Source organism: Lotus japonicus, chromosome 4, assembly GCF_012489685.1.
Source record: "Lotus japonicus ecotype B-129 chromosome 4, LjGifu_v1.2".
NCBI lineage: Eukaryota > Viridiplantae > Streptophyta > Magnoliopsida > Fabales > Fabaceae > Lotus > Lotus japonicus.
Window position 1 is genome coordinate 17434560 of NC_080044.1, and position 56027 is coordinate 17490586.

Below are 56027 nucleotides of genomic sequence, written 5' to 3' on the forward strand. Positions count from 1 at the left end.
TACCTCTGAGGAATCAATATTTTCAAACAAATTTTATAATTTTTAAATTATTTTAACAAAAACAAATTTATAATATTTTGTCTCTCTACAAAATAAGGAAAAACTCTAATTTTAATGAATAAAACCCAAAATAGTTCAAGTAATATTATTTCTCTCTCTCTATATATATATTCACGAAAAATAACTCTTTTTTTTAGAAAGTTAAAGTTATATTAATAACAAGCTTGAGAGCATAAATCTCAAGCAAAGGGGACAAACCAGCCAGCATCGGCGGTAACAAAAAAAACCCGCTAAAAACCGCAAAACAACCCAAAGCGCCCCAACACCCCAAAGGTTGAACCCAGCTAAAAAACTACCAAGGAGAACAGCCAAAGACAAAACCTACAAAAGCCAACAGGGGACAAGGCAACAATGTAAGCTCAAAGGCAAAACCCCTGAAGAAAAACAATTCAAAACCCCCACAAAAAAACAGCCAAACCGCAACAGACTCGCTAAGGACCCCCGTACAATCTCGGATGATTCGCGATGAGATGATCAACAAAGCTTTGAATTGCTTCCTCCTCATACCCAATGGGGACGACTCCCAGCTGTTTGACAATAAGAAAATCCCTTCGAGCACGTGTCAAAGCACGATCAGAACCCCGGGCTTCAGGAAGGATCAACGAAGAGCTAGTTTCAGGCAAAACCACAGCTCTCGGAATCTCGGCAACCTCATTGATCAAAACACGAAGAGCCTTGTGCTTACCTGAAGCAGAGACTTTCTTAGGCCGCCCTCTTCTTCGCCGCTCCGTCACCGTCTCCTCAGCAACCACCAAGCCCTCCCCAACACCGCTACAGTCCGGCGTAGAGGAACAACAAGCTTCCCTCAAACAATCAGCGATGACAGTACCAGAAAAGTCCATCCCCACTTCTGGGAACATAGCGACAGGGGGCACCTCCCCTCAGAACTGACCGGCGAAACCTCACCGCCCATACACCCAGCGGAAATGATCTCAGGGAATAGGAGAGCAGGTGGGCAACGCGGGCAAGGAGAGGCCCGTGAGAGACCCAAGACCAAAGACTCCTCCACAGCAGAAACATCAGAAAAAAAACCTCAGAGGCCTCTTCTTCCCGGAGCTAATCGTCACAGCCGGGGTTGACGGAGCACAAGGGAAACCCTTCTCAGCAACCTGACCAGAACTTCCCGATCGCGGAAATCTCTCCAGATCCACCGACATGAATGACCCACCTAAAAGAACTGTCACGACCCAAAATCCTAAGTCGCAACCGGCGCACAGACTATCACCTTAGTATGGCAAGCCTATTTCTCATAACAATATTTTCCAAATAATTTTCATAAAAACAGAATCTGTCAAATATGTAATTCTTCATAAGCAGAATTTCATTGATGTGATCTTCAAAGTACAGCACAAAGTGCAAATTCTTACAATAAAATACAAGTTAAAAATCATAAAAAACTCAACCTAAGACTCCCTATAGCTGCAGAATGACCAAACTCCAACAAAGAAACCGAATGATCTGAATCTGAAAACAACCTGCTACTCAGCTGCCTGAGAATCTGTGGAGGGAAATAATGAGGGGGTAAGTCACACAGACTTAGTGAGGATTTAGCAACCACCATGAACAAAAAGGGGAAACATATCAGGCACGAGTTTTTCGCTCTCAAATCAACAGAAACCATTTATAGCACCAACAAAGTTAATTTCCAATTGTAAGATTTGCAAATAATCACTTCAAAGAAATTAAATAAAATTATGGCAATTTATGAAGCAGTAAAATCTGAAATTTAATATAGTAGTAGGGTCACGCATGTAGAACCATGAGGCGGCTCCATCTCGTTGATAGCCCTCTCCTCCTATGGGATGGCCTATCCGATAGGGGGCGGCTCCATCTAACGGATAGCCCTTTCCTCTCTAATATATTATGTCGTATCGTGTCATCGGGGGAAGCTACATCTCGTTGATAGCCCTCTCCGTGCACTGGCGGCTCCATCTAACGGATAGCCCTCTCCTCCCGGAATCAAATAGCTAAGTGCACTTAGGCCGTTACCCCCGCTAACGGCTACGGGGTTCTAACAAGGATTCCCAAAACAGTCTTTCAAAACCATAGTAAATCCATATCGATAGTCTAAAATATAATATTTCAGTATTCATCAAGTCCTTTCAAACCAATTCAATTGTTATCAATAATCTCAACATCAGTTTTCCAACACTCTTCAAAGCTTTCAAAATATTATACTCAATAACACCTTTTTATAATATTCTCAATATCAAATAATTCCAAACTCAAGTCACTGTAAATTTCCTTCTCATATCAAAACATAAAACATGCTCGAATCAATTTAATAAAACTCAGCTTTGAAGGAACTCAAGAATGATAAAAAAACATGTTTCCCCAATTTAAATAATTAGGCAATGAGGTAAAATAATTAATTCATCAGTGATAGAATAATTAAAAATACGTCATAATGATTGAAAACCACTCACAACAATGAAGAATCAATACGATTGCTGCCAACACCTCCAGTATACTCAAATGAGCCAATAGCTAACAATTCTTTGCATGATCAAATCCAACTCAAGGCATTTGCATCTTTCTTGTGTGTCATCTATAGCTAAACATAACCAAACATAGATTTCACTTTCAGTTCGTGAGCTAGAGCAATATAGCATGAAAAAGCATCATGACCCCATAATCACTAAAAGACAATGCACAACTCTAGAATTCACTTGACTTGGTACCTTTCCTTGTGCTGACACAACACGACTTGGGGAGCACTATACTCAGGCTGCCAAATAAACCTTTCAAGGGCCATGATTTCTCACTCTGTCACCGAAAACTCCATTCTCGTTCAATTGCTTACTGAGTTAGTGGGAAAAATAAAAGCAATAAGAGATCTAGACTTATATTTATGTGATCCACATAATGGGACAATGACAAACCATAATCTTCCTCTTATGACAAGCAATTACCTTCTCATTGTCCATTACATGCTCCACTTCAAGCCAACTTGATTACTCTGCTTCTGTGGCGACAAACGAATGAGGTTTTGCAGTTCACTGGCTTCATTCAACGTTATAGGCACTGCCCCTCTCCTTTGCGGCAAAGAACTTCAACATCTCTGCCATGTTTCGGCACTTCGGTTGCACTCGCTCTTCAATGTGTTGGCGATGGAACTGAAGAAGGATAGAGCGTGGAGCAGGTCAAGGAAAAAGGAAACGTTTTGGCTTCACTTGGTGAAGAAGATGAAGGGTGCAGGGAGTTCGCGACGTGCGTGGAGGAGATTAACGTGCGTAGGGTGTTTAGGGTTTTCATCCATAGTGTAAACTCAGCGTGAGAGAGAGAACTACAATTTGGAGTTAGGATCTGGTGGTTATCTCCTATTTTTAATTACTAGGTTATCTATTTTTTTTCTATTATTATATTTTGTAAAATAGAAAAAAAAACAGAACGTTACAATCTTCCCCTCTTAAAGAAAATTCGTCCTCGAATTTTAAAGCCTTATCCAACCTTGAGGTTCAAGTAAGAGGGGATACTTCACTCGCATGATTGTCTCGATTCCCAAGTCGTGTCTCCCCACCAAATAGTCATTGTCAAATTACTTTTGTTGAACCAATATCTTCGGTGTGCAGATGCTTCACTCATCCATTAATTGTAGCTACTTGATACTTCTTATCAGATAAATGTCCATTAAGTTGTATATCCTCATAAGTCATAACATGTAACATGAGAATGATCTTATATGCATATCATGAAGCATAGAAATATGAAATCCAAATGAACTGCCAAAAGATCTAGGCAACTGCTAGCTGATAACCACCGGACCAACCTCCAAAATTTCAAATGGTTTAGTGAATTTGAGACTTAGTTTCTCCTTTTATTTTCCAAACTGCAACACTCATTTTGCTGCAGAAATAAGTAAGAACACTTGACCTCCAATTGCAAACTCCTCGCCTACTGCAACCATAAGACTTTTGCTAATTCTGAGATGTTGCACCATGATCTCGAACCAGCTTAACTTTCTGTATAGCTTCGTGGATGAGTACTAGGCCTACAAAAATAGCTTCTCCAGCTTCAAACCGACCTATTGGAAATCTGCTCACTTATCATACAGGGCCTTAAATAGTGTCATATATATGTTGGACGGATAGTTGTTTTTATGAGCAAAACTCATGAAAGAAAAAAAAAATCTTGATCTCAACTTCTCTAAGTCCTAAAATATAATCACGAAGCATATCCTCCAAGTCTAAAATTATAGACACATGCGCACCATGCAAAGAGACAACATCATCCAAGTAAAGCTTAGCTTTGCGAGTTTCAGTCTAAGTCATCACAAGTAAGAAGTATGCAGACTTAGCTAATCAATATATAATCACTTATTACGAATCATAACCCATTGAAGTCCTAACATAACTTGTACCAAAATTCATAGCAATTCCTTCTCACTTCCACTTTGGTACCTCAATAAATTGAAGCAACCTTGATGGATATTGTTGCTTATCCTTCACCCGACTGCTTGTTAAAAACATTGAGAAACAAACTTTGCTATGTATTTGATCTTATTTTCCCACCAATAAAAATTCTCCAAGTCTCAATACATTTTTATTAAAATCTAGGTGTATAGTATAAGGAGAATGATGAGCCTCTCTAATACTTCCCTCCTCAAGCTATATGCATTAGGCACACACAACTGATACTCCAGTCGTTAAAAGCCATCAAAGTCTACTAAGAATTGTGTAACTTTACCACCCTAAACATCCTCTATCACCTTCAGATCTTGACTTCATATTGTTTCCTAACACCCACCAAATAAAAAAAAATGAATTTGCACTTTGAGTCAACAATGAAGTTGAATGACAGCCCCAAACCAAAATCTATTATCAACAAGCTTTTGATGCTCTTTTTTTTTTTCATCAGACTAAAGAGAACCATAAAAATACAGTCATGAAATGACCCAACAATTCTTCCAACACGTAATTCACAAAATCCTTAAAAGAACAGCAGCTGCATCATTAAGTCCAAGAGCATGAGTAATAACTAAAGTATGATCAAAACATGTTATGAAAGCTGTCTTCAAATTGTTTTCTTTCTTAATCTTCAATTGATGATGCTTAGATCACATGACAAACTTTCTCAAATATTGAGCTCCTTACAACCAAAGAAATAACTCATCTATGCGAGGTGAATGATATTTGTTCTTTTTGTCACACATCCAACTGCTTGTGGTAACACATGACACTCTTGGTAAACACCTGTAGTAAAGACCTTTCTGCATAGTTCCATCTTCTTCTTTCTTATTTTTTTCTTCTCACAAACATTACTGTTGTCATAAACCCAATTTATAGAAAACTTTATTCCTCTATTGCGCAGTACACCAGGAAAGTTTCAGGAAATACGTTTAGAAATTCATACACTATAATAATCTTTCCAGTTTCATTTCAAATGTTTGAGTATCATTTACCGAGACCAAATATAATTGATAACTCTTCCTTAGTATCCCTGTAATACTCAATGCTAAAATTAGATTATATGGAGTCCAACTTTTCTCTCCCATAAATAAGAAAGATAACTCTCCAAGTAATTAAAATCTCACTACTTCATTATAACAATCCACAGTATCATAACAAAAGGTCAACTAATCCATACCCTAAGATCACATCAAAATTAACCATGTCTAACGCTTTGATGTCTAGCAACCACCCTCAATCTTCAATTAATACCTCGGATTGACGATGCACATAATCAACTACCAAAACTCCCCAAACGGCGTAGCCACAACTAAGATGTCATTTAAAGACGGATAAAATTTACTAGCTTAAGAAATAAACAATAATGATACAAATTAGTGCGTAGCTCTAGGATCAAACAAAACATAAGCATCTCAAGAGCACAAAGAAAGTATACTTACAACCATTGCATTGGTTTCTTAGGCATCATAAAGAGGCAAAGCAAGACTCAAGATTGACTCTCCCGCTTGTCATTGACCTTGACCACCAAATCCTTTACTACTCTTTAAGATACTCCATGACCATGACCAAAGAACTCAAAGTTTTCCTCACAAGTGTTGGAGGGGTCAGAGAAGATGCTAAAGTCGATCATAATAACACTTATCTGTGACTAGAGGGAAGTTGCACCACAACCACAAGACAATCCCTCCTAATATGACATGTCTGGCCGCACTAACAGCACACCTTATAATCTCCAAAAAAAAGATGAAACTCATGACAGAAGGACAAGGTGTAAATCTCGTGCAGAAATTCCTTTGAGGAAATATGGATCATAAAGAGCCCCCAAAATCTATTTATGAACTTGTACATTGCCTTAAAAATGTTCACTAGAATGTGATGTCATTTTTCTTAGCGTACTCCGACCGCTCCAACTCATGTGCCAAACCATTTCAGACACTCACTAGAAGAAAACGATTTATAAATTTATGGGTAAAATTTTCCATGTTTCTCTTTTGAGGTGATCTCACCATTCTCATACACCTAAAGTCATCAAATAAATCATATACTACACCCTCCAACTGAATGATATTAACTTTGTTGCCCTTAAGTGTGATCATCCGAGTACTCTCCATAGCCTCTCCAAAGCATTAATAAACCTTTGGGATCCTCCCTTGCACTAGAACCAGCAAAGTATGATAATTAAGCCTGATGAGACCAGGCAATGTGACACACCTACTTGTTGTTCCATTTTATCTAGCACCTGACCAACGCTCATAAGTAGTCTGATGTCGGTCCTCTTGTTGGTTCTTCCTGACAGCAACTCCGACATGTTATTTCACATTGTGTTACAATCCTTACATACCACCTATAAGTTTTGTCATTCATAGATTTCTTCACCTCAATTTAGGAATCTTAATATGAGCTACATCAGTGGAAAACTCACGCCTAACACCGATGGTCCTTGGCTTACACTACGACGCCGACCACAAACACTTCGAGAAGAATCCTGATGTGGGTAACAAATTCATCATCTACTAGGAATCCAAACTTAGGTGGCATCCTCAGTGAACAAGACAAAAGAATAATCATCGTAGATAAGACATGACTCAGATTTCGGTGAATGAGGAACAAACTCAAATCACACTTTTGAAACAAGTTTAGGACTCTCATGAAGTGTTAATAGCATCTTGGAAGTAAGTTTTGCCGCGGTTCACAATTTACTAGAAAGATTCTATCACCACATCATGTCTGCAGCTAATAGGACCCACAGCCAAAGCTCTGATACCAACTTTGTCACGACCCAAAATACTAAGTCGCAACCGGCGCACAGACTATCACCTTAGTCTGGCAAGCCTATTTCTCATAACAATATTTTCCAAATAATTTTCATAAAAACAGAATCTGTCAAATATGTAATTCTTCATAAGCAGAATTTCATTGATGTGATCTTCAAAGTACAGCACAAAGTGCAAATTCTTACAATAAAATACAAGTTAAAAATCATAAAAAACTCAACCTAAGACTCCCTATAGCTGCAGAATGACCAAACTCCAACAAAAAAACCGAATGATCTGAATCTGAAAACAACCTGCTACTCAGCTGCCTGAGAATCTGTGGAGGGAAATAATGAGGGGGTAAGTCACACAGACTTAGTGAGGATTTAGCAACCACCATGAACAAAAAGGGGAAACATATCAGGCACGAGTTTTTCGCTCTCAAATCAACAGAAACCATTTATAGCACCAACAAAGTTAATTTCCAATTGTAAGATTTGCAAATAATCACTTCAAAGAAATTAAATAAAATCATGGCAATTTATGAAGCAGTAAAATATGAAATTTAATATAGTAGTAGGGTCACGCATGTAGAACCATGAGGCGGCTCCATCTCGTTGATAGCCCTCTCCTCCTATGGGATGGCCTATCCGATAGGGGCGGCTCCATCTAACGGATAACCCTTTCCTCTCTAATATATTATGTCGTATCGTGTCATCGGGGGAAGCTACATCTCGTTGATAGCCCTCTCCGTGCACTGGCGGCTCCATCTAACAGATAACCCTCTCCTCCCGGAATCAAATAGCTAAGTGCACTTAGGCCGTTACCCCCGCTAACGGCTACGGGGTTCTAACAAGGATTCCCAAAACAGTCTTTCAAAACCATAGTAAATCCATATCGATAGTCTAAAATATAATATTTCAGTATTCATCAAGTCCTTTCAAACCAATTCAATTGTTATCAATAATCTCAACATCAGTTTTCCAACACTCTTCAAAGCTTTCAAAATATTATACTCAATAACACCTTTTTATAATATTCTCAATATCAAATAATTCCAAACTCAAGTCACTGTAAATTTCCTTCTCATATCAAAACATAAAACATGCTCGAATCAATTTAATAAAACTCAGCTTTGAAGGAACTCAAGAATGATAAAAAAACATGTTTCCCCAATTTAAATAATTAGGCAATGAGGTAAAATAATTAATTCATCAGTGATAGAATAATTAAAAATACGTCATAATGATTGAAAACCACTCACAACAATGAAGAATCAATACGATTGCTGCCAACACCTCCAGTATACTCAAATGAGCCAATAGCTAACAATTCTTTGCATGATCAAATCCAACTCAAGGCATTTGCATCTTTCTTGTGTGTCATCTATAGCTAAACATAACCAAACATAGATTTCACTTTCAGTTCGTGAGCTAGAGCAATATAGCATGAAAAAGCATCATGACACCATAATCACTAAAAGACAATGCACAACTCTAGAATTCACTTGACTTGGTACCTTTCCTTGTGCTGACACAACACGACTTGGGGAGCACTATACTCAGGCTGCCAAATAAACCTTTCAAGGGCCATGATTTCTCACTCTGTCACCGAAAACTCCATTCTCGTTCAATTGCTTACTGAGTTAGTGGGAAAAATAAAAGCAATAAGAGATCTAGACTTATATTTATGTGATCCACATAATGGGACAATGACAAACCATAATCTTCCTCTTATGACAAGCAATTACCTTCTCATTGTCCATTACATGCTCCACTTCAAGCCAACTTGATTACTCTGCTTCTGAGGCGACAAACGAATGAGGTTTTGCAGTTCACTGGCTTCATTCAACGTTATAGGCACTGCCCCTCTCCTTTGCGGCAAAGAACTTCAACATCTCTGCCATGTTTCGGCACTTCGGTTGCACTCGCTCTTCAATGTGTTGGCGATGGAACTGAAGAAGGATAGAGCGTGGAGCAGGTCAAGGAAAAAGGAAACGTTTTGGCTTCACTTGGTGAAGAAGATGAAGGGTGCAGGGAGTTCGCGACGTGCGTGGAGGAGATTAACGTGCGTAGGGTGTTTAGGGTTTTCATCCATAGTGTAAACTCAGCGTGAGAGAGAGAACTACAATTTGGAGTTAGGATCTGGTGGTTATCTCCTATTTTTAATTACTAGGTTATCTATTTTTTTTCTATTATTATATTTTGTAAAATAGAAAAAAAAAACAGAACGTTACAAGAACGTTGTTGAACAGATTGACAGCAAGAGAGGCCAGCTCCACGGAAGAGTATCTCACGAAACCAAATCGGAAAGCTCCCCCACATGTTGACATGTTGACAGAACATAAAGGTTTTCCACAGCCGACGAGAAGAGGTATAAATATTTTCATTTATCAAAATATTTTCATCCAATAAAATTACTCAAACAAATATTTTCCCCGAGAAAAATATGCATGCATCAAGCATTACTAAAAAATTAAGGAAATTATTTTTTCTTTCAGAAAAATTCCACAATCCACAAAATATGTATATTTTATGCACATATACACTTATGCATATAAGTATAAATTTCTACACCTCACATAATCACATAATCAAACATTCCATTCCAAATCAGCTAGCAATCCAATTCAAGTAATATTATTCCAAAATTGAAATTGAAATTCTGGTCCACTTACTGCAGATGTTCTACGCGATGCTGGAACAACAACTTCGACAATTGAACAATAGTAAACAACAAAAGCATAAAAGAAACAAAACACAACACAAAAGTTGTTAATCTAGTTCAGTGAAACTTCACCTACGTCTGGAGGGTTTTCACCCAAAGAAAAGAAATCCATTATCTCAAGATATAGGAACTACAGACACTCATGAACACCACAGCTCATAGTTCTCTTCCTAATCTACCCAATGTATTTCTACTTAGTATTCCCCCCTAAGTGTGAGAGCCCCTCTCACTTCCTCTCAATCACTGCCACAGTGATTGGTAAGAACAAAAATTAATCAGAGATTTAACACTCAAACAACACAGAACACGACCTTGCTTTATAGAATCAGTGAGCAAAGTTGGTTCACAACGAAACATGGACTAAGACAAATAACAATCCTAAAACACTTGATATTTTCTCTTTATTCGTTAGTCAGTCTTCAGGTTTTAGGTCTTCATATTTATATACTTCAGCAGCGGCACTAGGGTTTGCAGAGGCTGAAGAAAATAGTCCAACAAATCCAAACGCAATCTTCCAAGATTATGATTGCGTTACAAATCAAATCACCATTAAAACAATAGAAAAAAATCTTCAATCAGAGACTGTCTCAACAAATAAACCAGCCCACATTAAATGCAACCACGGTACAACTACTTGACCCCCAATTAACCACAAAATAAATATTCACGAGATTCACTAGGGCACACATAAGCACTCCAAGTAAGGGCCTAATGTCATGTGCTACACGTGGGTAGATGACACAACATCTGCTTCGACATCAGGTTGTTTTTGACAAAATGCAAGACAACCAAAAGTAACAACAAAAATAACACACAAGTCAACCATAGGTCAAATTCAACTAACAAATCAACACATCAGAAAATTCAACATCCAACAAATTATGATTATTTTCCATGATTAATTCAATCAAAAAATAGAGGGTCTTACAGGGAAGCATGTGTGGTGGTTGAGGGTGGTTGGAAATGGGGGAAAAGATGAACAAAAAATGATGTAAAAGTAATTGGAAAGACTAAAATTGATGTAAAAAGTAGGGTTGTTCATTGGGCGGTTACGGTTGGTTTCGGGCTGCCGACATCAGTTTCATTGGGTGAAAACCACAAAAAACCCAGGTCCGCCACCGTTTGTGTAAATCATCTATTTGGTCGGATCTCAGGTGATGCGGGTGCGAGTCAATCCGCTCGGCTAAATGGTAATCGATGAGAAAAGAAAAAGTGAGGAGGAAAAAAAAATTGTTTTTCAGTGATGGATCTAAAAAAGACTAACAAAATAAAACAAAGACGAAGAGTAGTTACTAATCACACATACCACTAATCTAGAAAATTCTCACAAAGCATGAAAAGATCACAAAAAGGAGGCACCAAATCCATAGATGACAGGACTCATGAGCATGCGATGGAGCACATACGTGGCGCTAGGGTTCCGGTAGCTCTCTTGCCTAATGATTCTGGATGGATCGGTGGCGGTGGAGCATGGGTTCTTTGAATCTGTGGCAGTGGTATATGTACCAATGTATGAAATGAGGTACTGATTACCAACTTCATGATGATTCTCGGCGGATGGGTGGGGTGGACTATGGGTTCTTCGAATCGGTGGCGGAAGGGGAAGATAGCAAGAGATGGTGGTGGTGGGGCATGGATTTTGTGCATGATTACCAATGTTTGAAATGAAGAAAGAGAACAAGAGACAAGAGAAAAGAGACGAAGAAAAGAACAGTGATGGAGAAGAGAACTCAGAGCTAGGGTTAGTCTCTCAAAAGCGTTTAGATTTTTGGGAGAGAGTTGGGCTGGATTTTTTTTGGACCATCTCTAATGCGTTGCAAATAGGGCCTGGGCTGTCTTTTTTTTTTTTTGTCTTTTGTTTTTTACTTCGATCGGTTTGGTCGAACCATAGCTCAAACCGGAATCGATTGATATGAACTGCCTTAAACCGAAACGAACCACCCGCTAGATCCGTCTACCAACCTGACTAACCCAATTTCGTCAAAATGGACTCGGTTTGAGCGGGTCCGATTCGGGCCGGATGGGTCTAGGCAACCCCAGTGATTGGACAACCTATATTTGACTATGATTGTCATATAGGGTTATTAATGAGCAAAAAATTTGCCACATCATAAGCATTGTCCAAATTTAGATGTAAAAGACTGAGAATATATTTAACCTTATATTATAATATATAGAAGCGGGTCAATATATTTGGACTTAATGATGTTTAGAGAAAAATAGTGTACTAAACTTGGACTACAACTTTTTTTTTGTAAGGCCAATTAATTATATTGAAAAAGAGCACAATACGTGCCTAAACCAGTACAAGGAAAAAAGAAGATTAAAAACAAGAGAGAAGCCAAAGGACACAACCACGGCTAACAAGAAAAAAAAAAAAAAGAGAAACAGAAAAAAAACCGAGGAAAAACAGAATTACTAGAGACGAAATAGAACCATAGACGATGGCTGCGAGGGAAGTAGCATGACCCATCCATCAAAGGAGGAACAAGCAGCAACAAACAATAGCACCAAACTTATGACTAATTCCACGCTGAGCATACTAGATAGAGCATCCACTGATAGAGCTTTAGAGAATTAACAGTTAGGCAAGGCAGAGCCAAAAGAAAATTTGATTATACATGTCAGGCAGTGTTCTCCCCTAAACAAATAGAGGGATTGCAGGTCCATTCATAGAAGCTGCTTATGAAGCCCTTCTTTTTACACCTTAGCCACTTCCATGATATAAATTTGATTAGGTCCAAAGTCTTCTCAATACAAGCTACACCGTAGTTGAACATGACTTCATTGCTTTGGAGCCAAATGGACCATGTAGTTGCCACCCACACTGACCACCAACCCCTCTTTGATCCATAAGATAGGCTATGCACATGTTGTATAATGAGTTCTTGCTTCCTCTTCAAGTACTGAGCGCACTCCTAACCACTTGTAGACCTCCATCCAAACACACCAGGCAAATCTGCAGGAAAATAGTAAATGGCTCAAGCTTTCCTCATGATCAAGGCATAACAAACAGAGACACGACGTTCCCAGTTGAATGACGCTCCTTTTCCTGAGATTTTCTTGAGTCTGAATTCTGTCTAGCATCACCCTCCATGAGAAGGATAGTACATTTGACGGAGCTGGGATGGAGCATATATGCTTGAATACCTCAAATGCTCCATGTGGAGATGTCCCAATCTGAATTTCATAGGCTGATTTTACACTAAAGATGCTATCAGGTGAGGCCTCCCAAATCCATATATCATTGATCCCATTGTTTCAATTGCACAGACTCAAAATCTTGTAACATCTTCTCAAGTAAGTGTTTCTCCCACACAAAGAGTTCCCTCCTCCAACTAAATTTCCACTTCCACATGCCTTCTTCCCACCTTCCCATCTCTTTGATAGAACAAGCTTGTTGTGTTGAGATATCAAAAAGTCTTATGAATTGTGATTTCAAATTAGACTCCCTCAACCTCCATATATCTACCCAGAACAAGGAAGAACTCCCGTGTCCTAATTTCTTCCTCACGTTATTCTCGAACCAATCCTCATCTCCCAAATATTTTCCAGATCCCGCCACCACACAGATCCTCTTGCCCTCGCCCACTCCTATATAACCCTGTTTGCTACCCTATGTTTTGCGTGCAGCACCCTACACCACAAGCTATCTTGGTCTCTTAAAATTATCCATCTCCATTTTACTAAAAAGCTTGGTTAAAGGTCTCTAAGTCCTTTATGCCTAATCCCCTACCTCCTTCGGATGACGAACTGAGTCCCACTTTACCCAAGCTATCTTTCTTACCCCTTCGTCACATCCCCACAAAAATTTCTTTTGGATTTTCTTACAAAGAGAAGAGACACACTTGGGCATCTTGAAAAAGGTTAAGTAAAAAAGAGGAATAGAAGATAGTACACTTCTAATTAGACACACTCTTCCTCCAAAAGAAAGCGTCTTGTTCTTCCGGCCAGAGGAGAGTCTCTTTTTCAACCTTTGAATCAACAGATCCCAAGTCGCCTTCCTTCTTGGATTTGCCCCCACCGGAATTCCCAAGTAGATGAAAGGTATAGCCATTGTTTTGCAATTTAGGATTCTTGCAAACCGATTAAGATCACCTGAATTCATACACACTCCTGTCAATCTGCTCTTAGAGAAACTCACTTTTAGACCTGAAACTTAACATGCTTGAGAATGAAATGATTTTTTACATGTTTGTTTAAAGTCATATCCAATACAAACATAATTTTAAGACACCAACAAAGAAATTAGAATTTTTCACGTTAAGTTTAATGCTCGCTTTCAGTTCAACATTAAACATAAATCCAAACTCACACTTCCAACATTTGAAAGCTCCTTTACATGAGATGGTGCATGTTTGGTGTGCCAATCAACTAAGCTCATATCCTAAAATGGTCAATCAAATGTTGTTCAATGGCATGTAACAAAACTGTGATGACCCAACTTCGGCTAACCTAACAAATTATCTTGGCCAAGACTATTTGTACCCTCCATATTTACTATCCACACCATCCCCCCTTTTTTTAATCCCAAAAATACCCCCAACATAGAAAACATACAAAGTAGTAAAAAAATACTCTCCCAACCTCACCTTCTTCTTCCTTCTTCCTCTTCCACTTTCACCTTCCCCATCCCTATTTCATCTTCTAAATCAACACATCACACACCTTAGAGGTATTTAAAGCTCCAAATCAGTGTAGAATATAAGTGTGTGAGATCAAGAGAAGAATAGAAGCTCAAAATATGTATGATTTTGGGATTTTTACTGTTTTTCGCGTAAATCTGGGTAGAATATATGGGTTCTAGGTTGATCCGTCATTTAAAATGCAGACGCTTTATTGTGTCCGCTACTTAAATGACGGTAACATCCGCTAACTTAGTTGCGGTAACGTCTGCAATCTAAGTAGCGGTAGCGTCCGCTATCTTAGTAGCGGTAGCTTCCGCTATCTAAGTAGCAGAGGTTACCGTAATTTAAATTACGGATTGTGTTGCAGGTTCTGGTTTTGGTGTTTGAATTGGTGAAGTTTGTTGTCTATTAGGAGCATTATGGCAGCTGGAACTTCTGATGAGGTTGATAATGAACATGATGGCACAATTGTTGTTAGTGTGGATCTCACAGAGGCTTTTACTACTGATAAAGTAAGTATTAAAATTGTTTAGTAATGACATGGTTACGTTTACGTGATGAGATAATGATTTATAATTTTTGTATGTGCATGCTTTTGCATCCCACACTGATCTTATTGATTGGGCTCTCCATGTAGGTAAAGAGAATGGTTATGTTGTTATTATGATTAGGTCTGACTACGGATTTGCAAAAAGGAAGCCTGTGATAAAATTGGGATGTGAACGTGGTGGGAAGTATATACCAGCGGCTCAAGTGTTAAAGCGCAGTCAAACTGGAACAAAAAAGTCTGATTTCCCTTTCAGGCTAAGAGCAAGGCCTAGCATGGTTGATGGGCGATGGAAGGTGATAGTTCATTCTGGGATTCACAACCATTATACAGCTGAAACATTACAAGGTCACTCTTTTGTTGGTCCTCTAAATCCTGATGAAAATGCCATGGTGGGAAGTATGATTGAGAAAATGGTTAAGCCAAGCGACATGTTGATTGCACTAAGGGAGAAAAACCCCAACAACCTAACTAGAATCAAACAAATCTACAATGAGAAGCAAGCCTACAATAGGATTCAGAGGGGACCTTTCTCGGAGATTCAACACTTGATGAAGTTGTTGGAAGGTGACAAATATGCACACTGGTTGGGGTGAGGGTGGTTCTAATGTGATTAAATCTCTCTTCTTTGCTCACCCTGATTCTATTCATCTTTTTAATGAATTTCCTATTGTGGTGCTTATGGATAGTACATACAAGACCAACAGGTACAAAATTCCTTTACTTGAAATGGTTGGGGTGACATCAACTAATTTGACATACTATATTGCCATTGCTTACATGGCGAATGAGCGCGCATATGAGGTGTTATGGGCATTACATAGGTTGAAAGGGTTGATCGTGACGGAAGAAAATCTTCCTAAGGTAATTGTCACTGACAAGGACACTGTTTTGATGAAAGTCGTTGAAGACGTGTTCCCCGCAGCTCGCCATTTGTTGTGCCAATTTCACGTTTCAAAGAGTGTGACCGGGAAGATGAAGACACTTGTTCAGTCGATAGAAAGACGTGAATTTATTACTGATATCTGGAATCGGTTGATGTATGCTACAACTGAGGCTGACTACATTAAGGAGGTTGCAGCGATGCAGGTGAGGGTGTGTAACCTCTGGACATACCTTGAAACCAATTGGTTGCCATTCAGACATAAATTTGTGAAGTTCGAGATTGATACCTGCATGCATATGGGGTGCACAACAACAAACAGGTAGTTACTAATTATAGCTTCCTTCCTCAATAATCTTTGTTTTTTGGTGAATTTATATTGTTATGTTATTTGTTGATAGAGTTGAAGGTGCGCATTCAAATTTGAAGAAGCTTCTTTCAGATAGCAAAGGTGACTTGGTTACAGATTGGACTGCGGTCAACAAGCTTCTTATCATGCAACATGACAAGATTAAAGAATCCTACCAGCTCAACATTTTTGTCACCGAGCATACTCTCAATGATGTGTTTTATAAGAATTTGCGAGGCTTCGTTCCTAGAGCAGCATTGCACATGATTGCTAGAGAGAGGAAACAAATCGGTAAGCCCCGTGTTGATGGTTTATATTGCGGTTGTGCGATTAGAAGAACCCATGGACTACCCTGTGCCTGTGAGCTTGAGAAGTTAACTTCTGTCCCATTACTTGCGGTACATCCCCATTGGAGGAAATTGAGTTGGGATTGTTCAGACCCTGCCATTGATCCTGAGTTGAGCGTCAGTTTTGAGTCTGAACTTGAAGCTTTAAAAGTTAAATTTGACGGATCTTCTGCGGCAGTGAGGAAGTCCATCATTGATAGCATTAGAATGATTTCTTTCCCGGAAAGGACTTCCATGTGTCCTCCTCCAAAGAAGGTCCCAACTAAGGGTAGGTAAAAAGGCTCTTCGTAAAAGGTCACAGCAAAGGGTATCAAAGTACCTAGTGAGCGCTCTACAAAACGTTATGCATCTCGTTGGGAGCATATTGATGTGCAATATCCGAGCTCTTGGGAAGGTAGCAACTCCACACCAAATGCTGTCATTCCTCCCAACCAAAAGAATCAAAGCCTCCGCCCAAGCACGTTGAGACAAATCCACGAAGAGTTTCATCCATTCATTGTTTCCTTGGTTCATGTAAAGGGAGACGGACACTGCGGATTTAGATGTGTTGCTGCAATGTTAGATATGGGAGAAGACAACTGGCCGATTGTTCGTCAGACTCTGATCCATGAGCTTGACACTGAGTTTGGCATGTACTGTTCAATATTTGGGATAGCTGAGGCAAATGAGATACGTTGTGCTTTATATGTCACTTCAGATGGGCCAATAGGAAACGATAAGTGGATGATCGTTCCTAATATGGCATACATTATATCCACAACTTATAAAGTGGTGTTCATGTTGTTAGTGGATGTAACACTTTCTTCCCGTTGAGAGGAAGTCCTGACCCACCGGCACTCCACAAACGCATGGCAGTTACATTTGTTAACAAAAATTACTTTATTGGTGTATTTGACTCTTACTGTATTGTGGTCTTTTAAAGTATATTTATATTTATGGTGTTCTAAGATGCTTAATTTCCCAATGCAGGTTGTTCTTCGTGATGGGCACCCAATGCCTCTCCCTGCTCACATGTGGACATATAACCGCAGGGACGAGGCCAAGACTTGGGTTGATCCCTATTCTGCTCGAATTGACGCTTATAGTGCATATCTTACCGCTAAACATGGTGGTGGTGATCACTCTGTAATAGACCTTGGTGAGGATTAATAATTGTTGTAATGTGATAGATCTTAGTGAATTTATGGGCATTCTAAATTATGTAATAGACCTTATGTAAACCGCTTTCATGACTATATTCGTATTTATGTTCTTAAGCGATATGTTCCTATTTATGTTTATGTTGTTATGAGAAAAGAGAGGTTGATCCATATCCAGTTCAAGATCCATAAACATATACACAACTAGCAAAGTCCAACAACATAAACAACATAAACACATCCATGTCCAACAACACAAACAACATACGCAACATAAACAAAGATGTCCAACAACATAAACAACATAAACACATCCATGTCCAACAACATAAACACTAGCATCACTCATAATCAGCTGAAGTCCCAATCCCGCTAGCATTCCTCCTCTTTCTCCGTTGTCATGGCTCCTCCTGTCCCTGCAATGTATTATGAATAATGGAATGCATAGTATGAACTACATCCCACATGGTTGTGCCCTATGCGGGTGCCCCAACAGTCTCTAGATCAACAGCAACAGTAGAGTATGTCGACAGCAAAGCAATCTGACCCTGTAACATTCCAAGAAAGTGTCAATATTCGCAAGTTAATATTCCAAGAAAGTGATTATGTTGATGTACAAGGTTAAATTTAACCAACCTCAAGAAATGACCAACGGTCAACTCTCATCTCCTCAGGAATCAGGAAAGGATGTGAGTGTTGTTTGTACCAGTCATTGTACTCAGCAGCACACTCGTGGGGGTAATCAACATAGGTTCCTCTAATAGTATGGCTCCGCCAATCCATCCACATAGCATCACAATCTTCGCATGAAACTTTCGTTGGAGGGCCTCGAGGCTTGGAATGCACAATCCTAAACTGCCTGGATACACGCTTAGGTAGGTATGGATAAACTGAGCTGCTAAACCTGATGAATCCACTATACAGTGAGACATGTTCAAATGGACGATGAACATAATGTCCACATAAGGCCTCCAAATCACTCCACCAGCAGGGAAGTTAACAAGATTAAGTCTCTTCTGCTCCACTTTCTTTATCTCACTGCATGCCAACCACCTCCTAGCCACAGGCATATAATCTTTGTAGCTATGGAACTTCGACCTCTCAAACAGCGACCCAGGAAAGCGTGCATATACCCACGTCTGCAACTCTAAGGTGTTAGTATTAAAATACGAAAAATACAAATGAACTTAGCAACAAATAAGTCAAATGTTGACCTGTAGCAAACCCAAATACCCAGCAACTGTCTTCTCAGACTTTTTGCAAGCCTCCCCTAACTGGCAATACAAATATGTCAACGCGGTCGCACCCCAAGCATACTGACCAACCAAGCTAATATCCCTGAAAAGCTCAAGATAGGCAACATTGACATACATGTTACTCTTATCACAAAAGAGAGTCATGCCAACCAAGCGTAACAGGTAAGCTCGGGCTGCTTCTGTCCATTTCTCTTTCTTCACATGCTCCACCACAAGCTGAAGAAGCCAAGCATACCGCAGACTAAGACCTCTACACTTCCGAAACTCAGCCTCCACCTTCTCAATTCCCACCCCCAGCAAATCAACAACCATAAGGGAAGCCTCTTCCTTAGTCGGCTTGCCGAATGAGAAAAATGACCCCTCCACAGGAATGTGCAATAGAGCTGAGACGTCATCCAGAGTGATCGTCATCTCGCCCCACGACATATGAAATGAGGACGTCTCTGGCATCCATCGCTCAACAAAGGCAGTCACGATGCTAAGGTCAACTGAGCCGCCATTACAACTATACGGAAGGTGTAATAACCCTGCATCTGCCACAAGTTCCTTCACTTTTTTGGAGTAGAACTTTACAGGATATAAGTGTTCTCCATGATGATGGATCTTCAATGGACCCCTACATTGGAACTCAGGGTTGATGTATGACTTCCAGACGTCATGTGCTATGTGTTGTCCAAACTTAGGCAACAAAGACAAGTCATAGGGACCTCCAGGATACCACACACCCTCCGTTCCATCTCCATCCTCAGACTCTCCATCCTGCTCATCATCATGACCATCATCATCCTTAGACTTTCCATCCTGCTCACCATCACCATCCTCATAATCTATCTCAACCTCATTCTCATTATCATTCTCATACTCCGAACCAGCATAATCTCCTTGAGCACCCTCAATATCAGCATTCACCGCTTCCTAGTGTCGTGCATTAATCAGCACACCCTCCTGAACTTCATCTCCCATACCCTGAGTCCCCTAACGATTTCGGCGAGCCGAAGCATGAGTTTTCGAACGGTCTCGTGGAGGATGAGGTGGTTGTGAAGCCTTTCCCACAACGCGGTTTGTTTGTTTTGTTCTCGCCATGCCTTTGTTAACAAAGCAAATCCCAAAATCAGGAACATAATAAAAAACTTGGCTATGTACAACTACCAGCTTATCCATTTCAGAGAAACATATTCAACAATCAACAACCTGGGCATGTACAAAATGACAACTACCAGGTTCATAAACTAGTCTTACTCTAAGACAACCAAAAATTAATAAATGTGATACATGTGATGTGATGTGATAAGAACAAACATTATGGTAGAAGAAAGTAGCTTGAGGTGTGGTCTCATTCAACTTCAAAATTGAGATTATCAAAAGTTGCTTCTACTATATATCTAAGATCACTTCTTAGGTATATATGTAAATTGTAGATCATCAAAATTAACAGATATATCAACTGTTTCACAGCCTTTAATTTTGATGTTCAAAATTGTGCTAATTATAGGGAGATTAGGCTCATAAGCCACACTATGAAGCTTTAAGAGAGTAATCAAGTAAAGATTGAGACAAGACAAACTTATTACAAAAAATCAATTTGGTTTTATGCCAAGGAGGTCGACCACAGAAGCTATATACTTGCTGTGAAGATTATGGAATGATATTGGAGGAATAAAAATATTAACGCATGGACATGGTTTTCATTGATTTGAAAGACAAGACAGAATTTATGAAGAGGTTTTTTGGAAGGCTATAGAGAAGAAAGGAGTCAGCATTGGACACATTCAAGCAATTAAGATATGTATAAGGAGGTCATGAGTAGTGTGAGAACAAAAGGTTTCAATTATAGGTTTGTACCAATGGTCAACATTGAGTCTATTGTTTTATTTTGGTCTAGATTTGCTAACTAAACATATTCAAGAAATGTTATCACCATATATACTTTTTTCATGAGTCTCGGAGTTATACTAAAGATATGGAGAAAACCTTGGAAGCACAAAACTTTCTCTTATGTAGTGGTAAAACAGAAGTATATGTAGTACAGGTTTAACATGAGACACAAGAATTTTAGCTTAGAGACACTGGTCTTATGGTTTAATTATCTTGGATCCATCATACAAAATGATGGTGAAATAGAGATGCCAACCATAAGATTCGAGCAAGGTGGATAAAATGGAGGAATGCTTTGGTGTCTTGTGTTACAGAAAAGTACCACTTAAGGTTAAAGGAAGATTTTACCACACAACTATAAGACATGCAATGTTGTCAAGGACTGAATGTTGGTAGTCACGTTAATTCTACCTTGTCCCTTGTGTGAATTTTAGAACAGAATCAACAGTTTGGGTATTTGAGACGTACGTGAGTATGGTTCATGGTTTATAGGAAGAAATAGATGTGTGCTCGAATGACTTGAACAGAAAACAAAAACTTGGCTGCAATTTAAACTACCGCTATTTTGATGGCAGAAACTACCGCTAGTTTGGTTGCGAAAACTACCGCTATTTTAGTAGTGGAAGCTACCGCTATTATGATTGCGGAAGCGTCCGCTATTTTGATAGCGAGTACATCAAACAGGGTGTGGGTACAGATCAAGGTTACGATAACACTACCGTAATTTAAATAGTGGTAAGCATAACACAACCGCTATTTAAATTGCGGATCCAACATTCAACATCAGGGTAAACGAAAAGGGAGGCTATTTGGAAGGGGGACTTACCATATCAGTTACGTTGCTCCTTCTTTCTTCTTCTTCCTCCTTTCTTGTTCCTTTGCTCCTTCGTCCTTTTCCTTCTTCCTCTTTCTTTCTTCTCCTTCGTGATACAGTGAGTATGGTGGTGGGAGGGTACGGTTTGGCCGGTGGTGAGACTGAAACCGGTGGGAGATGGAGGCTAGGGTTTTTTTTCCAATTGGGAGAAGGCTTTCCAGATAGTCTCAGCGTGAGAATGAGAGAGGGAGATGGTGAGATTAGTTTTTTTTTTTTGTAAATTGAAGTAGTTTTTTTTAAAATATATGGGGGTATAAATGTATTTTCGCACTTAAACAATGGTGTGAATAGTAAATGGGGATGGTCCAAATAGTTTCAGCCAATTATCTTTTTATATATATATATATATATGTGTGTGTGTGTTTTTTTTTTAAAAGAGAAGTCACTTTTTTAATAAGAATGATATTAATGGGGTACAAGGAGTACCCAACCCAACCGATGGGAACAACATGGTCGCTGTGGCTACATCGGAACAATGATCATATTCAAGAACATTCATATGGAGGTGGCAAGAGTTGTGGAGCTTGCTCAATTGAGGGCATGGTACTGGTTAAGGGCGAGAAATTTTAGTTTTACAAGTTCATTCTTTGACTGGAGCACTCATCCAAGAATCTGTCTTGAGAACCTGTGATACTAATGTGGAATCTGAATTTGTTACCTCTGCTGCATTTGTGCTTGCGGATTCCCATCTGGTATTCTATCTTTGCAGACTTGATTTATAAAGGCCTAGGAGAGCTATTCGAAGACTTGTGGTGGAAATTTCAATTGTTCTCCTTGCTGTTTTTCTGTGATTGTGAGCTACCTGTTGGTCCTCTTACTTAGATAGTGTTCTGTAGCTAAACTTTGTATCAGTAGGCTTGGATTAGGCTTAAAGGGTCAAATGACCCCTGGAATTACAAAGGGAATCAGTTCCAGGACCTAAATTTTTTTTTCATCAAATTGGGTCCCTAAGAAAAAATTTTAAATTCAATTAAGGACAAATGGTGTCAGACGGTGATGTGGCTTCAATTTTAGCCTACTCAGCTTTTACACGTGACATTTAATTTTTTTTAAAAAATAATTAATTCAAAAACTTAAATTTTTTATTCCAAGTCATAACTTAAAAATATAACTTTAATATAATCTCTAAAAAAACCTAATCTAATCAATACTAATCTATAATCAAATCAATACTAATCCCAAATCCAAACCAGAAATTCACCTTGTTCTTTAGCAAGCCCAAAAGTTCATCAACTAAAAACCTTACCCACACTAGCAGCATTCCAGCCGCCACCCCTTTATTCCCTTCCTCTTTCCCCAACCACAAAACCTTACCCACACCAGCGCCACCACCTCTTCCTTCCCTTCCTTTTTTTCCAAGAGAACACCTTTGCAAAGAGAGAGTGAGATCGAGAGAAGATCGAAGCTTGGAAGAGGAAACGTCGAGATCCATTTGTTCTACCAGCAACCACCATCGAGGGAATGAAAGCGTGACAGATCTGATGGTGTCATACCAGAGCACAAGGGTTCAGATCTGTTAATTGAAGCAACCACCTTGCCTTCAACGACTTCGGCGATCTTGAAAAATTTCAGCCGCTACTTCAACCAGCAGCTCCCACCTCTCGATGAAGATTTTGGGGTCAACGAACAAAAACCCCTCAAAGTTGCTCTTCCTGCTCGCAGCGTTCACTGTGGTGGTGGTTCCGGTGGTATTTAGTTTAGGATTGTTACTGTAAAGAAAGAGATGGAGGAGGAGGAGAAGCTAGAGAAGATGCCAATGCCATTGGCGTTAATGTTACCCAGTAGCAGCAGCAGCAAAGTCAGAGGGGTGAAGAGTTCTTCAAGAAAGTTGGAATTTGCTGAAATCAAGAAGCATTTTGGGGTGAAGATAACTGAGGTGGCGAAGAACATGAATGTTGGCTTGACCCACCTCAAGAAAAGGTGCAGGGAGCTGAAAATCATGAGGTGGCCTCACAAAAAACTCAAGAGCTTGAACTCAAGAGGAAATTGGAGTTAACTGTAACAGAACATATGAAGAAACAGAACACAGAAGATTATAGAGAAGGACTCACTTGGTAGGTAGATAGGGTTATTTTGATAGTTTAGGAAACTAATTTGACTGCAACCCATGTTTTTTGGTGGTTTTGTTGGATTAGAACAGAGGCCGGGGGAGTAGTTTTTTAGCAATTCTTCTATGTTACCTAACCTTGTCAATTTTAGTGGTCAAGTTTTCCAGTTATCTCTGTAATGCAAAGACGTTTTTAGATACTGCAAGGAGATTATGCTTTTACCTATTTTCTCAAAAAAAAATTAATTGGGTTAAGAATTGCAAATGATGAAGAAGAGCAAATTTCTGGGTTTTTTTAATTTAGGTTTTAATATATGAGTTGGAATTAAAAAATAAATTTTCCTAATTAAAAAAAATTAAAAATGTCACGTGGAATTGCTGACTAGGATAAAATTGAAGGCTGACAGCATTTGCCTTAATTGAATTAAGAAAAAAAAATTATAGGGACCCAATTTGATGTAAAAAAAATTTAGGTCCTGGAACTAATTCCCTTTGTAATTTTAGGGACCATTTAACCCTTTAAGCCCTTGGATTATGTTCTATGGTTTTTGCTACTAATAGTTTTGTTGCTTATTGATGTATATGGTTTGGAGTACACCTAGTACTTCTATTCTAATACATTCTCAATTTTGTGGATAAAAAAAAAACCCATGGGAACAACAGAATTAACTCAAAGAAACATTATAGGGAAATATATAAAAATATACACATAAGATCCTACTTGTTCCTTTCTATCATTGAAGTCACTTTTTTTTATTAAGGAGAAATATATATAATGTTAAAATATGAAATATTGAGAAATAACCTCTTTCAACAACATCAGTGCAGTAACCTGATTAACCAAAAGGGTGACAAAAACTCCTAAGAAGGTACAAACTACCCTCAAGAAGAATAAAATTCATTGAATTGATATATGATTTTGATGGAATGTCACTTAGTAAAAGAATGCCCGGATATTATAGACGAGTGAAAATGACAACTGAGTATTAATGGAATGGTGCATGAGAGGTCACAACTCATCTGCTCCTACATAATACCACGTGTTAAGATGTGATGACCTCAATATGGACACCTTAGTGCATGTTCGGTTTTCAGTTAGGAAGTCCGTTTGTGTAACACCCCGATTTCGGTGGCGTCACTTTAGTAACCAAAATAAACTTAATGCGGAAAAACGTACATATTTTTTTTTGATAATAACTAAGACAAGACTGAATTAAATAAAACCCAAATGCGAAAGGCAACAGAACTAATATACAATATATATAGCATCCCCCGCTGTAAATAGCGACCTCGTCACGAGTAACCTCCAATGACGGAAAGTAGAAAAGTGTAACGCCCGTAGGCAAAATGTACAATCCCAAAATGTTAGGTCAAGTGTCAGCAACACAAGCCCTCAAAAATAAGAATAAGTCAGAGCTAGGACACTAACACCCAACCTTAATAGACTCTAATCACCCATCCCCCATACTTCCAACATCGACTCCCATCTGGTCATGCATGAAGTCCGGGTCCACGTCGAAGGCTCAATAGTAGTCATTTCGCTACGGGTCTTCCCTGAACGACGAGGAATCACGGAAGAATCCACCAACGACATCTGACAAAAAGGGCATACATAGCCCCCCAAACACAGGTAGCACGCGCAAGGGTCAACTTACGGAATATAGTATAGAGAATACAAGACAACAGGTAAAGTATAAGGGGTATAGATATATATGTTATATATATACATATAAGTTCTGCATTGTCTACCCTAAGGTTTAAACATAGCATGTTATCAACACTCTAGTACAATTCCATCATCAAAGCACATAACGATATCTATCAACATCTACTCATCAAAACACATAACGATACAATTAGAGTGCATGATATGTCAATGCAACGTCAATCTCGACGATTCCGGAAAGAGTAGGCTGGGCACGTTTGAGTCGGTCCTAACACTGGCATTGTGTCGACCATAACCCCCGAGTGTCACTTACAACCTTGACATAGCCGGATCAGTCCTAACCCTGCGGGTCGACTTTTCCCTCCGCTATGCCCGACAATCAACAGGTCGATCCTAACTCACGGTCGATCATATCCCCCGTCGATGTCCGAATTACCCGAAGGTATAAACTGTACCCGAAGGTATAAACTGTACCCGAAGGCATAAACTGTACCCGAAGGTATAAACTGTACCCGAAGGTATAAACTGTACCCGAAGGCATAAACTGTACCCGAAGGTATAAACTGTACCCGAAGGCATAAACTGTACCCGAAGGCATAAACTGTACCCGAAGGCATAAACTGTACCCGAAGGTATAAACTGTACCCGAAGGCATAAACTGTACCCGAAGGCATAAACTTAACTCATGATGATTCCTCGAATCATCCGACTCATCTCCATCCGATGGTCAAAAACTGCTCAGCGAGCAAAGAGTATCGACATACTCGAAAACTATCAGTCTCCCGGCTTATCCCTCGGATAGCCCAACGACATAACTGCTCCCACAGCACAAGAGTGTCAACATACTCAAAACTTCTCAACTTTCTCAACACTTGGATCCGACGACACTTCTCGTTTTCCATAACTAAGATCTTCATCCCAAGCTTCCTTTCGAGGTTAACGCCATTACTTAAAGATTTAGAGGTTGTTTAATGTCTTATGAGTTTTCTTTTCAAAATAATATCCTTTTAATCTTATCGCGAATCTTATAAGTTCCCGGGATCTCCAAATCCCAAATGACTCCAGAGAATGTCTCGACCCATGAAAAACCATAACAAGGCCCGAATCTCATTCGTCCTATCGAACTTTCTCAAAACTCTCAAAATAAAATCGGCATGACCTGCCCGCTATTCTCACTACTCAGAATCACAGATATGAGTACAAGACATAGTTTAAATCATCACCGTCATCAAACATGTCATATGACAATACATCTCAGACTAAACACGTAGCACTTAGCATATAAATCATGCACCACACATCCTAGATTACCCACATAGCACATAGCATGTAAGTCAATCTCAAAAACATAATAGTAGATGCATCATCTACATTGTCAGCCGAAGCCTCAGAAAACATTTTCCCAATCATACACAAACAAGTGCATAAACAGTAAATCAAGTCGAATGCGTCGACACCTAAAGCATTAGCTAGTAAGGTAAGTTGCCCTTACCTCTAGTTATTCCAGCGTTCTCCTCAAACGTTCCTTCACAATGAGCTCCTTGATCTTCAGGAAATTCTTCAAAAGAACCTTTAAAGTAAAACCACAGAATTCTATCAAAATCTATCGGAAACTAAGCTATCAATGCTCACTAAGGTTACACGAAGTAGTTCATACTCCGAGGTACGATAATCTAGCGCGAAAGGACAAGTTTTCGGAAAAGGAATTTTCCCCCTCCTCCCCTATAGGGCTCGACCACTTTTCACAATTGTGGGGCTCGATTTTTCTTCGATCAAACTTGGTTCCTATGCTTTCATTAGCCGTAACTAAGGGTATTCTGAACTCGGAAAAATTATCGGATCAAAAACTGTCGCAGGGGTATTTTGGTCATGATTTTTAACTTAGAAATTTCAAAACTGAAATCCCAAAAACCAAATTTTGCAGGGACGTTACTAACGACGTTTATGACAACTAATCCTACTAACACTAAGCTAAGGCGATAGTTTTTAGCCTAAAGGTTGAAGCTTTACCTCAAAAACTCCAAAAATGGGTATTTAAGGCTAAAATTGATTCCGGCGGAATTCCGGCGACATAGCGGAAAATCTAATCCGGCAGAAGTGATCTTGGGCACATATAGAAGAGGTTTAGAATCAGAAATGAAAGATTCAGGATAGTTTTGCAAAAACCCATAAACTATCCGCTCAGAAAACTCTACAGAAAAGCTATGGAAAAAGCGATCAGAGGTAAGGATTAGCGACTATACCTCGAAGCCTTGAAGTAGCAACTGATTGATCGACGATCAAGCAAACGATGAAGAAAATCTTCTCTTCTCCCTCCCTTGTAGAACTCGCGGCCTTGATGAAGAAAATGGAGGAAAATTTGAGTTTTTCTTCCTTTCTTTGCTATATATAAAGGTTGGAAATTCGCGGGAAAATGAAAGTTTCGCGAATCTAATTTTTCCGGCGTCATACTCCGTGAATTAATAGATATGTTTTGGCGAAAGAATTCCAAAACTAAAATGAGGTCTCTTTGTATTTTTGGCAACTAAAGCATAGTCGGTATAAAACTATTTTACCCGATAAGTTGCTTTTTGCATCGAATGTCGGAATGGAAAACTTCCTTCGGAAGAAAGATTGAAATCATCAAGAGAAATGGGTGTACGCGTGTAGAATATTCATTTGAAGCTCTGAATAGAAAAAGTCTTCATCGTTGAGAAATTCTAGGGTTTTGAAATACCAGGGATTCGGTTTCGGCAAACTTCAGATGATTGGAATCGGACGTTCGTAGATCCTAGAGTTTCGCCTCGAAACGATTGTGATATATGGAAAAAGAGAAGTTCTAACATTTCTCTGAAGATTTTTGGAATTAACTTCCGTCGTGCCTAAAAGTGAAAATTAGCTATATACTAGGGTTTCTGACCTAGGTTTAAGCGTAAAACGATCGTGCTATAACTTTTATCGACTTCGATACGATCCTTTGACTTTTCCTGAACTTTCTCCTTCATAAATTTATTTCATTTGGTAAACTCTTGTTCAGGTTTCCTTTCACGATACATCAAGCCTAATCGTAAATGGAAATCTCTTCCACTTATTCTAAGCTTAAAAACTTGGGTCTTACATTACTACCCTCCAAAAAGAAAGTTTCGTCCTCGAAACTTAGGGTTCAGTAAAAGCTCTGACTATTGTTCTTGATCTTTTCCTCTAACTCCCATATGGCATCGTCTGTGTCTTTGTTCCAAATAACTCTTACTAAAGCACTCTGCTTTCCCTTCGATTGTTTCCCTCTTCTAGTCCCAATGTTGACCAACAGCGTCTCAACAGACATATCCTCTTTCAACTTGCCGAGGTTTAACTACAATCATCAATGGTAACACCACTAAAACTCTTACTCGAATATGATCTCCAGCTTCTGAAGTCAATCTTTACCCTAAGATTCTCATTCCACTTAGCAAAAATTCACTCGCTAATCTCTAGCTTGTATCACCGAAATCCATAACAAGTTTCATTCACTCTTAGACTTTAAGCAACTTGTCCAAATATGACAACCTCAAGTGTTCATCTTAATACTAACACTTCCCTTTTCTGTAACTTGATCACCATCTCGTCAATCAACTTCTTAATCTCTCTATCAAATTCTAACCAACTTCGAGTCCTAGAAACTTAAGACAACAATTCATAGACTTAAAACCTGAACCTTCACCAAGTTTGGACCTCTAATGTCCGTTAATTCTTCAATGCTTCCTAAATGAATATCCATTTCTTCAAACTATATCTCCTTCGCAAGAGAACTTATACTTAATGCGAACTTTTTCCTCCCAGATCGACTAATCCTCGATCCAATCAAGTTAATCTTACCAATCCTTCTATCAAAGTCCATAGCCAGCTCTGATTCCGAATATCACCCCCTCAATATTAAGTTGATCAAGCCTAATACATCGAAGGTGAAATTTAGAAAAACCCACTGGAACAGTCAATGAGTTCCTAACATCCAATAGTCACAAATATCCTGACCTCACATCCTCAACGATTCCGCTACGGAACTACACGCCCTCGACATCATACGTATACTATCCATAAGAAATCTCTATGAGATTCATCTTCAGCTTCTAACTTCTTGTTAAACGCATTGGTGCAGAACTACTTTCTAGGTTTACCGTGTTATTCTAAACCTCGTGTAATTTCTATAGCTAAAATACGAGCTACGGTCAAATAAGGTGTTAATAGGCGTAATAACTATAAGGTCAAAGCTCAAACAAACAGTTAGTACTCATCATAAGATAGCATCTCCATAACTATACAATATGATTAAGCAATAACTTCAATCAATTTTTAAGCGAAAAATCGCTTGCAGACAATCAATTTTCACTCTTTGCAGAGTCACACAACCTAGCACAGAAGACCTATTCCCCAACAACTCCCGAAAGACTCGACAAGCTCTGATACCACAATGTAACACCACGATTTCGGTGGCGTCACTTTAGTAACCAAAATAAACTTAATGCGGAAAAACGTACGTATTTTTTTTTGATAATAACTAAGACAAGACTGAATTAAATAAAACTCAAATGCGAAAGGCAACAGAACTAATATACAATATATATAGCATCCCCCGCTGTAAATAGCGACCTCGTCACGAGTAACCTCCAATGACGGAAAGTAGAAAAGTGTAACGCCCGTAGGAAAAATGTACAATCCCAAAATGTTAGGTCAAGTGTCAGCAACACAAGCCCTCAAAAATAAGAATAAGTCAGAGCTAGGACACTAACACCCAACCTTAATAGACTCTAATCACCCATCCCCCATACTTCCAACATCGACTCCCATCTGGTCATGCATGAAGTCCGGGTCCACGTCGAAGGCTCAATAGTAGTCATTTCGCTACGGGTCTTCCCTGAACGACGAGGAATCACGGAAGAATCCACCAACGACATCTGACAAAAAGGGCATACATAGCCCCCCAAACACAGGTAGCACGCGCAAGGGTCAACTTACGGAATATAGTATAGAGAATACAAGACAACAGGTAAAGTATAAGGGGTATAGATATATATGTTATATATATACATATAAGTTCTGCATTGTCTACCCTAAGGTTTAAACATAGCATGTTATCAACACTCTAGTACAATTCCATCATCAAAGCACATAACGATATCTATCAACATCTACTCATCAAAACACATAACGATACAATTAGAGTGCATGATATGTCAATGCAACGTCAATCTCGACGATTCCGGAAAGAGTAGGCTGGGCACGTTTGAGTCGGTCCTAACACTGGCATTGTGTCGACCATAACCCCCGAGTGTCACTTACAACCTTGACATAGCCGGATCAGTCCTAACCCTGCGGGTCGACTTTTCCCTCCGCTATGCCCGACAATCAACAGGTCGATCCTAACCTCACGGTCGATCATATCCCCCGTCGATGTCCGAATTACCCGAAGGTATAAACTGTACCCGAAGGTATAAACTGTACCCGAAGGCATAAACTGTACCCGAAGGTATAAACTGTACCCGAAGGTATAAACTGTACCCGAAGGCATAAACTGTACCCGAAGGCATAAACTGTACCCGAAGGTATAAACTGTACCCGAAGGCATAAACTGTACCCGAAGGCATAAACTTAACTCATGATGATTCCTCGAATCATCCGACTCATCTCCATCCGATGGTCAAAAACTGCTCAGCGAGCAAAGAGTATCGACATACTCGAAAACTATCAGTCTCCCGGCTTATCCCTCGGATAGCCCAACGACATAACTGCTCCCACAGCACAAGAGTAACAACATACTCAAAACTTCTCAACTTTCTCAACACTTGGATCCGACGACACTTCTCGTTTTCCAAAACTAAGATCTTCATCCCAAGCTTCCTTTCGAGGTTAACGCCATTACTTAAAGATTTAGAGGTTGTTTAATGTCTTATGAGTTTTCTTTTCAAAATAATATCCTTTTAATCTTATCGCGAATCTTATAAGTTCCCGGGATCTCCAAATCCCAAATGACTCCAGAGAATGTCTCGACCCATGAAAAACCATAACAAGGCCCGAATCTCATTCGTCCTATCGAACTTTCTCAAAACTCTCAAAATAAAATCGGCATGACCTGCCCGCTATTCTCACTACTCAGAATCACAGATATGAGTACAAGACATAGTTTAAATCATCACCGTCATCAAACATGTCATATGACAATACATCTCAGACTAAACACGTAGCACTTAGCATATAAATCATGCACCACACATCCTAGATTACCCACATAGCACATAGCATGTAAGTCAATCTCAAAAACATAATAGTAGATGCATCATCTACATTGTCAGCCGAAGCCTCAGAAAACATTTTCCCAATCATACACAAACAAGTGCATAAACAGTAAATCAAGTCGAATGCGTCGACACCTAAAGCATTAGCTAGTAAGGTAAGTTGCCCTTACCTCTAGTTATTCCAGCGTTCTCCTCAAACGTTCCTTCACAATGAGCTCCTTGATCTTCAGGAAATTCTTCAAAAGAACCTTTAAAGTAAAACCACAGAATTCTATCAAAATCTATCGGAAACTAAGCTATCAATGCTCACTAAGGTTACACGAAGTAGTTCATACTCCGAGGTACGATAATCTAGCGCGAAAGGACAAGTTTTCGGAAAAGGAATTTTCCCCCTCCTCCCCTATAGGGCTCGACCACTTTTCACAATTGTGGGGCTCGATTTTTCTTCGATCAAACTTGGTTCCTATGCTTTCATTAGCCGTAACTAAGGGTATTTTGAACTCGGAAAAATTATCGGATCAAAAACTGTCGCAGGGGTATTTTGGTCATGATTTTTAACTTAGAAATTTCAAAACTGAAATCCCAAAAACCAAATTTTGCAGGGACGTTACTAACGACGTTTATGACAACTAATCCTACTAACACTAAGCTAAGGCGATAGTTTTTTGCCTAAAGGTTGAAGCTTTACCTCAAAAACTCCAAAAATGGGTATTTAAGGCTAAAATTGATTCCGGCGGAATTCCGGCGACATAGCGGAAAATCTAATCCGGCAGAAGTGATCTTGGGCACATATAGAAGAGGTTTAGAATCAGAAATGAAAGATTCAGGATAGTTTTGCAAAAACCCATAAACTATCCGCTCAGAAAACTCTACAGAAAAGCTATGGAAAAAGCGATCAGAGGTAAGGATTAGCGACTATACCTCGAAGCCTTGAAGTAGCAACTGATTGATCGACGATCAAGCAAACGATGAAGAAAATCTTCTCTTCTCCTTCCCTTGTAGAACTCGCGGCCTTGATGAAGAAAATGTAGGAAAATTTGAGTTTTTCTTCCTTTCTTTGCTATATATAAAGGTTGGAAATTCGCGGGAAAATGAAAGTTTCGCGAATCTAATTTTTCCGGCGTCATACTCCGTGAATTAATAGATATGTTTTGGCGAAAGAATTCCAAAACTAAAATGAGGTCTCTTTGTATTTTTGGCAACTAAAGCATAGTCGGTATAAAACTATTTTACCCGATAAGTTGCTTTTTGCATCGAATGTCGGAATGGAAAACTTCCTTCGGAAGAAAGATTGAAATCATCAAGAGAAATGGGTGTACGCGTGTAGAATATTCATTTGAAGCTCTGAATAGAAAAAGTCTTCATCGTCGAGAAATTCTAGGGTTTTGAAATACCAGGGATTCGGTTTCGGCAAACTTCCGATGATTGGAATCGGACGTTCGTAGATCCTAGAGTTTCGCCTCGAAACGATTGTGATATATGGAAAAAGAGAAGTTCTAATATTTCTCTGAAGATTTTTGGAATTAACTTCCGTCGTGCCTAAAAGTGAAAATTAGCTATATACTAGGGTTTCTGACCTAGGTTTAAGCGTAAAACGATCGTGCTATAACTTTTATCGACTTCGATACGATCCTTTGACTTTTCCTGAACTTTCTCCTTCATAAATTTATTTCATTTGGTAAACTCTTGTTCAGGTTTCCTTTCACGATACATCAAGCCTAATCGTAAATGGAAATCTCTTCCACTTATTCTAAGCTTAAAAACTTGGGTCTTACAGTTTGAAGCATTGCAATTCGAGATTACAATTTTCAATGCACATTCAGCCAACGAAATGCACTTGTTGGGTTGACTGAATGTGCAACTAAAAACCAAACAGGCTCTCAATTCATGAACCCGACCACGCTCATTTTGTGCAATGCAAGTTCGTGTTGCCGTGTTAGTGTTCATGATATGATGAACCATGCATGTTAATGTGTAATACTTTTTTATAATGATCTTAGAACATTGCCTGAATGTCAATTCAGCCAACGAAATGCACTTGTTGGGTTGACTGAATGTGCAACTAAAAACCAAACAGGCTCTCAATTCATGAACCCGACCACGCTCATTTTGTGCAATGCAAGTTCGTGTTGCCGTGTTAGTGTTCATGATATGATGAACCATGCATGTTAATGTGTAATACTTTTTTATAATGATCTTAGAACATTGTCTGAATGTCAATTTTAATATTCAGTCTCAGATTTAACCCCACCCGACAAGACGCACCTCATTTTAGAATTCTCCATCTTTCTTTTTCTATCAGATTATATTAGATCAGTGGCTGACATATTTAGATTCAAGATGGTTTTTGTTGTTCGGTATTGTAAATTGGAGAAATTTTCATATATATGCAAATAGCCTGCTTAAAAAAAAGTATATATGCATACTAGGATTTTAACCCGTCTCCGTGCGATGCACGGACGAGCAGTTATTCAATTTATCATATTTATTCAATCAATTTAATTAACTCCATCTATTTAAATCACATACTAATTATTGTAACCTTCACTAATCACAACACAAAATATGACTTAATCGAAACATAGACATCAACAACTAATTATAAACATTAATATGTATAACAAAAGTTATTGCTTATATATGAAGCCTCAGAGTGAAAATGATGAAAATATCATCACAACAAGTATGGTCAACAATATACATATATTCAGAAAGAAATTCCAGTGTCAAATACACATAAAAAACACAGAAAGTACTAATTTTTTACTGTACAAACTGACTCAGGCAATTTATCTACCTACACAAGAAAATTTCCCTACGCTTGTCATGTAAACAAATGATAATCAAGTAAGAAAATTATTTTAATCTACATCCAAGTATGATTACCTCTGAGAGCAATTGGGGGTGGGTACATGAAAATCATGATTATCGTTATTTTGTACTACTAATTAGTACATTATATGCACTGATAAGTCAAATAAGTAAATATCTTACCTGGATGCACAAAGAAGAAGAGATTAGAAAATAAAATCTGTCAAATACCTACTTGTCACATAGTAGAAGATAAACAAAGAGGTAGAGCTGAATGTCTCCTCTCCATGTTTGGCAATAAGCAGCAACAACGACGCTGACACGAAGCCTAACTTCTGCACAAAGTGGGACGAACACAAGTTTGTACATTATTGAACAGGAAACGAAACAAAGCTCAGATCACAAAAAATGGAAGGCTGAAAAGGGAATGAGAGAAAGTGAATCCAAACTAAAAAGGAGAGAATAAGAAAATTAATTTTATTATGACAAATTCACGTCTCTTGGAAAAGAAAAACAAAGATTATAGACCTGCCCTAACATTTAACAAAAAATTAAATTTCCTCATTCAACAAAAAATATTGGGCCGCCTAGAGTTTCAGAAAATTAATTGGCCCACAGAGTTAATTTCTAGTAAACCAAAAAAAAAATAACACAAGTTTCATAAAAAAAATCTCTACACAATTAGGAAAAATGAAAAAAATCATGCTCCACTCAATCCACATGAAATAAGTGGACCATCACAATATTCAAGTAAAACAACTATCTTACTATTTTTTTATAAATATCCTAGTTATCAAATAATGTTAATACATAATTCATCCACAAACTTCGAACCCTGTACCATGAAGGTGCGAAAAACACTAGAAAGGGGGGGGGGGGTTTGAATAGAGTTTTTGAATCACGGGTATATTTTTAAGCTTTTTCAAAACTCAAAGATAAAAACTAAGTGCTGAATGATAGGAAGTAAAGCACGCAAGTATTTTATCCTGGTTCACTTGAGATAAAAGCTCAAGCTAATCCAGTCCACCTGTGAAGGTGATTTCTTCCTTCTTCTGATGAAGGCAATCCACTAAAATCAATGAGTGTTACAACTGCACTTTGCAACCTGCTAAGTGACTAACAATACACTGATTTTCTCACTAGTATCCTCTTAAGAAGCTGATCTACCGATCCTCTTAAGACTAGTTAAATACTAAATCAGCCTTGATTCAGTTCTCTCAAGATCCGACCAACCTTGGTCTCTTGATGAACTTTACAATGTGATGTAAAAGGTTTCGGGTTTACAATAAGTGCTTCTAACAAGCGAATAGTAAACTCAGATGTTTAGGAACAGTGAAGAAATAATGCTAAGAGAATGGTTCGTATATGTTGAATGTTTTCAGCAAAGTTTCTTAGCTTCTTTCTTCTTTCTTCAGCCTTTATATACTCCAAGACTTGTGATGTAGCCGTTGCTAGGGTTTTATCCGTTGGAGTGGCAATTCTGTGATATCAGACTGCTAGGCTGTACAAGGTAGGTGGCGGACAGACTGAGACATGTACGACGTTGTACTGTGATAGCGACCTGTCCTTTCACCAGTTGACTTGAGATCAAGGAGCTTTAGATGAACGTTTGGTGAAGCTTCTGATCATCGTCAGATTGAAGCTTGGATTCTTCTGACCTTGCAACTTCTGCTTCTGAACATGTTCCTCAGAACTTCTGATCGTTAGAGCTAGAATAGCTTGGGTCTTCAGAACCAACTTCTTGCACGTCTTCAGAACTTGAGTCTTCTGCTTCTGGACCGTTCCACTGGAACATCTGGTCTTCAGAACTTCTGACTTGAGTTCTTCAGAACTTCTTGAGAGCTTCCATCTTCAGAGCTTCTGAAGTATTTGTCACTGTTCAGAACAAACATGGTAGGTTAAAGAGCTCTCTTTTTAGTAACCCTTGGTTCTTCTTCTTCTGAACGAATAGGCTTGGGTCAGATTCAGAACCTGTTTGTCACATCTTAAAAAGACAAACGTTAGGGTACCACAATTGTTCATCATTTCAAACCTTAATTGTAATCATCAAAACATAGAGATGCAACCACCGATCAAACCTTGATCTTACAATCTCCCCCTTTTTGATGATGATAAAACAAGTATTTTGATGAACAATTTTTACACAATAAACTGAATACACAGGAAGGAAAGGATCAGAGATTAAACTTATCCTTGTGTAACGGTTTGCATTGCTCTTTCTGAATCTGGGATGACACCTGATTCTGAGCTAGGGTCTCCCCCTGACTCCCCCTGAATCTATGACTTAATGAATTGGTGAATAGTCTAGATTTGGAGTCTGGTTATGTGATCAGATTTTACGCTAGAAGAGATGTATACTCATCAGAAGTGATGGTTCAGAGCTTAGCGTATATCACACAATAACATAGTCTTGTCCAGATATAATTGGTCAGAAGCGTCAGAACCAAGATTGGTTCAGGATATGAACAAAATGTATTCCTTATTTGAGACGCTTGACAATATCTATGTGCTATAAGTATTGATACTTGTTCTCCTCTACTGGTTTTATATAATATAATAAAAAAAATTATCAAATCCATTTTTATGTACTCCCCCTTTTTGTCATAATCAAAAAGAGTGAAAAACAAAACCAACAATAACAATAACAAGAAGATGAGGCAAATAAGAGATGTTATTATTACTGAACGGAGAAGAAGTACAGAGGATTAAGAGGAATGAAGAAGACTAATCCTAGATAAATAGGAAAGCTCGAGAATTCTTCATGAAGATAAGTTGAAGGTGGAGGGGACGAATGTCCTGATCAATTGAGGCTAACTGAGTAGCCAGTTCTTCCTTCAAGGCAACATGCTCCTGGACAGCCTCTTGATCCGCTTCATTGTGTTCTGCTTCATATTCCAGAAGCATGCAAATGCCCTGGAGCTGATCTTCAACGTTCTTCCGGCGAGTGATCAGACGGAGGAGGTCATTCAGAACTTCTTGAAGGTTCTGAAGACAGTGAGTCTGATGAGAAGTGAGCCAGCATTTCAGAAGAGTCTCAATCTTCTCAAGAGCGTGAGAGATCTGAGAAGAAGATAGATTGACACTCCATGGAAAGACTTGGTCGAATACCATAGTCTTGAGTCCAGAAATCAAATCGACAGTAGTCATTTTGATGTAGAAGAGAGGAGAATGGATATGAATGGAGGAGAATGGGATTGAATGGTGAAGGAGAAGATGAACGCAGTGAATATAAGGAAGAAAAGTAACAGAAAAACATGCATAAAACTTATCAATCATAAAAGCATGTGAGTTACTAAATGGACGGTGCATTGAATCAGAGAATGAAAAATTAACACAGTCAACATGAATTAAATTCAGTCATAATAAATAAATGCATGCATGATAGATGTGGGGGATTCAAGGCTTGGAAGAGGAGGGAAGGTTGTCCATTAAATACTTCATGATTGCTTCCATTTTGCTTGAGGACTCTTGAATTTGCTTGCTTTGCTCATTCTGAACACGTCCTTGTTGCTCAACCATCTGAAATAACCTCTGCTGATCATCCTGAATCCTGTCAATCCAGGCAGCAAGAATGGCAACTTCTGGAGCTGGAGCTGAGGTAGGAACTTCTGGAGCTTGTGTATGAGTAGCAACTTCAGCTTCTGAAGACATTGCAGTATCAACTTGAATTGGCCCTTGCTGCTCAACTTCATTTATATCTGCATCTTCCAGAATGACTATACCGTCAGAGCTTTCTTCTTCAACCTCTGCTGAAGGCATTCCAGTATCTTCTGAGATACATTCAGAGACAACACATGGTCTTTCAGCCATAGCTCTTCTCAGAGGTGCACAGACTCTGTGCAGCACTCTCTGCCTTTGCTCATAGGCCCTCTCAGATGCATCATGAACTCTTAGTCGTTTCTCTCTGCTAAGTTGCTTCTGAAGTTCATGAACTCTGCCTTCTGACCATCTTTCAAAAGCAGACCATAGACCATCAACCAGAGAGGCATCAAACTGATTATCAGTTACCTGATACAGCCAATTCAGTCTTCTCGCGGCCTCTTCAGAGAATCCTTGAATGAGTTGATTAAGATTCTGAGGTTGGAAGGAGGTGGCCAAGGTCAGAACAGGCTGAGGAGTTCTGACAGCATTGGAGCTTGAAGCGTTTGAGCTATCAGGTTTGAGTTGTTCTGAAGGAGTGGACTCAATCTCATGGTCCTTCTCTATGCTTGAGTGATCTGATTCATCCATGTGCTCAGCTTCAGAGATTGTATCTGGCCTTTGCCTTGAGGTAACAGTCTTCTCAGGTGAGGTGAAACTCAGATCCTGGGAGTTGACTGCAGAGTAGGTGGACAGGGACACATAGGATGACTCAGGAACCTCTTTAAGCTGATCTTCAAAGTTGGAAGCTACTTGTTGAAGAGGCTTCACATTGAAAGGCGGTACAAGGATCTGAACATCATCATCCTCCTTTTTTGTCTCAGCAGGGATCTCACCAGTCTGGGTTATGAGGAAGGTGTGTGAAGTGGATGCAGGCTTGGGAGTGAATTGTTGAACCAAGGTTCTTAGGGTAGCCTCACTTTAAACAATACCTTGAATGAAGGAATTGGAAGGAGGTACTGGTTCAGTTGGGATGGATGTGGACGAGGTGTAAATTGGAATGGAATGGATGGCTGTGGTAGCTGTTTGGATGGTTGATTTAGGAGCTTGAGGTTCAGCTTGTGTTTCAGCTTGTGTTTCAGGTTGAGTGGGTGTTGTTTGGTTTGAGGTCGGCATGGAGGTAGATATAGGCAGGGGTTGTTCAGGAATAACTACTAAAGCAGAATCAGAGTTAATGCTTTCAGTAATTACCTTACTTAGACTCCTGATGGATGTGGTTGTGGTAAGATTTGCAGCCCTTGCTGGATCAGAAGTGCGTTTAGATCTTCTTTCCCGTTGTGCTTCTGAAGCAGGTTCAGATGCTTGCTCTGCTTCTGCCTCTTTCTGTTGAAGTGGACCCCTTGGAGGAAGCTTCCTTCTCTTCACTAAGGGAACAGCATCAGAATCAGTTGATTCTTCAGCGTCAGAAGATTCCCTTATAACCTGAATCACATTCTGGATGATCTCATGGTCATCCTGCTCATCTTCCTCTTCCTCAAGAGTAACTTTTCTTCTCTTAGCCACAGGAATATCATCATCTTCAGTTTCCTCGCTTGAGGAATCTTCCCATGTGTCTTCAGAGCTTTCAGATTCAGACACTTGACGTGGTTGAACAAAGGTTCTCTTGGAAGGTCTTTCAAGAGAGGGTTCCCTGATGACCACAGTCTTGGATGCAGGTTTCTTCTTTGTAGGTTCCTCTGTCAGAATCCCTTTGCCCTTAGGATCTGAAGGCTTGCTGCTTGTTGCCCTCCTTGATTTCCTTGTTGCCAACTTAGGAGGACTTTCAGGAAGTGTTTTGAAAAACTCCCCAAGAGTTATAGGATCTCCTTGTCTTCTGAGCATTCTCACATATTCCAGAATGCATGCTGGATTATCCTTTTTGGACCAGAGGGGAAAATCATCAATAGGGTAGTTCCTCTGACGAACTTCATCAAAAGTGTCTTCTCTGGGAGCAACTTGAACTTTCTCAATAATCTGCATTTTCTTCAACTTTGTTCCATTGAGAGCATCACCAATAGACATGGTCAGATCTTCATGAAGTCCAAGGTCTGACAGAGTCTTGACAAGTTTATTTTGGACGAAGATGTCTGACAGCAACCTTCCATACGGAATGTAGGAAATGGACCTCTTGTTCTCAGAACCAGTTGTGGTCCTAGATTTCTCAACGCATTCCTTTAGATAATTGAAGAGCAGGAATGGCAGACATATAGGCTCACCTATGGAAATGTAGTACATGATTACCTTTTGAGTTGCATTCAGGTAATTAGTTCCTCCAGTTCTGGGGTGAATGCAGTGAATGAAGATCTTCTGCCAAATCTTCAACTGAGACTTCAAGTCCTTTATGTTATACTTGGTTTTCTCCTGAGACCAGTTATCATAAAGCGCCTTGTTGACCATGTTCCTCATCCCAGGAACATTTGCATCAACATTTTTAATCCCTTTACCTTGCTGGAACTCCATACCCAACAGCTTTGCAATGGATTCTTCAGAGATCACAATTTTCTTGTCCAGCACATGAGAGACGACATAGTAGTCGTTGCAAACTGCGTTTTTCCAGAACTCGACAACCAATTTGTGATAGATTGAACCACAGAGCCTGTTGAAGTAGCCAGACCATCCTTGCAAGTTGACTTGATCCCTTATGTCAAACCCATGTTGAGCCAGATTGTCAAAATCAACTCTTGCTTCACAGCACACATTCAGTTCTTCTACTTTCTTGGCGCAAGTGACTACATTTGGTGCATTCAGAATCTTCTGTGCTTCTTCAAACCTTTGATTCTCTTGTTCTTCGGCAGTTTGTTTGGAAGAAGCAGAAACATTTACCTTGGGTTTCCTCGATTTGCCCATGATTTTCAGAGAGTGAGGTTTAGGGTTCAGAGAGAGAAAGGTGAAATGTTGGAGGGAGGAGTATGAATGAATGCAATGCACACGAAGAGTTTCAAAACCGTAAGTGTAAGTGAGTGGAAGATCGTGTGTGACAGTGCATATAGTGGGTTTAATGGTAACCGTTGACAGTTTTAAGAAATTAAAGGCAAAATCAACGGTTATAAAATAGATAGTCTGAAAATAGCATAGTAGAGGAGAGTAGGCATCATCATTATATCAGATATACCACGCGACTCAAGGAACTATGTCACAAATGAAGTGACACGTGTATTGTTGCCTACCACAGAAGTTTAACCGGTGGGTTAAGAGCTTCTGATCGAGTAACTTCTGAAGAGGTAACATCTTATGACTTCAGAGGTACCAGAGTCAGAAGTTCTGAAGAAAACCTTACTTTGGACAAAAATCCATGTTCAGGTTTTCAAGAATAAATAAAAACCTATCTTCTGCTAAGGGCTTGGTAAAAATATCTGCCCACTGATGGTCAGTGTCAACATACTCTAATGATAGAGTGCCCTTCTGAACATGATCACGAATATAATGATACTTTACCTCTATATGCTTTGCTCTTGAGTGAAGAATAGGATTCTTGCTGAGTGAGATAGCAGCTGTGTTGTCACAGTAGATAGGAACCTTCTTCATAGACAAGCCATAGTCTTCTAGATGATTCTTCATCCATATGGTTTGTGTACAGCAAGTGGCAGCTGAGACATATTCTGCTTCTGCAGTTGATAGAGCAATTGTGTTCTGTCTCTTGCTTGACCATGTGACAAGATTAGATCCAAGGAAATGGCAGCTTCCAGAAGTGCTTTTCCTTTCCACTCTATCTCCAGCAAAGTCAGCATCACAAAAACCTGAAAGTGTATACTCTGATGTTTTTCTATACATCAAGCCAAGGTTGGTGGTTCCTTTCAGATATATGAGGATCCTCTTAACAGCAGTTAAGTGAGTCTCTCTAGGATCTGATTGGAATCTAGCACAGAGATGCACACTAAACAATATATCAGGTCTAGAGGCAGTTAAGTAAAGGAGAGAGCCTATCATTCCACGATAGAGCTTCTGGCAAACCTTAGAGGAAACTTCCTCTTTCTCAAGAATGCATGTTGGGTGCATTGGAGTCTTAGAAATGTTGCAGTCACTCATGTTGAACTTCTTCAGAAGTTCCAAGGTGTACTTCTTCTGATGGATATAGGTGACTCCTGGTCGTTGATCTATTTGAATTCCTAGGAAGTATTTAAGTTCTCCCATCATGCTCATTTCAAATTCAGCCTGCATTAACTTAGAAAATTCCTTGCACAATGAGGGATTAGCAGAACCAAAAATGATATCATCAACATAAATCTGAACTATAAGAATGTCATTCTTATAGGTTCTGCAGAAAAGAGTATTGTCACCTTTACCCCTTACAAACTCATTCTGTAGAAGAAAGGAGCTGAACCTTTCGTACCATGCTCTGGGAGCTTGTTTCAATCCATAGAGTGACTTCTTGAGCTTGTAGACATGCTCTGGATGTTTGTCATCTTCAAAGCCAGGAGGTTGCTTGACATACACTTCCTCTGAAATGTAGCCATTGAGGAAGGCACTTTTGACGTCCATCTGATGGAGAATGATGTTGTGATTTACTGAGAAGGAGATCAGTAGCCTTATAGCTTCAAGCCTTGCTACAGGAGCAAAGGTCTCAGTGTAATCAATTTCCTCTTGTTGACTGTAGCCTTGAGCCACCAGTCTTGCCTTGTTTCTTGTTACTTCTCCTTTTTCATTCAGCTTGTTTCTGAATACCCACTTGGTTCCTATGACATGGAAATCTTTGGGTTTGGGCATTAAGGTCCATACATCATTCTTGGTGAACTGATCTAGCTCTTCTTGCATTGCCAGAATCCAGCCTTTGTCTTCAAGAGCTTCATCAACTGATTTGGGCTCAATGAGAGAAACAAGTCCCTTCAGACTCAGAAGAGTTTCTTCTGAAGGTTTGAGCATAGACCTGGTTCTGACGGGAGCATCTTTGTTGCCAATGATCAGTTCTTCTGGATGAGAAGCAACTATTCTTTTCTTCTTCTGAAGTTGATCAGAAGTTGTTGGAGCATCTTCAGATGCTTCTGCCTCTGGAGCAACATCCTCTGGGCTTTTCATTGGTTGATTTGCTTCTGGACAATCAATGCTTAAATCTGCAAATCTTTCAAACAGCTTTGACTTTTCTGAGCCAAGCTTATCATCAAATCTAATCTGGATAGATTCCTCAACAGTTTGATGAATAATATTATAAATTCTAAAACCTTTAGATCTTTCAGAATAACCAAGAAAATAACATTTTAAAGCTTTAGAATCGAATTTACCCAATTGCTCCTTAGTGTTGAGCATGTAGCAACAGCTTCCAAAAGGATGGAAGTAAGAGATATCAGGTTGTCTTCCTTTGCATAGCTCATAAGGAGTTTTCTCCAGAATTGGTCTAATGGAGATTCTGTTCTAGATGTAGCAAGCAGTGTTGATTGCTTCTGCCCAGAAGTGCTTGGCCATACTTGATTCTTGCATCATGGTGCGAGCCATCTCCTGAAAAATTCTGTTCTTTCTTTCAACAACTCCATTTTGTTGGGGAGTGCGAGGACAGGAGAAGTTGTGTGAGATTCCTTGAGAGTTGAACAATTCTTCAAAAGCTTTGTTCTCAAATTCTCCACCATGATCACTTCTGACAGTGATCACTGAAGTTTGGAACTCCTTCTGAACTTGAGTGATGAAGTTGGTAAACATAGTGTGTGTTTCATCTTTATGCCTTAGGAACTTTACCCATGTCCACCTGCTGTAGTCATCTACAATGACTAACCCATACTTCTTTCCTCCAATGGATTCAGTTTTCACTGGTCCAAAGAGATCAATGTGAAGTAGCTCAAGGGGTCTTGTTGTAGATACCACATTCTTTGCTTTAAATGGCTTCTTGGTGAATTTTCCCTTCTGACAAGCTTCACATAGAGCCTCTGATGAATACTTCAGACGAGGCAATCCTCTGACGAGATTTAGCTTGCTAAGTTGAGAAATTTTCCTGAGGCTGGCATGCCCTAGGCGTCTGTGCCAGATCCACTGCTCATCATTTACTGACATGAGACACTTGACCTTCTGAGATAGTAGTTCAGAAGATCTGATTTTGTAAATATCGTTTTTCCTCTTCCCAGAAAACAAAACAGATCCATCTGTTTGACTAACAGCTTTGCATCCGGTTTGATTGAAGATCACATCGTAACCTTTGTCAGCAATTTGGCTTATGGAGAGCAAGTTGTGAAATAATCCTTCCACCAGAAGTACATCATTGATGACTGGAATTTTTCCATCTCCTATGGAACCTTTTCCAATGATTTTTCCCTTCTGGTTTCCTCCAAAGCCAACATCTCCTCCTGACTTAAGCGGTGTCAGTTCTTGGAATATAGACTTTTTGCACGTCATGTGTCGCGAGCATCCACTGTCCAGGTACCATGACAGGTGTCTTAACTGAGCTGCATAAGATGTCTGCAACAGGAATGATTTTTGCTTTAGGTACCCATATCTTGGGTCCTTTCTTGTTAGTTTTCCCAGAAGTTCTTGGAACTTTGGGTGCAATAGGAGGATAATGCAGAGGAACTTGAGTATAATATCTAGACATGTCAAGTTTAAACTTTCCCTTTGGTTTCACCACCTTTGGTGTAACCTTTTCTGGAATGACAGTGCCAGCGGGAACGAAATGCTTATGCAAAGGTTCGCGTTTGGGCTCAGATGACTCATCTTTCATGAATTGAAAGTAGCCAAGGCCGCTGTTCCCATTTCTGCTCATGCCATAGATCATTGAAGCCATAAGACTTCTGTCTATGCCCTTTGCAAGGAACTTTTGAAACGCTTTCTCATATTTTATCTCATACTTGACATCAGATGATGCAAGTTGGTCTTCTAGCACATCATTTTTAGCACGAAGAACAGCATTGTCATTAACAAGAGTATAGTTTTCTTCCATGAGTTCAGAGACTGACTTCTCATGAACTTCTGAAGAACTGGTTTTAACAGCATATTTCCTTTTAAGCTCTTTGTGCTTATTTAGCAGAACATCATGTTTCTTCATTATTTCAGATAAGGCAGTTCTTAGCTCAGATATAGAAAAGTTAGAGAATACCTCATCGTCATTGTCAGAGTCTGAGTGATCTTCTGAAGCTTCAGCACCTCTGCTGGTGGTAGCCATCAGAGCCTCCACAGCTTCATCTTCTTCTGACTCAGCTTCATCAGAATCAGTTGCATCAAAGGTTATAAGAGCCTTCTTCTTGAAAACTTTTCTTGGTCTCTTGTCCTTCTTTAACTTGGGACAGTCACTCTTGTAGTGTCCAGATTCCTTGCACTCGAAGCAAGTGACTTCCTTTCCAGATGATTTCTTCTGACCAGATGAAGATTCATATCTTCCTGAACTTTTCTTTGGTCCTTTGCCTTTGTTGTGTCTGTTCTTCCAGAGTTTGCTTAATCTCTTTGTGAAAAGAGATAGTTCTTCATCACCAGACGCATCTGATAGCTCTTTAGAGGAATCTTCTTCTTCTGCCTGATAAGCTTTCGATTTGTCAGACTTTGACTTAAGAGCAATAGACTTGTCTTTCTTCTGAGGCTTGTCCCCTTTGAGTTCAATCTCATGGCTTCTGAGATGACTCACGAGTTCTTCTAACTTCAACGAGTTCAAATTCCTGGAGAGTTTTAGGGCAGTGACAAACGCTCTCCACTCCTTAGGCAAACTTCTGATAATCTTCTTGACATGATCACCAGTAGAGTAGCCCTTGTTTAGCACTCTGATTCCAGCAATCAAAGTTTGAAACCTTGAGTACATCTCCTCAATGGTTTCACCAGATTCCATCTTAAACTGCTCATATTGTTGTATGAGAGCAAGAGCCTTGGTTTCCTTGACCTCTTCATTTCCTTAATGCGTCATGACCAAGGAGTCAAAGATGGATTTAGCAGTTTCTTTGTCAGAGATCTTCTCATACTCAATATATGATATTGAGCTGAATAGCATAGACTTCGCCTTGTGATGATCCTTGAAACGCTTCTTCTGAGCGTCAGTCATTTCAGAACGGGGGATCTTCACTGCTAAAGCATCTACTGGATCAGTATAGCCTTCAATGACCATATCCCAGAGATCTGGGTCAGTGCCAAGGAAATAACACTCTATTCTATCTTTCCAGTACTCAAACTTTTCACCATCAAAGATTGGTGCTCTGAGTTGGTTGTTGTTGTTGTTGTCAGCGGAAGTATTGGCTTGGGCCATTGTTTGTTTTTCACACAAGGTTCTGGATCACTGAACACTGTTAGGTGTTAAAATCAGAACCGGAGCTCTGATGCCAATTGAAGGTGCGAAAAACACTAGAAAGGGGGGGTTTGAATAGAGTTTTTGAATCACGGGTATATTTTTAAGCTTTTTCAAAACTCAAAGATAAAAACTAAGTGCTGAATGATAGGAAGTAAAGCACGCAAGTATTTTATCCTGGTTCACTTGAGATAAAAGCTCAAGCTAATCCAGTCCACCTATGAAGGTGATTTCTTCCTTCTTCTGATGAAGGCAATCCACTAAAATCAATGAGTGTTACAACTGCACTTTGCAACCTGCTAAGTGACTAACAATACACTGATTTTCTCACTAGTATCCTCTTAAGAAGCTGATCTACCGATCCTCTTAAGACTAGCTAAATACTAAATCAGCCTTGATTCAGTTCTCTCAAGATCCGACCAACCTTGGTCTCTTGATGAACTTTACAATGTGATGTAAAAGGTTTCGGGTTTACAATAAGTTCTTCTAACAAGCGAATAGTAAACTCAGATGTTTAGGAACAGTGAAGAAATAATGCTAAGAGAATGGTTCGTATATGTTGAATGTTTTCAGCAAAGTTTCTTAGCTTCTTTCTTCTTTCTTCAGCCTTTATATACTCCAAGACTTGTGATGTAGCCGTTGCTAGGGTTTTATCCGTTGGAGTGGCAATTCTGTGATATCAGACTGCTAGGCTGTACAAGGTAGGTGGCGGACAGACTGAGACATGTACGACGTTGTACTGTGATAGCGACCTGTCCTTTCACCAGTTGACTTGAGATCAAGGAGCTTTAGATGAACGTTTGGTGAAGCTTCTGATCATCGTCAGATTGAAGCTTGGATTCTTCTGACCTTGCAACTTCTGCTTCTGAACATGTTCCTCAGAACTTCTGATCGTTAGAGCTAGAATAGCTTGGGTCTTCAGAACCAACTTCTTGCACGTCTTCAGAACTTGAGTCTTCTGCTTCTGGACCGTTCCACTGGAACATCTGGTCTTCAGAACTTCTGACTTGAGTTCTTCAGAACTTCTTGAGAGCTTCCATCTTCAGAGCTTCTGAAGTATTTGTCACTGTTCAGAACGAACATGGTAGGTTAAAGAGCTCTCTTTTTAGTAACCCTTGGTTCTTCTTCTTCTGAATGAATAGGCTTGGGTCAGATTCAGAACCTGTTTGTCACATCTTAAAAAGACAAACGTTAGGGTACCACAATTGTTCATCATCACAAACCTTAATTGTAATCATCAAAACATAGAGATGCAACCACTGATCAAACCTTGATCTTACATACCATTCACACTTAACCCTTCCGATCCCCTACGTCAAATTATTCCTACCACTTCGGCTAACATTCGAAGAAAAACCTAACTTTCACTTCATATTAAATTCCAAAGCTAAATATATCAACTCTAAAATATCATGAAGTATAATAGGAAGTATATTCCAATCTTCAAAATGAATCAAAAATATACTCTTAATAAATCTACTTGTAACAGTGTAATAATCTCACCTTTCAAAAATTTATCAATTGGATTATCTAACAGTGTAATAATCTAACTGGAGGACCAGTCTCAACCATTGAGGTAAAACAATTGGATTATGGCACGAAATTAGTGTCACATGAAAGGGAGGGGATGAGAATAAATTTCAACCCTAAGAGCAGTATTTATATACACTTGGAACATAGCTTAAGTGCATCAAACACTTTAATAATATCGGGCCACCAGAAGTTTCAAAAAATTAATACATAATCCATCCACAAGTTTCGAACCCTGGCCCCTTCACACTTAACCCTTCTCATCCCCTACGCGAAATTAGTCCTATCACTTCGGCTAACATTCCCAAAAAAAACCCTAACTTTCCTTCAAATTTGAACTCCAAAGCTAAATAATATCAACTCTAAAATACTAAGACATATAACATGAAATATATTCTAATCTTCAAAGTGAATCAAAAATATCCTTAAAAATAATAGCTAAACTATTTAAATCTAATAAGTTCAAATGATAGCCTAGCTTTACAAATAACATACTCACATCCACAAGCTTTGAACCCTGTCCCCTTCACACTTAACCCTTCCCATCCCCTACGCGAAATTAGTCCTATCACTTAGGCTAACATTCACAAAAAACCCTAACTTTCACTTCAAATTTGAACTCCAAAGCTAAATAATATTAACTCTAAAATACTAAGACATATAATAGGAAATATAATCCAATCTTCAAAGTGAATAAAAAATACACTTAATAATAATTGTTGAACTATTTGAATCTAATAAGTTCAAATGATAGCCTAGCTTTACAAATAACTTACTCACATCCACAAGTTTCGAACTCTGTCCCCTTCACACTTAACCCTTCTCATCCCCTACGCGAAATTAGTCCTAACATTCACAAAAAACTCTAACTTTCACTTCAAATTTGAACTCCAAAGCTAAATAATATTAACTCTAAAATACTAAGACATATAATAGGAAATATAATCCAATCTTCAAAGTGAATAAAAAATATACTTAATAATAATAGTTGAACTATTTGAATCTAATAAGTTCAAATGATAGCCTAGCTTTACAAATAACTTACTCACATTCACAAGCTTCGAACCTTGTCCCCTTCACACTTAACCCTTCTCATCCCCTACGCGAAATTAGTCATATCACTTAGGCTAACATTCACAAAAAACTCTAACTTTCACTTCAAATTTGAACTCCAAAGCTAGATAATATTAACTCTAAAATACTACGACATATAATAGAAAATATAATTCAATCTTCAAAGTGAATAAAAAATATACTTAATAATAATAGTTGAACTATTTGAATCTAATAAGTTCAAATGATAGTCTAGCTTTACAAATAACTTACTCACATCCACAAGCTTCGAACCTTGTCCCCTTCACACTTAACCCTTCCCATCCTCTACGCGAAATTAGTCCTATCACTTAGGCTAACATTCACAAAAAAACCCTAACTTTCACTTCAAATTTGAACTCCAAAGCTAAATAATATTAACTCTAAAATACTAAGACATATAATAGGAAATATAGTCCAATCTTCAAAGTGAATAAAAAATATACTTAATAATGACATTAATGTTGACATGAATTATTGTCATGTGTGTCGACCACTATGATTGGATATAATACTCACCAAAAAATTTAAGCTTCGTGATAAAGAATATTTCGTCTAGTTTCAGCTGACATTATGATAAGAGTCGATAATAGCATCTGCAAGGTATTCACATTTGCCCAGTGACAATCCTGCTAGGGAAATCCTTCCATCTTTTGTCATGTATACATGCCACTTGTTTGTCATATTGTCACTCTGATTCTTGTTCAAGCCCGTGAATGAGAACATGCCTATATGTTTAAGTATGAATGACCAATCCTTTCCACTCTTGTCTTTTGAAGAAATACTATCATATAGCTTCTGTCTAACAATCTATTTCCTTCCTGCCATCATTTCCATCTCTGCTTTCCATTCATTGAAGAGAACTGGATTTCCAACTATATCAGCAACAATCCTAGCCCTGTGAACCGGTGGATTAGAGTACATTGGCCTGACAATCCTTTTCAATTGGCTCTTTACCCTTGCTGCAGATTCTTAAAGGTTTTAAATGTGAAAGCAAACTGGTTAGTGGTTTTTCTCTGCTCTACTGAAATCCACATGACTCAACATGCAAGAGATCACCTTGACAAAAGTAAAGCAGATAAAAAATCACTAAACATACATGAGATTATGACATGTTTGGACGTATCTTTTTCCAAAAGCTATTCACAAAAGTTCCTATTCTGAATTATTTGAACTTTAAAATCAATTCTAGAAGGATTTCCAGATATGATCATGCCGGCAGCAAGACATTAAGAATTATAGAAAGTAAGGAAAACAAAGTACTGACGCCAATATTAAGCATTTCATAAGCAACAAACCAATTAAGAAAATTTTGATAAACTTTGCTGACCTTGTCAGCAGTATAGATCTGGAACTGAATCTTCTGGTTCTTCTGAAGGTTCTTGGACTGGGCGAGCCCCTAGAGGGGCGACGCCCAGAGTTAGCCCGCCCAAGGGCGGGTACCTGGCCTTAAATTGGGCCTCAATCGCGGAGGCCCAATTGGCCCAATGGGTAGTACCCAAGCCCTATAAATAGGAGGTAGATGTCAATTGTAAGGGACTTTGGGGGCTCATTTGATGAAATAACACATGAAATTCAACATTCTCTCTCTCATTCTCATTCCCTCTTTAGTACATTCCACAACTCTCTAGGTACTATCCCTTCTTTCAATGTTCATTCCTAGAACATTTGGCGCCGTCTGTGGGGAAGATAAACTTTCTACTCCCATTCACGTGGATTGATTGTGCAAGAAGCTATCTCTGATTACGATTAGGCAATTCTCTCTCTAGTTTTCCGATTCTGATTCTGTGACCGGCGTTCGTCTTTCGATCGAGTTTGCGTCATTCCTAGATGGAGACTCGACGCAGGAAGCAGCATCATTCACCAGTGCGACAGCGAATCTCGCCGCCTCGGCGGCCTCATCGAGTTGTCCTGGATTCTCCGATACGAACAGCGGGAGTACAGGCTACACGCACTTCTGTGCCGCCTTCTCCTCCATCACCACCACCTCCTCCATCGCCTTCGCAGATCGGATCTCTGGAGCGCTCTCCAGAGAATTCACCTGCTCCGGAGCAACAACCGGCGGTGACACAGGAGCAATGGCGCCATATGATGCGCAGCATTGGCAACATCCAGCAGCGGAATGAGCATCTACAAGCTCAGTTGGATTTCTACCGCCGCGAGCAACAAGAAGATGGAAGCAGAGAAGCGGATTCCGTAGCTGAGTTCCGTCCGTTCTCGGAGGATGTTGAGAGTGTGGCAATTCCAGATAATATGAAAACGTTAGTTCTGGATTCTTACAGTGGAGATTATGATCCAAAGGATCATCTTCTGTACTTCAACACGAAGATGGTGATAATTGCGGCATCAGATGCCGTGAAGTGCAGGATGTTTCCATCGACGTTCAAATCGACGGCGATGGCATGGTTCACAACTTTGCCGCGCGGATCGATTTCGAATTTCAGAGACTTCTCATCCAAGTTTCTAGTGCAATTCTCGGCGAATAAGAATCAGCCGGTGACGATCAATGACCTATACAATATTCGCCAACAAGAAGGAGAGTCACTGAAGGAGTACATGGCAAGGTACAGCGCTGCATCGGTCAAGGTAGAGGACGAGGAGCCTCGAGCCTGTGCTCTAGCATTCAAAAATGGTTTGTTACTGGGAGGGTTGAACAGCAAGTTGACACGCAAGCCGGCACGTTCGATGGAAGAGATGCGTGCTCGCGCCAGCACTTATATTCTTGACGAAGAGGACGATGCTTTCAAAAGAAAGCGCGCGAAACTGGAAAAAGGCGACACGTCACCCAAGCGCGCGAAAAAAGATAAGAATGGCGAAGATAAGGGGAGAATCAAGCCAATATGGCGATGGAATTAGATCTCTTGTCTGAAACGCGTGACGAGGCGCACATTCGAGAAACGGCGATGAAGCAGCGCGTGGCCGCCAAGTATAATAGCAGGGTTCGCATCCGAGATATGCAAGTTGGTGATTTGGTCCTAAAGTGACGATCAGGAGCCCCAGGAAACAAGCTGACTCCGAACTGGGAAGGGCCCTACCGCATTGTCAAAGTTCTTGGTGCAGGGGCCTATCACTTGGAAGAGCTTGATGGAAGGCGACTACCCAGGTCATTCAACGGTTTGAGTCTGCGCTATTATTACAGTTGATTGTGAGCGAGGAAGCTGGAAAGGCGAAGAGCTCCATTCGCCAAAGTTAGACATCTTCAATTTCTCAAAGTATCTCCAAACTCTCCATTGTAACAAAAGCGTGCTCTTTTTCTCCGAAAGGAGTTTTTTAGCGAGACGCTCCATCAATAAAACGAAAATTCATGAAATTCGTGTCCAAAAATTCCAGGGATTCCCTGACGATCGGAATTGCCGATCGATATAAAGAATTACGGCAATCACTAGGTGGGACATGCTTGATCCCCAAAGGGGCTTGCTGGAACCCTGAAGGTGGCGGTGATTTCACAAATGGCCTTTGACGCCTGGGAATCACCCCCCGGAAAGTCTGACGTGATCGCCGGTCCCGTAAACGATGTGCTGGGTAACTCTCGCCAGAATACGACGAGCGCCATTAACTAGGCAAAAGTCTTGGGACCCCCAAATGGCCATTGGGACCCAAGCATTGTAAGCCCCGAGCGGGCAAAGCCCCGGGCGAAGCCCTCAAGAATGGAGGTCGTTTATCCCTTTGTGGAAAACGTTTAAAGTCTTGGCGGAGAAATACCAAGCAACAAGCCCTAGTTAAAATTAACGCACAGAATCGTTAGGCGTAATTCAATCACACGACGCGTGAAAAATAGCGCAAGATATAAGGTCGGCGAATGAATAAGGTGGAAGGCGAGTGCTTGGTCACTCAGGATGTTAGTATTTTATTACTCCGGGGCGTTGGGTCGTTTAACTATGAAATTCATTCTTAAATTTAAAAAAAAAAAACAATAAGAATGCGGCGATTTGCGAAGTGGCGATCAAAAGATTCACGGCGAAAGCAATCATTCAACAAAATTTACAAAGTGTTCAAAGGCGATATAAAAACAATGGCGAAATGTTGCTTATATATAGAATGACAGGAAAATGCATTCCAGGGGGCGGTAAAGGCTAAGTAAAAACTAAAATTACATTATTCATTATTTCTTTCTTTCTTCTTCTTCCTCTTCATCTTCAGTTGCGGTCCAGAGGTTTTGATCAATCAAAGGAGGATCGTCAGGGCCAACCAATCCTTCAGCAGTGATTTCTTTCATCACTCCCATGGCGCTAAAATCAAGATTCGGGAACAAGTGTTGAGCCTGGTCCTTAGCGAGGTAGAAGCCCCGTTCGCGGCTGTCATAAGCAATGTCGGCGGCTTGTTCCCTCGCCTCAGTGGCTTTGGCTTTCTCTACTGATAGCTCGCCCTCTAGCTCTTTGATCCTCGCAAGAAGGGAAGTAATCTCAGCATCTTTCGTGACGAGGGTTGCCCCATGAGCCTCGTTCACCTTCTTGATCTCTTCAGAAGTAGCCCGCATCGCCTCCAGATCAGCCTTCACCAAAGCCAAAGATTCAGCAGACTTTTTCTCCTGCTCTACCAGCGCCTTCTTTGCTAGCTCCAGTTCAGCGCCCAATGTCTCAAACTCTAACTCCTTGGCAGCCAGCGCCTTGCCTTTGGCGGCCAAGTCCTTCTCTACTTGATCTTTTTCTTTTTTACAAGCTTGGAGGCTCGCATCAAGGCCGTTCGCCTCCTCCTTCATCAGCTTCAGATGGTCTTCCAGCTCGCCGATCCTGTTTCCCGCCGCGCCAATCAACTTGTCGGCGTAAACTTTATCCTTTCCCGCCTGCGCCACCAGTTTGTCGAAGCGCTTTTCCCAAGCAGCGGCGGCTTCTTGGTGCTGAGCGCTCTCAGCCTTCAATTGCTCAGCTTCAGTAACTGCAGAGTTGAAGTTGTCAAACGCGTGGGCGAAGATGCACCCGGCGCGTAGAAGACAAGCAAGGGTCTCCTCCTTGGTCTCGTTAATGCCTCGGCTCAACACTTCTTTTTCTATGACGTCGCGGTTGAGGCCAGTGAGCAAGAAATCTGAGGGCTCAATAGCATTGGGTAGCATGTTGAAGTGGCTAGAAGAACCAGCTCTGTTACCAGGAGCTTGCTCAATCTGGGCTGCCTCGGAAGTAGTGGCGGCACCGGGCGAGGGTCTTTCTTCTTGGCGAGGTGGGGGAGACAAGGAACGCTCATCGTTCGTGGGAGGCGGGCTAGGAGGTGTGACTTGGCGCGGGGGAGACTTGGGGTTTTCTTTTTCTGTTTCCCTTTCTTTCTCCCCGGCGGCAGCACCGGAGCATGTGGTGGCAGCTGCGGCGCTTATGCCAGCAGTTGATGGCTGGTCAGCAGTTGTTGTTGTGGCGCCTATGGTGGTAAACTTGGCGGCGGCACCGGTAGTTGTACCAACGGCAGCAGAATCGAGGGTCGTGACAGTGACAGGCTTAGTGGCCGCGGCGGCGGAAGCTTCGGCGGTAGGGAGTTGGCTCGTCCCGTCAGTTGAAGACTTGGAGCTTGCAATAGCGGCGGTGGAGGCAGCTTTCTTGCCTTTGGCCACAGCGGCGGCGGTGGGTTGAGCGTCGGGGTTGGAGGAGCTGGCGGAGGAGCCTTTGACTAATCTTCTCCTCTTGGGGGCCTGAGCGCCCTCAGCTTGGTTTTCAGCACCGCCCCGTCTTTTCCTGTCGCCTTCAGTGTTGAACTTCGGGGAAAAACGGGTCATTTTCCTCTCACGGGCTTTCAAGAGCTCGACGTTGGTGAAGTTCATATCTTCTGCAACAATAAACAAAAAAAAGGAGAGGGTTAGTAGCGACATAAGGGGTGAGAAGAAAAATGGCGATAGTAAAAATAAATTGTGACCTAAGTATTTGGGTATCCTTGAGAGGCGAGTGCCATCAAGGACTGTCGAGCAGTCAAGGATAGGAAGGGGGGCGAGGAGATTCAAAAAGGCTTTGTCATGGAGAGACAAGGATTCTTCTGAAGGGTCGGTAATCCCATTGGGTTTTTCTGTCCAGTGAAGGGGAAAAAGGGCAGTCCCGTCCCTAAGGGTGAAAGCCTCGGGATAGGCGGGGTGCACCGCCACGCGGAAATATCGCCGGGCGAAGGAAGACTTTGCGTTACTTTTATGAGGGTTCAGGCACTTGCGACCGGCTCGGGCCTTTAGGGAGACCCATCCTTTGTTTTTGATGGACTTGGGGTCAACATCGTAGAGATAGAAGAAGCTGGTGGGAGATGGGGCGGTGCCAACAGCGGCGCACAAAATCTCGAAGCACCGGATGAAGGCCCAGGCATTGGGATGGAGTTGACAAGGAGCCGCATTGATATCGTGGAGGACGGTTTGAACGAAGGGCGAGAAAGGAAGCCTGACTCCAAGCTCGCCAAACATATACTCGTAAACAAAGAAAAAGTGGGATCTCTTTACGTCGCCATTGATCTTATGAAGCCGGGGGCGGTCATCGGCACTGCAGGGCCAAATCCTAAGTTTAGCGTTAAATTCGTCATCGTCAGATAAACCACCAAGGCTGCTCACGAATTCCACGATAAGATCACTATCCTGGAAAACAGAGGGTTGGTCTATAGCTTCGGGGGTGGGTGCTCTTTGGACTGGAAGGGTTAAAGTCGCGAAAGTTTTCAATCGGTAAGAGGGGATCTCCGGGACCTCTAAACGGAGGCCGCCGGCTGCGGTAGAGTCGGGGTCGCTCCCGGAAGAGGAAGAAGTGTGATTAGGGGAGTTAGGGTTTGAAGTCATCTTTGACAATGCAATGAGGAAAGGGAGAAAACGAGTAGAGATGAGATGCAGAGATAAGAAAACAGGGACTCACCGGGCAAGGATGTGAAGAGTGGGTAGCGGAAAGGGTGAAAAGCGACGGCACCAGAGCGGAAGTTGGAAGAGGGAGCTTGGTAAGCGATTAAGAAAGTAAAGAGAGGTCTCGGAAAGGGATGATTGTAGGGAAGAAGAGTTTTTATAGGCAAAGGGGGGAAGTTGGAAGGGTGACGCGTGTTGGACGCAT

The 56027-nt window shown here is 40.2% G+C and overlaps 1 protein-coding gene across 5 annotated transcripts; it reads right to left on the reverse strand.

Annotated features, from left to right (window-relative positions):
- Positions 1-260: 260 nt before the first annotated feature.
- On the reverse strand, positions 261-24029 carry LOC130710415 (protein MAINTENANCE OF MERISTEMS-like). Of its 5 annotated transcripts, none has more exons than XR_009010368.1 (9): positions 21800-24029; positions 18479-18981; positions 8973-18390; positions 8742-8862; positions 8487-8614; positions 2973-7559; positions 2742-2862; positions 2487-2614; positions 261-1558 (listed from the first exon to the last, which is right to left on the reverse strand). XR_009010368.1 is itself a non-coding variant. In XM_057559678.1 (4 exons), the coding sequence occupies exons 2-3, from the start codon at positions 19546-19548 to the stop codon at positions 18520-18522; spliced, it is 954 nt and encodes a 317-aa protein (XP_057415661.1). In that variant the 5' UTR covers positions 19549-20183; positions 21800-22883; the 3' UTR covers positions 18018-18390; positions 18479-18519. The 5 variants fall into 5 exon arrangements, 1 of the variants encoding a protein (XP_057415661.1); XR_009010367.1 differs by having other exon boundaries at positions 18479-20183; XR_009010369.1 differs by lacking the exon at positions 18479-18981 and having other exon boundaries at positions 8973-9176.
- Positions 24030-56027: the final 31998 nt, after the last annotated feature.

Coding starts and splice junctions, on each gene's coding strand:
- LOC130710415 (XM_057559678.1), bottom strand. CDS start 19,548: ATGCCAGAGACGTCCTCATTTCATATGTCGTGGGGCGAGATGACGATC. Junction 18,982..19,056: donor GGTATTTGGGTTTGCTACAG/GTCAACATTTGA, acceptor TTAGAGTTGCAG/ACGTGGGTATATGCACGCTT.